The following is a 64,348-nucleotide window of genomic DNA, read 5'->3' as shown; positions in this document are numbered from 1 at the left end:
CTCGTTAAACCGATGACCCGGTGCTCCCAAACGATAGAGGACATCGGGCCCGACATGGTGACACCACGCAAGTGGCCCTGTGTTCCGGACCCGACCCACGCAGGTTTGCGGCCTACAAGCATGGTGGTAGTGGGAGAGACGGCCGCTCTCCCACTGCAGACAAACACGGCAAAGCAAAGCTGGAAACCCCGTTCCCCCCCCTATGGACCGGCGGGGGTTATCCCGGTCCCCACCGAAGCGACACACAAGGCTAAACGGATGGTATCTGCCCACACGGGCTTGGGCCATGGGCCTAGTGCCACTGCAGAAGCCTCTTGCCCTACAGAACCTATACCCGTACAAGCCACAAGCCTGGATCTAATCTTCCAACAATTCATAGAAAAGCTGAACAGACTCTTTGCAACACCCCGCGTGCAATACGGAGGTACAGCATGTGGACCGGGGAAACGGAGGCGGACCGGGCCTACTAAGGGCACTACAGACCCTTTAACGCTAAAGTTGAGCACTGACTGCCCACCCGGGCCGGGGGTCACCAGGAGGATAACTCCACAGCATCTGCCACATCGCCGGAAGCCTAACCGCCGCTGGCGGCGACGAAACACCAGGGCTCTCCGAAGCGCCCTCACAGGGAAGAACTGGGCCTCTTGTAGCACCCGAGTTCGTGGAGCAAAGATGCAGACCCCACACGGAACCTGGGGCCACGGGGAGACCCGGCCGCCCTCGCGCACCTCCCACACTCGACGACCACAGCCCCTCACCGGCAGCAGACAAGGACTAAGCTTCCTTCCAAGATCTGTCGGAAAGGACGACTCACAGAGGCAACGATCCGACCACGATGTTTGGCCCGTCCATCCAGCACTCAGAGCCGGCATAGGCTAAGCTCAATGGACTGCATGTACGTTACTCCTGCGGTCCTCACTGCGGAGGCAAGACCGGACCCCACCGTGCAAATTATCATTTGACAAATTGTGAGCAATGTAGTACCTAAGCAATATGTACTTGCCTTTTCTTGTATAACGCTAATAGACTCTCACTGTCCACACCGCTGAAAGGTTTTACGCTCCCGTCCACTAGAAAATGTTATTTACCCAGACTATCAGCTAGGACAGGTGATGTACGTAACATATGCCCTGACCGTTAGACACTAGGCATGATTTTAGCAATGTTTGAAGCACAACTTGTATTAGCTAAATTTTGTATGCCAATGTTATGTTCAGAATTTAGCCTGCTCCATTTGTTGCGTGAAATGTTACTTAACTAGACTACCTGCTAAGACAAGTGATGTACGTAGCCTATGTCCTAGCCGTTCGACACTAGGCCTGACTTTAGCACTGTTTGAAGCACTACCTGTATTAACTAAATTCGTATGCCAGTATTATGTTCGGCTTTTAGCCTGCTCCATTTGTTGCGTGACACTAGCGACCAAAACAGTTTGAGTACTCTCCCGCTATTAGTGTAGCCTGTTTATCTAGGCATCCCCTTTTACGATTAACTAAGCGGCGACACATTCTGTACACTTCTTGTAACACAGAACACACACTCACATCTTGACTAGTTGAAGTGACAAGTTACACCTGCATATTAACGAATAGATATAACTTGAGCTACTCACCAGACACAAAAAATACAAAAAAGAGGTATTATTGTCCAGGAAATGTAACTTTTCGAAATTGACGTTGTATTATCCTTATGCTATATATTACTCGTACATTCCCTCTTTTACTTTCTGTACCCCATCCTGCATACCTCAATAAAAGAAAGATTGACAAAAAAAAAAAAAACACAGAAAAGTAATTATACATCTCATTTTCCTGGCTAATCATGGCAGCATTTAACATATGGGTTTAGCTCCTCCCTCCAACCCTCAGGACAGGAAACACAAACAATTAAGCCTACCTTCCCCTAGTATATAAGGTACCCCAGTATCCTCCACACCTCAGTCTTTTCCTGTCCTCCTAGCCCTAGGACAGTTTATTTTTATTTTTTTTCAGTTTTGTCTGGATATATTTTTTTTTTTGCTCACCCCTGGGAGCCTGGGTGGTTAGTTCCACAGGCTGTGGGAATCCTCTGGCGTCCTGTGTGTGATTCAGACCTCGATCAGACGATCAGCATGATGGTAAGACGCTCGCGCATGCGCAATGCGTCCAACCGGACTCAGAGTGAATTTTGCCCATATCCAAAATGGCGCTTTCGCGATCTCGCGACCAAGTGCGCATGTGCGATCCTTTAAAGGGGCAGAGCGGGAAATTTGAAATGGCGGTATTTAGACTAAAAAACGCTCGTTTTCGTTCCCTTCAAAGATACAGTGCTCTAGTAGACTGTTATTAAAGCTCTGCAGGTAAGTGAATTACTTTTTTTTTTTACAAAGCTTCATAATATTGGGCTGGGAATACATTATCTTTTTTTTAATGTTCTTAGCCCTACAGTCAGTATGGATCCATCATCCCCTTCTGCAAAATCAACGAGATCTGCAATAGGTCATAGGTGAGCAATATTATTATTTTTTTTTTATATATATATAAATCTTTATTTTCATTTTTAAGAATTCATTCAAGTACAGATACAGCTTTCAACTATACATTTAAAACACAGTACAAAAATTTACATTGCAATAAAATAGTAAATGTAGATAACAGTAGGACCGTGCTTCGAATAAACATACCGGTATACCAGTTTCTGCTGTATCTACAGTCATACATACCATACAGTCAAACATACCATACATACAATTCATCTTATCCGAACATCTCACATTTTCACTACTGCCTAAGGGTAGCTATCTATAGGGGAGCGGGGGGGTTTGAGTTTTATGATTAATATATCTAACCCAAGGGACCCAGACTTCATTATATTTTTCTCTAGATATCTTGTTTAGAGCTATCCCAGCTTCCATGCTGCGTTGATAATCTATCTGTGTACATATATCATGCCAGTTTAACGCACCCATATTTCTCCAATTTCTAGCCATAACTATTTTTATTGCCATACAGATGTGAATCATAAGAATTTTTAGTTTTATATTGCTTTTTGGCAGATCTAGATGAAACAAAAACATTTGAGGCGTAATCACAGTCTGAATCTCAAACATAAAATCTACCAGTTCCGCTAAGATTAATTTCATAGGTTTCAACTCCTCACAGTCCCACCAGATGTGGGAGAATGAACCTAACTCCCTGCCACATCTCCAACAATCTGGTAGGAGTGTGGGTTGAAATCTATGGAGGCGAGTAGGCACCAAGTACCAATGGTATACTAGTTTGAAGTACACTTCCTGTATATTCACCCCATGTATATATCTTTTTACCGCTTGTAGATCCAACAACTAGTCCTCAACCGAGGATGAAAAATGAAGTTCTTGCTCCCATTTATTCATTGCTGGCGCTTTATCTATTTGCCTTTGACTTCTTAAAAATTGATTAAATCTGGATGCAATTTTTTTTTTATAATTGGATTCTATGAACTGGTCAATTGGAGAAGTTTCCGAAAGGACTTTTCCCATAGTAAAAGATTTTATTCTTAAATAGTTAAATATTTCCTTCGAAGGGAGGTTATATTTAGACTGTAATATTGGAAATGGCAGTATTTTATTATTGTTTAAAATAATAAATAAATACATTTTTTATTTTTATTTTTTAATTTTCTTCACGTTACTAAAAAGAGTGCATAGAGGGTACAGTCTTATGACTTCTGTATCTTACAGCCCTCGTGACTGGTCCTGTCCCAGATCCCCATCGAGGAGAAGGGAGAAACCGGCAGCCTGCCCTGGATGTGGAGCAAGGCCTATGGATAACTGAAGGCTCTGCAGAAGATGCTTAGCCATGGTCGCAGGAGAATCTGATCGCCAGAAGTCACCGCAAGCCTCTACCTCCTCAGCCAAAGATATGGCTTACTGGATTAAGCAAGCGATGGTGGAGGGAATTGCTGAATCTCACAAGAATAAGAGATCTAGAGGTGAGACCTTCGGCATGGATTCAGATCAGTCTGAAGATGAATACAGACAGCCTTCAGCTTACCTGGATTTAGAGCAAATCTCTTCCAGTGAAGAGGAGTATATGGAACAACCTTGCTCCTTGGACTCCAAAACTATGGAGCATTTGATTATGGCTGTTAGAAGAACATTGGACTTGCCGGAAGAGGCCAAAGAATGTTCAGCTTCTGACAGACACTTTGGAGATTTGCATAAGAAAAGACCTTCCTTCCCAGTTCACAGCTCTATTAAAGAACTGATAAAGAACGAGTGGAAAATTCCTAGTAAAAGGATTACTAGTCAAGGAAGGCTTTCGAAGTTATACCCGATCAAAGAGGAGGATTCCAGATTGTGGACTACAGTCCCTAAAGTTGATGCTCCTATCATTACGATCTACGCTTCCGATTGATAGCAATGCTTCCCTTAAGGAGCCCATGGATAAAAGGATTGACGCTGATTTATCTAAAGCATTCATGACAGCGGGTTTAGGTTGCCATCCGGCTGTATCCATTTCTGCTTTGTCTAGAGCCATGCGTTCCTGGTTGCTTGACTTGGAGGATGACATCGATAAAGGTGTTAGTAGACGTTAGATGGCTGAATCCTTAAGAGATATCAAACTCGCCAGTGACTGGCTTTTGGAATCCTCCACTGACCTCATTAGAATTCTTTCTAAGGTTATGGCTCATTCAGTCCCCACTAGAAGAGCGCTTTGGCTTAGGTCCTGGGGGGCAGACCTTTCCGCTAAGAATAATTTATGCTCACTTCCCTTTATGGCAGAAGTGCTTTTTGGAAAACCGCTGGATGAAGCTATTAAAAAAGCGGCCGAGGTTAAACAGGTCATGCTGCCACAAGATAGACGTCCTAAGAGACCTCATTTGGACCGCAGACCTTTTAGGGATCAAGGCTACTTTAGGGAAAGTAAGACCTACAGACCGGGCAGAGAATTCTCGAGGCATTCCAATTGGAAGAGCGGCCAGAATGTAAAATCCTCTAGGGGCAAGACACAGACTTCTTCCTTTCGCCCCAACAAGCAGTTCTGAAGGTGGCTTACTCCAGGCTCCTCGAGTGGGAGCACGTCTTTCATTCTTTCAGAGGGCCTGGGAAATCATTCCAGATGCTTGGGTGAGATCCATTATCAGCGGAGGTTATCATCTGGAATTCGAAGAATATCCGCCTCCACCAAGGATTATTCACACAAGGCTTCCTGCCAACATCCAAAAAAGAGAGATTCTGAATCTTTATGTCTACAATCTGCTTATGGAAAAAGCCATCGTGCCTGTACCCATAAGAGAAAGATTCCAGGGTTATTATTCTCCCCTGTTTTTGGTCAAGAAGCCGGAAGGAAAATGGAGACCTATTCTAGACCTCCACCAGCTCAACCTTTATCTGAGAGTCAGAAGATTTTGCATGGAATCCATTCGCTCCATCATTCCTGTTGTTCATCACCAAGATTGGATGATATCAATAGATCTCAGGGATGCCTATTTTCATGTCCCAATCACGATCGCCCATCAAAAGTTTCTAAGATTTTGTGTCCGGAAAGAACACTTTCAATTTCAGGCCCTTCCGTTTGGTATAAGTACGGCCCCAAGGACCTTCTCGAAGGTTCTGGTCACCATCATTGCCTTGCTCCGAAAAGAAGGTGTAGCGGTGTTTCACTACCTGGACGACATCCTGGTAGTGGCCCCGGACCGAGGATTAATATTTCAACACAGACGACTAGTCCTCGACACTCTCTCTCATTTCGGCTGGCTCATCAATTACGAGAAGAGTCACTTGCATCCTTCAAGAGAACTGATATTCCTGGGAGCAAATTTCAATACAGACACGGCGATTGTATCCCTCGCACACGACAGAAAGATCATACTGCAAGATCGGATAAGGGACTTCAGACTGAAGACTTCAGCCTCGGCAAGAGAGTTTATGAGGCTCCTGGGGACTCTTTCCTCCACAATAGAGCTTGTCAGGTGGGCTCAGTGGAACCTTCGCCCTCTTCAGCAATTTTTTCAGGAAAATTTCAGGACCAGCTCAAGAGATTGGGAGATACTGATTCGCATTCCTTTGGTTCTGAAACAGAAGCTCCTTTGGTGGATGTCGTGGGAAAATATCTCCCGAGGGTTCCTCTTGCGGGAAATAGATTGGGTGGTCATTACTACAGATGCCAGTCTGACAGGTTGGGGGGCGCATTTAGGCAATCGATTTTTTTCAAGCAAAATGGCCTCCAAAAACTCAATGCTTACCTTCCAACATCAGAGAACTAAGAGCTACTTTCCTGGCCCTTCTTCATTTTCAACATGTCATCAGGCATTGCTGGGTCAAGTTGAGAGTGGACAACAAAGCAGCTGCTGCCTACATAAACCATCAAGGCGGAACAAGGAGTGTAGCCCTGATGAGAGAAATCGTTCCCATTATGACCTGGACTCAGAATCATGTGGAGGGCCTGTGTGCCACCTATCTCCCAGGGAAGGAGAATGTATTAGCGGATTTCCTCAGCAGACACCTGATAGAAGCTTCAGAATGGCAACTTTCCAGGAGGATCTTCACCCAGTTGGTCCAGAAGTGGGGTCTTCCCCAAGTAGACCTCATGGCGACCATTCGGAATGCGCAGGTCCCATGCTTTGTGTCGAGGAGATACCATCCAAAGGCGGTTGCTCAAGATGCTCTATCCATCAATTGGGTGTTCAATCTGGCTTATGTCTTTCCTCCGATCCCCCTCATACACGCTGTTCTGAGAAAGATCTCCAAGGAACATTGCAAGGTGATAGCTGTCCTTCCCTTCTGGCCTCGTCGCCCTTGGTTTCCCCTGTTACAGAGGTTATCGTTGGACCTGCCTTGGGAACTTCCAGTCTCAGAAGACCTGCTGATTCAGGGGCCAGTGTTTCATCCGGAGCCTCACAAATTCAGGCTCCATGCATGGCTATTTAGAGGAAGTCTCTAGTTGAACATGGCCTTTCGGACCAGGTTATCTCAACCCTGTTACGTTCCAGGAATCCTTCTACTTCTTCTACGTACCATAAAGTATGGGAAGCCTTTGCACGATGGGGTAATTCCACGGTTCAAGATTTAGGTTCCCCTTCCGTGTCTCAGGTTTTGGGTTTCCTACAAGCAGGCCTGGAGAGAGGCCTTCAACTTAACACGCTTAAAGTGCACTGCTCGGCTCTTTCAGCTCTTTCTGGTGTTCGTTGGGCATTAAATCCTATGGTGATTCGATTCTTCAAAGCAGTCATTAGGATTAGACCTCCTATCAAGGGATTCTCGGCTCCTTGGAATCTGCCTCTGGTTCTGCAGGCCTTGACGGAACATCCCTTCGAACCTATTGATGAGGTCCCTATGCAGGTTCTTTCTCTAAAGACCCTGTTGTTGCTGGCCTTGGTATCTGCTAGGAGAATGTCAGATATTAGAGCACTGTCGTCTGAGGAACCGTTCACTACCTTCTTCGATGATAGAGTTGTGCTACGGCCTAGACCTGAGTTCCTTCCTAAGGTTGTTACATCCTTCCACCTGAATCAAGAGATTGTCCTGCCGGGATATTTTCAGGAGCCATCTTCTCCTGAAGAAGAAAGATGCCATACGCTAGACCTGAGGAGGTGTCTTTCCACTTATATTGGTCGCTCAGCTAATTGGAGAAAGTCTCCCCAATTGTTTGTGATACCTTGGGGTTCTCGTAAAGGTGAAGCAGCCTCTGTCGCCTGCCTTCGTTCCTCGACGGTTCAGGCTATTTCTAGAGCTTACAGAACGAAACAGGTTCCAGTTCCCAAGGACATCAAGGCACATTCCACAAGGTCCATTGCTACTTCATGGGCTGCAGAGTCAGGAGTTCCTGCAGAGAGCATCTGTAAAGCTGCCAATTGGTCATCTTTGAGGACTTTTGTACGTCACTACAGAGTGGATGTCTCTTCTCATTCCGATTCAGAGTTTGGCCTATCGGTCTTGAACTCTTTTAAGCCTTAAGTGGATATTAAACAATTTTTGTAGCATGACTTACCCTCCCTGAGTGGTTATTGCTTTGGGAATCCCATATGTTAAATGCTGCCATGATTAGCCAGGAATGGAGAAAATGTATTGATACTTACCGTAATTTTCTTTTCCTGGCTATTATTCATGGCAGCATTTGGTCTCCCACCCTCTCTTGGTTTATTTGTCTTGTTACTGGACTGAGGTGTGGAGGATACTGGGGTACCTTATATACTAGGGGAAGGTAGGCTTAATTGTTTGATTGTTTGTGTTTCCTGTCCTGAGGGTTAGAGGGAGGAGCTAAACCCATATGTTAAATGCTGCCATGAATAATAGCCAGGAAAAGAAAATTACGGTAAGTATCAATAAATTTTCTCCAATTTGCTTAGGGAGTTTTAATGATTTCAGTAATGAATGCAGATGAAAATCTTCTTCTTAAAATATATATAGAGACACAAAATGTATCTCATCATTATTCAGTACATTTCCAATTCTACATAGTAAATTGAGCACACAAATGTAATAGATTTATTCAGAATGGGCTCCCATGGTACCACCCTAGTCTTAGTTGAATATTCCGTTGGCTGTTAAATGTTAAATAGTTCCTTAATTGAACTGGAATATGATGATGCAATTTGTTGAAGCTCTGATTAAAAGAAAAAAAAAACATCTGTTGAAAAAAGGGGTTAAAGTGGCACTGTCACCTTCTGGTGACTTTGCAAAGTTTGTAGAAAGGTGAGTTCTACTTACCTGAGATGATCCCTCGTGGGCACTGCTTCTTGGAAAAGCCGCCTCCTTAATTAGCCCTGATATTCTATCCTTTTGTATGGGGTACCAAATCAGAACACAAGCAATGAGTGCTGAATGATACACCTGTTACAATGCCAAGGCGAAAACAGGAGAGCAGGCTATGCAAGACAATACACAGCTATCCTGCTTCCCTACCATTAGTAGATACCAGGAATATATGCATGTGATTGTGTGTTCATATATGCGGACTATGTGTGATTGTGGGTGAATGTCTATGTACATATCTGACTGTGAATCTTACTGTTTGCCAATATATGTATGTAACTGTGTGTACGTTTGTATCTGTGTGTGCTTTTCCTATCAGTTTAATCCCTGTTATGTCCCCTATCAGGGGACGTGTATATAAGGCATCGATTTTAGGAAGCGGGAGATGGAAAAAGATGCTTGGTCGGTCCTCCTACTTCAAATTTGGGGCACTGCGTGTGCAATCTAATGTGCCACCAGATAGGAGTGGTGTGTTAAGTAGTCCCCCTCATCAGGCCTTTTTTAGTCAAATGTATCGCCCACTGTCAGTCCCTTCGGGATCCAGACTAGACTAGACTTTTTTGACCTAGGCGACTTCTCTTCTCAGTGACAATACCTCCTGCTGCACTGAAGGTCCTTTCTGACAGGACACTTGAAGCGGGGCAGGCCAGAAGTTCTATCGCAAATTGGGATAGCTCAGGCCACAGGTCAAGCCTGCACACCCATTAGTCAAGGGGTTCATCGCTCCTCAGAGTGTCGATATCTGCAGTTAAGGCGAGGTAGTCTTCTACCTGTCAGTCGAGTCGTTCTCTGAGGGTGGACCCTGAAGGGCTGTGGCGATGCGTAGGACTTAAAAAGCTCTGCATGTCCTCCATCAATAACACGTCTGTAAAGCGTCCTGTCCTTGCCGGCGTGGATGTGGGAGGAGGAGGATTACTTTCACCCCTTCCCCTGTTAGATTCCCATTGTGCTGTGACATCACCCTTATACACTGTGTAAAGCATACTTTTTTGAACTGCTGCTTCCTTTCCGACTTGCCGTAATTCGGTAACATTTCAGGCACTTTCTGCTTATACCAGGGGTCTAGTAGCGTGGACACCCATTACAGGTCGTTCTCCTTCAGCCTTTTTATACGAGGGTCCCTCAACAGGCACGACAGCATGAAAGACCCCATTTGCACAAGGTTAGATGCCGAGCTACTTATGTCCTGTTCCTTGTCCTCAGTGATCTCTCTGAAGGTATGTTCTTCCCCCCAGCCACGTACAACACCACGGGTACCAGATAGGTGACAACGAGCACCCTGGGATGCCTTTTGTGGTTGGTCTTCCTCCTCCTCCTCAAAGCCACATTCCTCCTCTGACTCCTCTTCCTCACAATCCTCTTCCAGCGTTGCCGCAGGTCCAGCAAGCGATGCTGATAAGGCTGTTTCTGGTGGTGATGGTGACCACAACTCTTCCTCTTCACGCTCATCTACGGCCTGATCCAGCACTCTTCGCAGGGCACGCTCCAGGAAGAAAACAAATGGTATGATGTCGCTGATGGTGCCTTCGGTGCGACTGACTAGGTTTGTCACCTCCTCAAAAGGACGCATGAGCCTACAGGCATTGCGCATGAGCGTCCAGTAACGTGGCAAAAATATTCCCAGCTCCGCAGAGGCTGTCCTAGCACCCCGGTCATACAAATACTCGTTAACGGCTTTTTCTTGTTGGAGCAGGCGGTCGAACATTAGGAGTGTTGAATTCCAACGTGTCAGGCTGTCGCAAATCAAGCGCCTCACTGGCATGTTGTTTCGCCGCTGGATATCGGAAAAGTGCGCCATGGCCGTGTAGGAACGCCTGAAATGGCCACACACCTTCCTGGCCTGCTTAAGGACGTCCTGTAAGCCTGGGTACTTATGCACAAAGCGTTGTACAATCAGATTACACACATGTGCCATGCACGGTACATGTGTCAACTTGCCCAAATGCAATGCCGCCAACAAATTTCTTCCATTGTCATAAACCACTTTGCCAATCTCCAGTTGGTGCGGAGTCAGCCACTGATCCACCTGTGCGTTTAGGGCGGACAGGAGTGCTGGTCCGGTGTGACTCTCTGCTTTCAGGCAAGTCAATCCCAAGACGGCGTGACACTGCCGTATCCTGGATGTGTAACAGTACCTGGGGAGCTGGGGGGGTGCCGTTGATGTGGAGCAAGACGCAGCAGCAGAAGAGGACTCAGCCGAGGAGGTTATGGAAGAGGATGGAGTAGGAGGAGTAGAGGAGGTGGCAGCAGGCCTGCCTGCAAGTCGTGGCGGTGTCACCAACTCCTCTGCAGAGCCACGCATTCCATGCTTGGCAGCCGTCAGCAGGTTTACCCAATGCGCAGTGTAGGTGATATACCTGCCCTGACCATGCTTTGCAGACCAGGTATCAGTGGTCTGATGGACCCTTGCCCCAACACTGTGTGCCAGACATGCCATTACTTCCTTTTGCACAATCGAGTACAGGTTGGGGATTGCCTTTTGTGCAAAGAAATTTCAGCCGGGTACCTTCCACTGCGGTGTCCCAATAGCTACAAATTTTTTGAATGCCTCAGACTCCACCAGCTTGTATGGTAAAAGCTGGTGGGCTAAGAGTTCAGTCAAGCCAGCTGTCAGACGCCGGGGATGGGGGTGACTTTGTGACATTGGCTTCTTACGCTCAAACATGTCCTTGACAGACACCTGACTGTGGGCAGATGAGCAGGAACTGCTCAAGGAGAGAGACGGAGGGGCGGATGGTTGAGAGGACAGCAGTGGTTAACGTGGCTGAAGATGCTGGACCAGGAGGAGGATGGCGGCTTTGAATTTGTGTGCTGCTTGTACTTATGTGTTGATCCTATAGGCGTTTGTGATGTGCGATCATATGCCTTCGCAAAGCAGTTGTACCTAAGTGGGTGTTGGACTTCCCACGACTCAGTTTCTTTTGGCACAGGTTGCAAATGGCATCGCTGTTGTCAGAGGCAGACACACAAAAAAAATGCCACACTGCTGAGCTCTGCAATGATGGCATTCTGGTGGTGGCAACAGCATGCGTTGATTGGCGTGCTGTCTGGCTGACCCCGGGTGCCGATGCATGCTGTCTGACTGTGCCACGAGCTCCTTGCGACTACCTCCCCCTGCTTCCAACTCGTCTCCTCCTCCTCCTCTCTGTCTCCCAATATGAACTTTCCCCCTGTTCTTCTTCTCTTCTAGTGGGCACCCACGTGACATCCACGGATGCATCGTCATCATCAGCCGCTTCACTTGTATCTGACAACTCAGCAAAGGAAGCAGCAGTGGGTACAACATCATCATCATCACACCGTACGTGTGTAATGCTGCCTGACTGAGACATATCCCTGTTATCTACATGCTCTGGCAATAATGGTTGCGCATCACTCATTTCTTCCAACTGATGTGCAAATAACTCCTCTGACATACCAAGTGAAGCAGCTGTGGTGCTAGTGTAGGTGGTGGCGGCAGGTGGGCGAGTGGTAACTTGAGAGGTGCCCGAAGCTAAGCTGGAGGAGGATGGTGCGTTGAGGTTCCGAGCGGAAGCTGTAGAAGATTGGGTGTCCTGTGTTAGCCAGTCAACTATGTCCTCAGAACTTTTCAAGTTCAGGGTACGTGGCCTCTGAACACTGGGCATTATTCTAGGGCCAAAGGGAATCACAGAACCACGACCACGACGGCCCCTGCGGGGTGGCCTGCCTCTGCCTGTCATTTTTTTTTCGATTAGTGGTACGATGCGTGCAAGCTACTGTGACAACAGATATGAGTGGCACTGGTGTGACACTGTGCCCTGGCAGGCCCTGAAACGCACACTCGTGAAGGAAACTGACTGCTATTATATTACAGTCCAAAAAGTTTATTTTTTTATTAAATGCAAGCTATTGGGACACCAGTGAGTGAATGGTGGCCCTGGGCAAGTGGGCACAGTATACGCTGTGAGCCTGACACATACGCTGGCAGACAACTAACTTCTATTCAATCTATTACAGTCAAAAAAAATTTTTTTTTTTTTAAATGTACACTACTGTTACACCAGATATGAGTTGCACTAGTGTGACACTGTGCCCTGGCAGGCCCTGAAATGCACACTAGTGAAGGAAACTGACTGATATTATATTACAGTCCAAAAAGTGTTTTTTTTGTTAAATGCAAGCTATTGTGACACCAGATATGAGTGGTGGCACTGGGCAAGTGGGCACAGTATACGCTGCGAGCCTGACACACACGCTGGCAGACAACTAACTGCTATTCAATCTGTTACAGTCAAAATTGTAATTTTTTTTTAAATGTACACTACTGTTACACCAGATATGAGTTGCACTGGTGTGACACTGTGCCCTGGCAGGCCATGAAATGCACACTCGTGAAGGAAACTGACTGCTATTATATTACAGTCCAAAAAGTTTTTTTTTTTTTTTTTTTTAAATGCAAGCTATTGTGACACCAGTGAGTGAGTGGTGGCACTGGGCAGGCCCTGAAACGCACACTAGTGAAGGAAACTGACTGCTATTATATTACAGTCCAAAAAGTTTTTTTTTTTTTATTAAATGCAAGCTATTGTGACACCAGTGAGTGAATGGTGGCACTGGGCAAGTGGGCACAGTATACGCTGTGAGCCTGACACACACGCTGGCAGACAACTAACTGCTATTCAATCTATTACAGTCAAAAATTTTTTTATTTTTTTTTAAATGTACACTACTGTTACACCAGATATGAGTTGCACTGGTGTGACACTGTGCCCTGGCAGGCCCTGAAATGCACACTAGTGAAGGAAACTGGCTGCTATTATATTACAGTCCAAAAAGTTTTTTTTTTGTTAAATGCAAGCTATTGTGACACCAGATATGAGTGGTGGCACTGGGCAAGTGGGCACAGTATACGCTGCGAGCCTGACACACACGCTGGCAGACAACTAACTGCTATTCAATCTGTTACAGTCAAATTTTTATTTTTTTTTTAAATGTACACTACTGTTACACCAGATATGAGTTGCACTGGTGTGACACTGTGCCCTGGCAGGCCATGAAACGCACACTCGTGAAGGAAACTGACTGCTATTATATTACAGTCCAAAAAGTTTTGTTTTTTTTATTAAATGCAAGCTATTGTGACACCAGTGAGTGAGTGGTGGCACTGGGCAGGCCCTGAAACGCACACTAGTGAAGGAAACTGACTGCTATTATATTACAGTCCAAAAAGTTTATTTTTTTTTTTATTAAATGCAACTATTGTGACACCAGTGAGTGAATGGTGGCACTGGGCAAGTGGGCACAGTATACGCTGTGAGCCTGACACACACGCTGGCAGACAACTAACTGCTATTCAATCTATTACAGTCAAAATTTTATTTTTATAAAAAAATGTACACTACTGTGACACCAGATATGAGTTGCACTGGTGTGACACTGTGCCCTGGCAGACCCTGAAACGCACACTAGTGAAGGAAACAGACTGCCATTATATTTCAGTCCAAAAAGTTTTTTTTTGTTAAATGCAAGCTATTGTGACACCAGTGAGTGAGTAGTGGAACTGGGCAGGCCCTGAAACGCACACTAGTGAAGGAAACTGACTGCTATTATACTACATTAAAAAAAGTTTTTTTTTGTTTAAATGCAAGCTATTGTGACACCAGTGAGTGAGTGGTGGCACTGGGCAAGTGGGCACAGTATATGCTGTGAGCCTGACACACAGGCTGGCTGGCAGGCAGGCAACTGCAATTACATTACACAGAAAAAAAAAAAGCAGACTGATGTTCTAGCCCTAAAAAGGGCTTTTTGGGGTGCTGTCCTTACAGCAGAGATCAGATGAGTCCTTCAGGACTGTAGTGGACACTGAATACACTAGCCTAGCTATCTATTTCCCTATCAAATCAGCAGCAGCTACACTGTCCCTTCTCTCACTAAGAATGCAGCTTCACAATGAATGTAAAATGGATGCTGTCCAGGAGGTGGGAGGGTCTGCTGCTGAATGGCTGGAATGTGTCTGCTGACTGTGAGGTACAGGCCAGGGTCAAAGTTTACTCAATGATGACTAATAGGGAGCAGACCGAACAGCGCATGTGTTCGCCATCCGTGGCAAATGCGAACAAGCGATGTTCGCCAGGAACTATTCGCCAGCAAACAGTTCGGGACATCACTAGTGGCCGCCTAAACCACCTAATTAGAGGGCCGCCTCAGACACTAAATATATAACTGGGCACCACAGTAGCTTCAGAACCAGGGAAGACATGCAGAGAAAACACATTGATGCTGGATAATTATTTTATTTTTATTCTTATTTATTTTTTCTCATAACTCATTTCATGCATTGTCAATATAACACTTTATAGGAAAAAAAGTGGGACTTAATCCACTGTGGCATGTCTAAAAAACAAAAAACAATAATGCGATTTAAAACAGATTATTGCCTCTCCTATATCTGGTACATCAGTCTTTGTTTGTTTCGAGCTCTGGTGATTTTTCATCTTTTGTTGTAGAGAATCCTGTATGTTAAGGACTTCGTCGGCCAATCCTTCAGCAAAATACAGTTTTCTGTCTGCTCTAAAACTAATGTCACTGCAAAATATTCCGCAGGTGCTTTTTGGTATATTTAATTTAGTGCAAAAACTCAATACGCCATAGATACTTTTTACAGATACTTTCTAATTAAGATTAATATTGGGCTGCAGAATTCTGCATTACTTTGTATTAAGCATTTTATTTTTTCCTTTAAGCATGGATTTACAGATTTTATTTTTTATACTATTTTTTTTTTTTTTTTTTGTCATAGGTTTACAAATTTTACCTGAAATACAAGGAATAACACACAGGGTAATTCACTAAATTGTGAATTATCAGGAATTCCAAGTGAATCCAAAACAAATTTTAAAATGTAAGCCAAAATTGCTGAAATTAAAGCATTGCCGCTATTTTTCCATTTCAACATTTTTGGCTTTAAAAATTAAAAAAAAAAAATTCACTTCGAGTTCACTTAGAATTTCTAAAAAATCTTACTACAGCGAAAAACCCTAACTTAAAGAAATATATAATACACAAAACTTAGGTTATTGCACAAAAAGAAGAGAGTCCTTTAAAATAGCTCCAGAGATCTTCAATTTTGTCTTCGTTCATAAGCTTGTAATTTCTTGGTGACTTCATCTAGTAAATTGGAGTTAAGGTAAAAAGAGTCCGTTGTAACAGTTAAAGTTCATCTTCAACACACTCAATGATCAATGGGAATAAAGGAATATATTTTGATCAATATTAAATGAATAAACAACTGAAACATCAAAAGAACATAAAATCAAGTATAGCTGGAATGTTTTGTAGCTTTGCGGTGTCATGTTGGTGGATTATACCATTTTGTTTTTAGAATCTATAATGTATTTCTTCAAATCAGGTAAAAAATGATAAAGTGCAGAGATTCCTTTGATTTCATAGTGCCGATACTGAACTTTAAAATCAGCCTTGTTCCTTTCATTTGGGTTCTTTGTTTACAATAAGTTTTATCCTGACTTTTTGTTGGACCGCTAAAGCACAGTTAAATCTATAAACTTTTCTGTTTCTGATTAACTTCTGTGGCAGACGAGAGCTCCCATTAATTTATATTAGATAAAATCAAATTTCCCATTAATTTATATTAGATAAAATCACATTTCCCATTAATTTATATTAAATAAAATCATATTTCCCATTAATTTATATTAAATAAAATCAGCAAGATCCACTTAGCCTGTTTACCATCATGGAAATAATAACGAAAAAAATATGGGATATTTTATGTAGATATATAAATAAGATATAAATCCGTCGTATCTAATATAGATGTCCTTGTTACTTGTTATTAAACAGCAGAGATGGGGGGGGGGGGGGGGGGGGAGGGATATCAAATTCTAATTAGCTTGAAATATTTTCCAAATCATCTGGATCATCACTTGTAGTAATTGTAAAAAAAATTGTAGAAATAAAAAATAAAAAAATAGCAAAAATATATATTCACATTTTTTTTAACTTTAATTGCATAAAGGCTAGTAACAAACAAAAATTTAAAGAATAATAATAAGACTTGCATGACAGAAAAGATGGTGTTTCATGCTTAAATCACAAAATCCAATCTTTTGTTCATATACATTTTTGCCATGGACTTTTTATTATTTCACGTGATGCGCTGGTCTCGGGGCTATTTAAAAGTGATGATCAGGTAATTTTTGATAAAGGAATTCATACATGTACACTGCTTCATTTCAAATATTTTCGCATTGCAAATCATGCTGCTCTGATTGACGTTGCAAGTTGGCTCCAAGAACCCAATGACGGACGGTTTGGTGAATAAATATCTCTTAGTATTACTTTTAGAACTGCTTAAAAAGTCACTCAAAGTACCATAACCACTACAACTAAGACTTTTAGACAGTGAATTCCATCCAACAACAGACACGGTTGATATTGCTAATGCAGAAGTATTTGCTCCCACTATACCTGTGAAGAGGGGCCACGTGATCCAAATCCCGTTTGACCTTTATAGAAAGACAGTGCTGGGGATTCCTGCCACCATGACCACAACAGCCTGTCAAATGGTTTTCTTCTACTTTCCAAAGGCCAGTTAATAACCAAAACTCCTACGGAGTTTAACAGTGAGTTAAGACTTTCACCCAAGTTAAAGGATATGTTTTGTACTCAGTGAATTGATGTATGTGTTGACCTTTCTCTGGAATTCAACGAGTGCTTCACATTTACAGGGATCTTCTTTTTCAACAATCTTCCGAACCTCTTCTGTAATACACGAACAGGACACGCTTGTTAAAATTGTCATTGTCATTTGTAAGTGAAAGTCAGGAATGCTTGCGAGATGCGTAAAGTCATATGCACACTCACTGTTTTTTAATATAATGATCGTTTCAACAAGTTGTAAAAGGATAAAAAGGAAAAAATAAATATATTCTTATATTCTTTGTTAAATTAAGTATATGCAAAAAAAAAAAAGAGATTCTCCTCCCTACCATTAGTATAAGACAGGATACTTCAGCCATAAACATACACCTTGGGTCAGCCAGTATTGGGTTTTAAAGTAACGTGGTCTGAAAATGTCACTTTACTGTGCACTGAGCACTCTTTCCCCATCTCCTATCACCCTCCACACCCGAATTTCAAATTGGCGTGCTGCTGCTCCCTTACTTCTCTGTTTCTCTCCTCTTTCCTTTACTTTTCTCCTTTCCCTTCGTCTTTACCTCATCATTCTTGTCACCATACCATTTAACAGCAGGCTTATCCCACCAACACAGAGGCATGAGTAAAACTGCATTGCCACTATTGCAAGCCTTCACTGGGTTATATCTATACTCTTCTTTCAGAAATGTTATTTAACCCCTTAAGGACACATGACGTGTGTGACATTGGCGGATCCAGGGGGGGGGCAACGGGGCAATTGCCCCCCCCGAGATTCTCCCCTGCCGGCTAGTGCAGGGCTGGCATTGCCCAAGCGCCAGCCCTGCAATGTGCCTGCGGACCGGGGAGGGAGATCACTGATCTCCCTCCCCGGTCTGCAGGCACATTACTGACAGCCGACCGGAAGGGGAGGGAGAGAGGACCCGGGAGCTGTTACCAGCAGCTCCTCCGGGTCCTCCTCTCGCGAGATTTGGAGCGTTGCCGCGGTTACCACGGCAGCGCTCCAAATCTCGCGAGAGTGAACTCTAGCCCTGGAGCGCGGGCTAGAGTTCACTGGAACCACTGGACCACCAGGGATTCCCCACTGGGACCACCAGGGATCCAGAAATGTCCCCCCTCCTCCTCAATAAAGGTAAGAAGGGAGGGGGGACATAAATATATTTTATTAAATACATTTTTTGTTTTTTTTTTATTAAAAAGCCCTCCTCCCCTCCCCCCCATACACACTGCCCCCATACACACTGCCCCCATACCCACTGCCCCCATACCCATTGCCCCCATACCCATTGCCCCACATACACTGCCCCACATACACTGCCCCCATACCCACTGCCCCACATACACTGCCCCACATACACTGCCCCCATACACACTGCCCCCATACCCACTGCCCCACATACACTGCCCCCATACCCACTGCCCCACATACACTGCCCCCATACACACTGCCCCCATACACACTGCCCCCCATACACTGCCCCACATACACTGCCCCCATACACACTGCCCCCATACACACTGCCCCCATACACACTGCCCAACATACACTGCCCCCATACACACTGCCCAACATACACTGCCCCCATACACACACTGACCCCATACACACACTACACACACTGACCCCATACACACACTACACACACTGACCCCATACACACACTACACACACTGACCCCATAAACACACTGACCCCATACACACACTACACACACTGACCCCATACACACTGCCCAACATACACTGCCCACATACACACTGCCCCCATACACACTGCCCCATACACACTGCCCCCATACACACTGCCCCCATACACACTGCCCCCATACACACTGCCCAACATACACTGCCCCCATACACACACTACACACACTGACCCCATACACACACTGACCCCATACACACACTGACCCCATACACACACTGACCCCATACACACTGCCCAACATACACTGCCCCCATCCACACACTGACCCCATACACACTGCCCAACATACACTGCCCCCATCCACACACTGACCCCCTACACACACTACACACACTGACCCCATACACACACTGACCCCATACACACACTACACACACTGACCCCATACACACACTGACCCCATACACACACTGACCCCATACACACACTGACCCCATACACACTGCCCAACATACACTGCCCCCATCCACACACTGACCCCCTACACACACTACACACACTGACCCCATACACACACTACACACACTGACCCCATACACACACTGACCCCATACACACACTGACCCCATACACACACTGACCCCATACACACACTGACCCCATACACACACTGACCCCATACACACACTGACCCCATACACACTGACCCCATACATACACACACTGACCCCATACACACACACACTGACCCCATACACACAAACACTGCCCCCATACACACACTGCCCCCATACACACACTGTCCCCATACACACACTGTCCCCATACACACACTGTCCCCATACACACACTGTCCCCATATACACACTGTCCCCATATAAACACTGTCCCCATACACACACTGCCCCACAAACACTGTCCCATACACACACTTCCCCTTACACACACTGACCCCATACACACACTGACCCACAAACACTGCCCCATACACACACTTCCCCCTTACACACACTGACCCCATACACACACTGACCCACAAACACTGCCCCACATACAAACACTACACACACTGACCCCATACACACACTGACCCCATACACACACTGCCCCCCATACACACACTGCCCCACAAACACTGCCCCCCATACACACACTGCCCCACAAACACTGTCCCCATATACACACTGTCCCCATATACACACTGTCCCCATATAAACACTGTCCCCATACACACACTGCCCCACAAACACTGTCCCATACACACACTTCCCCCTTACACACACTGACCCCATACACACACTGACCCACAAACACTGCCCCATACACACACTTCCCCCTTACACACACTGACCCCATACACACACTGACCCACAAACACTGCCCCACATACAAACACTACACACACTGACCCCATACACACACTGACCCCATACACACACTGACCCCATACACACACTGACCCCCATACACACACTGCCCCACAAACACTGCCCCCCATACACACACTGCCCCACAAACACTGCCCCCATACACACACTGCCCCACAAACACTGTCCCCATACAACACTGTCCCACAAACACTGTCCCCATACAACACTGTCCCACAAACACTGTCCCCATACACATACTGCCCCGCACACACTGCACACCTATACACACACAGTGCCCTACACACACTGCTGCCCCCCCATACACACATTGCCCCAAACACACACACAGTGCCCCCCATACACACACTGCCCCACACATACATACAGTGCCCCCCCATACACACACTGCCCCAGACAGACATACAGTGCCCCCATACACACACTACCCCCTAACACACACTGCCACCCTTACGCACTCACACTCACTTCACCGCTCACACACACACTGCACCTTTCACACACATTTCACCCCTAACACACACCACTTCTCCTATGCCCTATATCCCAGCAGACCCCAGGTAAGTTGTCAAACTGTTCTTAAACGGTATGACTACTTACTCTGGGGTGGGGTCCTGGCACTACTGGCACCATAACTACTACACTGAGCTGTAGTGGTTACTGTGCTAGGATTATTTTTTTTAAATAATCTACAAGTGCCCCTCCCGAGATCAGGCTCTGGATCCGCCACTGGTGTGTGACACGTCATGATTCCCTTTTATTCCAGAAGTTTGGTCCTTAAGGGGTTAAATTGTATTTTTATAATTTTTTCTGTCAAAGCACATGAAGTATCCCTTCTCTGTCTGTCTGTGAGGGCATGGATTGGCAGCTATCAAGCCACCACAGAAGAGGACCGATGAGCAAAGTGTGAGCCAGTCACACTGTCAGACGTAAAAGAGTTGTATCATCTTGGGAAACAAAAAGGACACTATTGAAGCCCATGTAACAACGCAGTAGGAGGAGTGGGCCTTGACAGAGCCAGGGAGTGGGCAGGTGCTAGTGTTTGGGGGTTGGATTAGTTTAATGGTGCTTGGGGGCGGAGACAGGGAGTATAAAGAGCAGCCATTTTAGAATAGGGGCCATTTTAACCAGAGCCTCTCTTACCTGTAAATTGTGTCAGGTCGGCGAGGTTCTTTTTCTTTGTCGTTTCTGCAGGATTATGGCGTCGCTCGATGAGATACTGGATGGTGTTCGGGCAGCTGTGAAGGACAGAGGACTGGATTGGCTTCATCAGCAGTTGGGGACTGCCGGGCCTGCTCCTGCGGTACCGGTCCGTCGACCGGCGAGGAGGACGAGACCACCTTTCTCGTTTTCAGTGGGAACGATTTCGGGAAGCGGCGCCGGAAGCTATGGCGCAGGGGCAGGCTTGCCCTGGCGAGATGTGGCAGCTCGGGACCGCATGCTTGGGGAGTGTATAAAGAATTCTCTGGCGCCGAGCACTTGGTCGGGCTACGTCAAGGTTTGGAAAGAATGGGACAAGGCGGTACAGCAGGTAGGGGGTGACAGTTCGCAGGGGCAGAGGGTGGACGTGCTGTTGTGGGTACTGTGTCGCTTGTTTGCTAAACAGGCGTCACCGGCCGTGATAGATAGGTGCATGTCTGCCATGGCGTTTTTGTTCAAGTTCAACGGGTGGGAGGACATTACGAAGAATTTTCTAATACGCCAGGCTTTGAAGGGCTTTAAGAGGGGTAAGAAGCTCGCGGACCCGAGGCGGCCAGTGTCGTTTTCGGTCTTGCAAAACCTGTTAGGGGTGTTGATCGATCTGTGTAATTCCCCTTCCGAGGTAGCACTATTTTCTGGGGCGTTTGTCTGGGCGTTTTTTGGTGCTTTTCGCATTAGTGAGCTGGTGAGTGCCAACAAGTTGGGGAACGGCGGTTTGATGTTCGAGGACGTGGTCATAGGTAGTGATCGGGTGCAGATATGGCTACGCCGGTCTAAAACGGACGTTTACGGCAAAGGATGTGCGGTGGTGCTGTATGAGTTGCCAGGATCAGGGGCTTGCCCGGTGGCTTGCGGCACAAGGTACTGTGAGGTTCGGCCGGAAGGGAAGGGTTGTTTCTTTTTACACGCCGATGGCTCGGCGTTGTCACGATTTCAGTTTCTGCGGGTCTTTAGGATGGGATTGCAGAAGTTGGGCATGGAACCGAGTCAATTTGGGACGCACTCTTTTCGCATTGGGGCAGCGACGGAAGCTGCGCGTTTAGGTTTGGGGGACGAGAGGATCAAACAAATAGGGAGGTGGGAATCCGTGCGATTCCGCTCGTATGTAAGGCCGGATAAGTTGGTGTAATTGCTTGGGTGCACGAATTTGGGTTGGGGACGTTGCCTTTTTTCTGCCACTAATTTTGTCTCTTTTCAGGTTTGGAAGTTTGGTTGCTGGGCCACTCGTATGTGTACTGGGCGGAGAAGAGAGCCGCAGTTCGCAGAAGCGGATCACAGCTGGGCTTTCCATTGGAACGAGTGACTCTATATTGGTGTAGCGGTACTTACCTTATCCGGGGGCCGGACGCGGTCCTCTCTTCAAGCCGCGCGCGGTCCTGCGGCTGCACGAGCCGCGCGCGGCTCGTCTGACTGTTCAGACAGGAAGGCGGGGAGTGACCGCGAGAAGCGGTCACGTGTCCCGTCTGCAGCTAAGAGCGCGCCGCGAATCTCGGGCGCGCTCTTAAAGAGACAGTGGGAGCCTAAATTGCAAAAAGGCTCCCATTGGCTCCTGTCATGCCAATCACCCCATACACTTACCTGTTGGGGGAGTGGAAGTGACAGGAGCCAATCACATTAGTTTGAAGGCTACTTATACTTACCCTTTTCCCTTAGTTCCTTGCCCTATCGTGGTTTCTGCTACAGTTCCCTTTAGTGCTTGTTGTGTTCAGTTGTGTTTCTCCGTATTTGACCTTGGCTTTGTATTCTGACTTCGTTTTCGCTTTATCCTATTCTGTACTGTTTGCCGGCTTGCTGATTCCTGTGTACCAGTCCCCGGCTAGTTTTCGTTTACGCTGTCTCTTTGTGCCCTTGACCTCGGATCGTTCCTGACTCTGTCTTATCCTATTACGTCGAGTCCGGCCACTCTAAGGTCCGGTAGACGTATCTCTCCTCTGTACTGTCTTCTGTTAGGCTGGATCCTGCGTGTAGGGGTATATACTCGTTACAATTGGTTTGGTTTTAGGGGCGCTAGTTGGCAGAGTTTATGTAGTTTCTTGTTTCGAAAAATGGTTGGTGGGTCGGTCCCGGATGTAGTGTTGATTCACGGAGGGGGGAACGACTTAGGTGGGATTCCCCAAAGGGAGTTGGTGAGGAGGATGAAAAGGGATGTGGATCGGCTGAGGGAGCTGGTTCCAGGCGTGGTGGAGGTGTGGTCCGAGATGGTTCCGCGCTTTGCGTGGAGACACGCCAGGGATCCGGCTGCAATAGCTCGATCAAGGGGTAAAATTAATAAGATGATGGCAGTTTTTATCAGACGTTCTGGGGGCATAGTGGTGCGGCACAGGGAGTTGGAGGGCATGTTGCCTGGGTATTTTAGGAGGGACGGGGTACACCTGTCAGACGTGGGGAATGATTTGTTGAACCTTGGCTTCCACGAAGGTATTGAGCAGGCCCTGTTTAGGTGTGGTGGGGGTCGCACATGCGCTTAAGGAGGTCAAGCCATGTGCTGTGGCGGAACAGGGCATAGTAAAAATTGGAATTTGGCGTGGAGTTTGAACTGGACAGGCCGAGGTGTAGGCCTGATGGAATTAAGGACTGGTTGGTTCAAGCTCTTCGGTGGCGACGAACCTGGGGGTGTAGGGGTGTCTGAGGTACACCCCTACAGTTATCAATATGATGTGGGGCCTCTTTGGTAGGCCGTGTTTCAAGTTAATTGTTATTTGGTTATATATTGTTCAATTGGTAGGGTCATTGTCAGGGGTACTGTGTGGGGGGTATAGTAATTTAATGTATAGTTGGACAATGACCCTAAATTATGTTAATTATGCAAATTTATGATTTAATTAATAATTTAATTAATAAAAGCTGTGGACTTTGTACTCCAACAGAATTAACTGTTCCGTGTCTTATTTAGTATGAGGTTATAGTGCATGACGAATAATGTCTGTGCAAAAGGTTTATATAAAGTTTTAGCACATGCCGAATAACGTCTGTGCAAATGTCAAGAGAAAACTGCTTTGTGACTGTTCAGAGTAAGGATGAAAGCATGGAGAGCACACGTGAGCTTAGTTTAAAAGGTATGCATGCAGGGGCGGACTGACCGGTCGGGCACTTCGGACATGGTCCGAGGGCCCGGCTGGGAGGGGGGCCCGCCATCAGGGGGCCCGGCCGCCCCTTTAAATGCTGCAGCCGCCTGAGCGCTCTCTTAAGAGCCTCAGGCGGCTGCAGCTTCTCACCTCCCCTGTAGCGTGACCGAGCTGCACTCCGGTCCGCGGTGCCCGGCCGGAGTGATAGGAAGGTGCACAAACACTGGAGTTTCTGTTTCCTGTACCCGGCCGGACTGACAGGAAGGTGCACACTCAGTGTGCACCTTCCTATCACTCCGGCCGGGCACCGCGGACCGGAGTGCAGCTCGGTCACGCTACAGGTGGGGGGGGGGGGAGGTGGGAGGTGGGGGGGAGGTGGGAGGTGGGGGGGTGGGCAAAAAGAGAAAGGGAGGGGAGGGGTGGGCAAAAAGAGAAAGGGAGGGGAGGGGTGGGCAAAAAGAGAAAGGGAGGGGAGGGGTGGGCAAAAAGAGAAAGGGAGGGGGTCAAAAAGAGGAGGGGAGGGGGACAAAAAGAGAAAGGGAGGGGAGGGGGGCAAAAAGAGAATGGGAGGGGAGGGGGGCAAAAAGAGAAAGGGAGGGGAGGGGGGGGGGGCAAAAAGAGAAAGGGAGGGGAGGGGGGCAAAAATAGAAAGGGAGGGGAGGGGGGCAAAAAGAGAAAAGGAGGGGGGCAAAAAGAGAAAGGGAGGGGAGGGGGGCAAAAAGAGAAAAGGAGGGGGGCAAAAAGAGAAAGGGAGGGGAGGGGGGCAAAAAGAGGAGGGGAGGGGAGGGGGGGCAAAAAGAGAAAGGGAGGGGGTAAAAAGAAAGGGGGGGTAAAAAGAGAGAGGGGGTAAGGGGAGGGGGTAAGAAGAGAGAGGGGGGTAAGAAGAGAGAGGGAGGGGGTAAGAAGAGGGGGTAAGGAGGGGGAGGGGGGTAAGAAGAGAGGAGGGGGAGTAAGAAGGGGTAAGAAGAGGGGGAGGGGGGAGTAAGAAGGGGGTAAGAAGAGGGGGAGGGAAGAGTAAGAAGAGGGGGGAGGGAAGAGTAAGAAGGGGGAGGGAAGAGTAAGAAGAGAGGAGGGGGGTAAGAAGAGGGGGGAGGGGGGTAAGAAGAGGGGGAGGGGGGTAAGAAGAGGGGGGGCGGGAGTAAGAAGGGGGTAAGAAGAGGGGGAGGGGGGAGTAAGAAGAGGTGGGAGTAAGAAGAGGGGGAGGGGGGATAAGAAGAGGGGTTGGGGGGAGTAAGAGGAGGGCAATTGCCCCCTCCCCTGTCCGCAGGCACCGTGCGTGCAGCCGGCAGGGGAGGGAGGAAGAGAGGACCTGGGAGCTCAGCCTGCAGCTCCTCTGGGTCCTTCTTGCGCGAGCACAGATCATTGCCGCGGTTACCACGGCAACGTTACGGCTCTGGCGAAAGTAAACTCTAGCCCTGGAGCTACGGGCTAGAGTTCACTCTCAACACTGTGACCACCAGGGATTCCTGGTGGTTGCAGTGGTGAGAGTGAACTCTAGCCCCATAAACACACTACCCCCACACACCATACACATTCACACACTGCCCCCCATACACACACACTGCCCCCACACACACCATACACCATACACATTTACACACATTGCCTCACACACACACACATACACTGCCCACCCATACACACACAGCCCCCCATACTAACATTGCCACACACATACACAGCCCCCTCATACACACATTGCCCCACACACCCTACACATTCACACACTACACCCCCTCACACACACTACACCCCCTCACACACACTGAACCTTTCACACACACTGAACCTTTCACACACACTGCACCCCTTACACATTGCACCACTGCTCCTATACCCTACAACAGCCTCATATCCCAGCAGACCCCAGGTAAGTTGTCAAACTGTTCTTAAACGGTTTGACTACTTACTCTGGGAGGGGGGCCCGGCCCTCCTTGCACCATAACGACTACACAGAGCAGTAGTGGTTATTGTGCATGGATTATTTCTTTAAATAATCTCCAAGTGCCCCAGTAGCCAGCAAGCCAGCCAGCCCACAGGCCAGCAAGCCAGCCCACAGGCCGGCCAGCCAGCCCACAGGCCGGCCAGCCAGCCAGCCCACAGGCTGGCCAGTAGCCAGCCAGCCCACAGGCCACCAGTTAGGCTTACAGCCAGCAAGCCCACAGCCTGCCAACTGCAGCCATCAAGCCACAGCCTGCCAGCCAGCAAGCCACAGCCAGCAAGCCGACAGCCTACTAGCCGCAGCCAGCAAGCCCACAGCCTGCCGGCAGTAGCCAGCAAGCCCACAGCCTGCCAGCAAGCCCACAGCCTGCCAGCCGCAGCCAGTAAGCCCACAGCCTTCCAGCAAGCCCACAGACTGCCAGCCAACAACAGTAATTAAGGTAAGAGGAGCCAACTTGGCCTAGGTATCAGCGAGCTATGTTGTGTTGCTATATTGTGAATAGGAACCAGAGTGTTGGAGAGACCCCCCTCCAGGCCCCATTAGACTCCATTGTAGTCTCTAATGGGACCTGGAGGAAATTATTTCTAACACACTCTGTAAAGGACACTGAGATAGCCTCTGCTAGAATACTCCCCCCCCCTCCATGGCCCATTAGCCCTCAATTGTAATCTCTACTGGGGCCTGGAGGCGACTGTTTCCAGCAGGGACACTGAGATGGCCTCTGTTAGAAAGACCCCCTTCCAAGCCTATTAGACTCCATTGTAGTCTCTAATAGGGCCTGGAGGGGATTCTTTCTAACACACTCTCTAAAGGACACTGAGAGAGCCTCTGCTAGAAAGACCCCCCTCCATGGCCCATTAGCCCTCAATTGTAGTCTCTACTGGGGCCTTGAAGGGATTATTGCACTTTTGTTCCTTGTGTCTAAAGATTGTGTAGGGTGTGGCTGGAGGCGGTGCATGGAGGCGGGACATGGGTTGCGCTTGCTGCGGAGTATGGGTGGGGCCTGTAAGGGGGCCCTTGATTTATTTTGCCCGGGGGCCCTGAGGGTTCTCAGTCCGCCCCTGTATGCATGCAATGGCAACATGACATGAGCCATGGTAGTTACACGTCATCTCAACTGAAGTGCATTTGTGATTGATTGACATGTGTCAAAGGCAGCTGTAACCATTGTGTTCCATAGCTGTGAAACAACACCACTAATTTACCTTTACGTGAACACGTCTTCTTGTCTGGATTCAGTTTGTATCCATCGTGACACTTGCAATAATAGGATGCATCAGTTGCTACACATGAGTGCTCGCAATCATGTCTTCCTGGCACACAAAAGTCTATACCTGTTATGGAATTAAATAATAAAGGAAAAATGAATGTAAAAGATCTCTCTCTGTTGTAGATGATCTGCACAATTTTATATAATAACGTGTTCTTAATTTAACTTTCACATAGATCTACCATCTATCTCATGTTCTCACTGGGCTGCATGCAGGGGCGGACTGAGAGAGTCTTGGGCCCTCGGGCAAAATTAGGACCTGGGCCCCCTCCAGATATATATATATACTGTTGTAGATGTACCTTGTATTTGCATGTAAAGGGGGTTGAGGGGCAGTATTTGAAAGTATGTTTCTGTGTATACTTACTGTAAGTCGTGTTGGGATATTAGGATTCAAAATATATTTGATTGTATGTGCATGTGAAGTGAATGTATGTTTCTGTGTATACTTACTGTAAGTGGATATATGACTGCCTTTGAATCCTCATATCCTACCACGAAATACAGAGTATCTATGAAGGGACACTATAGGCACCAGACCACTTCCGCTCATTGAAGTGGTGTAGGTACAGTGTCCCAGGTCCCTCAACCCTGTAAAGGAGGGGGGCACTTTAGGAAGCTATAGTGCTAGGGAAAAAACACACACACTGCATACACTAACACAACACACACACTGTTGTGTTAGTGTATGCAGTAGATAAAAACAGTAGATAAAAACTGTGGGGTGTTGTAGTGGGTGCAGGGGACATGGGGCTGCCGTGGGGGCAGGGGAATTAAGGCTGAAGTGTGTGCAGGAGCATAGAAACTGTAGTGGTTATAGGGGCTGTAGTGGGGGCAGAGGCTGTATTGGGTATAGAGGCTATAGTGGGGGCAGCGAATAATAGGGGCTATAGTGGGGGTAATGGGAAATAGTGGCTATAGAGGGGGCAGGGGAGTGATAGAAGCTACAGTGGAGACAAGGGGTAATAGAAGCTACAGGGGGTTTGCTGGGGCTAGAGGGGCAGCATGGGGTAGGGGGACAGCAGGGGGTCTGCTGGAGCTAGAGGGTCGGCAGGGGTCTGCTGGGGCAGCAGAGGGTACAGGGGCTGTAAGGGATAGGGGCTGTGGTGGTTATAGGGGTTGTAGTAGGTCGAAAGGCTGCAGGGGTAAAGGCTGCTGGGGGTAGAGGAGTACCAGGGAATATGGGGGGCAGCAGGGAGTAGGGCGCCAGCAGGGAGTAAGTGGGTAGAGGGGCAGCAGGGGGTAGGGGGGTCAGCAGGAGGTAGGGGGGCCAGCAGGAGGTAGGGTGGGCAGCACCAGGTAAGGGGGGCAGCAGGGAATAGAGGGGTTGTAGGGGGTAGGGGCTGTGGTGAGTAAAGGGGTTGTAGTAGGTAGAAGGGCTGTAGGGGTAAGGGCTGCTGGGGGTATAGGAGCAACAGGGGGTTGAGGGGCAGCGGGGAGTATAGGAGCAGCAGGGGGTTGAGGGGAAGCAGGGAGTATAGGAGCAGCAGGGGGTTGAGGGGCAGCGGGGAGTAGAGGGGCAGCGGGGAGTAGAGGGGCAGCGGGGAGTAGGCTGGCAGCGGGGAGTAAGTGGGTAGAGGGGCAGAAGGAGGTAGGGGGGCCAGCAGGGGGTACGGGGTGCCAGCAGGGGTTAGGGGGGTGCCAGCAGGGGGTAGGCGGGCAGCAGGGAGTAGGGGGCAAAGGGGCAGCAGGGGGTACAGGGGTAGCAGGGAGTAGGGGGCCAGCATGAGGTAGAGGGGCAGCAGGGAGTAGGGGGGCCAGCATGAGCTGGAGGGGCAGCAGGAGGCAGCAGAGGGTAGAGGGGCTGCTTGGGTAGATGAGTAGCAGGGGGTAGAGGGGCAGCAGGGGACAGGAGGGCCAGCAGGGGACAGGAGGGCCAGCAGGAGCTAGAGGGGCAGCAGGGAGTATGGGGCAAAGGGGCAGTAGAGGGTATAGGGGCTGTAGGGGTAGGGGCTGTGGTAGGTATAGAAGGGCAGCAGGGAGTAGGGGGCAGCCAGCAGGGGATAAGGGGGCCAGCAGGGAGTAGGGGACAAAGAGGCAGCAGGGGGTACAGGGGTAGCAGGGAGTAGGGGGCCAGCATGAGGTAGAGGGGCAGCAGGGAGTAGGGGGGCCAGCATGAGCTGGAGGGGCAGCAGGAGGCAGCAGAGGGTAGAGGGGCTGCTTTGGTAGATGAGTAGCAGGGGGTAGAGGGCCAGCAGGGGACAGGAGGGCCAGCAGGGGACAGGAGGACCAGCAGGAGCTAGAGGGGCAGCAGGGAGTATGGGGCAAAGGGGCAGTAGGGGTAGGGGCTGTGGTAGGTATAGAAGGGCTGCTGGAGTAGAGGAGAAGCAGGGGGTAGAGGGGCAGCAGGAGGTAGAGGGGTGGGGGGCAGCAGAGGGTAGAAGGGCAGTATGGGGTGAGGAGCAGCAGGGGGACAGCAGAGGGTCTACTGGGGGTAGAGGGGCAGTATGGGGTGAGGAGCAGCAGAGGGTCTACTGGGGGTAGAGGGGCAGTATGGGGTGAGGAGCAGCAGGGGGGCAGCAGAGGGTCTACTGGGGGTAGAGGGGCAGTAGGGAGGCAGCAGGAGGTAGAGGGGTGGGGGCAGCAGGAGGTAGAGGGGTGGGGGGCAGTAGGGGGTAGAGGGGCAGCAGGGGGACAGCAGAGGGTCTACTGGGGGTAGAGGGGCAGTAGGGAGGCAGGGGTGGGGGCAGCAGGGGGTAGAGGGGCAGTATGGGGTGAGGAGCAGCAGGGGGACAGCAGAGGGTCTACTGGGGGTAGAGGGGCAGCAGGGAGTAGGGGGCAAAGGGGCAGCAAAGGGTAGAGGGGCTGTAGGGGTAGGGGCTGTGGTGGATGTAGGGGCAGTAGTGGTAGAAGGAAGAGGAGCTGCTGGATGAAGAGGAGCCTTACCTTTGGCCAGAGGGGTTAATCCTTCTCCCAGCAGCACTGGAGCATGCTGTTTCTCCCTGAAGTGCTGTCTCTAACACAGATCAGGCAGCTCCGCACGGCTCCCTGACCTTTTGACACATGATGTCATTTCCTCTATCAGGAGCCGCACGGAGCTGCCTGATCAGCACTACAGACAGCTCTCCTTCTCCGCTCACCAGTCAGGCACAGTGAGAGACAGCATAGTGGGTCTTTAGGAGGGCCCTTTAGCTGTCTCTTACTGTGCCTGCCCGAACAAGGGGGAAATCAGCTTTGTAACAGGGGCCCGCGGAGTGCCGTGCGGGGCCCCTGACTGACTGCACGCTGGCTGGCTGGGGAGATTGTTTAACTCCCCAGCCCAGCTATTACTTTACTGCATGGCAGGCAGGCGGGCCCCCTAAAGCCTCGGGCCCTCGGTCCATGACCGATTTGCCCGAGTGCTCAGTCCGCCCCTGGCTGCATGGTAAAGATGTTTTGGCTTCTCCAATGTACACAGAGCAGTATGGACAAGATGTAGGTCACATAAATGTATATTAAATAAATGCTAATTATTGTGAAAGCTGCAATGTTAGTGGACATTTCATTCCATTTCAATACACCATTTCAATACACCATTAATAGGCTTGACCGTGCTCTGGTGCCTGCATGGTTTGGTTAAAGGGACACTGTACTCACTATAATCATTTCATCTCTTTGAATTGGTTATGATGCCTGGAATCTCCTGGCACTGTCTCTCCATACAATGTTAAACCGTTTTAGAGCAGTTTAACACTAAATAAGGGATCAAGGCCACCTACAGTCCAGCCTCTTCTGGAGGTGTGGCCAAGGCAGAGATTACACACTTCCTTGAAGTCATACCCTTCACGCCGTTAGTTGGAGCTCTGATAGGCTAAAAACAGACAGCTGACACTCTCAGCCAATTATAGCTGCCCATTGCTGCTCATGCTAGTACTTCCTCATTCGCCGAAGCAGCACAGAGGGGAGGGGCTGCTGGGGACTCTAATTTAGCATTGAAACATAAAAATATAAAAAAAACTGTTTAATGCTGAATGAAATTATAGAACTTGGGAACTCTGGACACTGTAATCAGTTTAATGAAATGAAGCAGATACAGTGCCTACAGTGTCCCTTTAATGAGATACAAATCTCTCCTAACCAGCCTACATTGTGCTTTGGCAGAGGATCGGATTCGGCCCCCTTATCGCCTTGTAGTGACAGCCCCCATCCTCCTCCTGAGTGACAGCATTGGGAAGAAATAATGTCAGATCATTTCCTCGCAGAGCTGTAAGGAAGCCATGTAAGATGGTTTACAGCAGGCCTGTCCAACCTGCGGCCGGCCCAGATGTTGCCAAACTACAACTCCCATGATTCTTTCAATGAAACAGATAGCCAGGGAATCATGGGAGTTGTAGTTTGGCAACATCTGGGGGGCCGCAGGTTGGACAGCCCTGGTTTATAGCCTCAAGCTTGCAACCCACAGCACAGATACAAACAAAGCTAGATATAAATAATGTTGTGTGTGAGCATGAAAATTGTGTGTTTAATGGTGGATATGTACATTTGGCATTATGTTTGTCTGGCAATGAGGCGTGACCAGTTTAGTGGGGAAAACCCAACATTTATTTATAGTATACAAACACATTTTAGTGGACATCAGCTATGAGTGTTTTTGTTTATTATGTTATGATATACCATTGTAGTTACAGGTCGATAAAAACGTACCACACAGTGTCTCCTTAAACTTGGATGGCAGCTTTTCAATGACACCGTAAGTCTCCACATAAAAGACATGATCGTCTAAAGGTTCACTGGCCATAAGCTTAAGAGACTGCATATCTGCCCTGTCCACTCCAACAGCATATATCTCTATCCCCGCAGCCCGTGCTCTCACAGAAATGTCCTGGACTTTGTCTTGAGGTCGTCCATCCGTTACAATAAAGGCAACTTTTGGAATGTTGAGCGATGGGTGGCGTGCTCCTGATGCTTCAGTAAACGCCTCTTCAAGAGCAGTCTGTATAGCAAGTCCGGTCATGGTGCCTGTAGACAGAGGGCTGATCTTAGAAATAGCCATTTTCATTGCTGCTTTAGCAAAATATGTCTTGAGGAAGAATTCTATTTTCACAGTGCTGGCATAATTCACCACGGCCACGCGTGTGGCTTTCTCGCCCATGTCAATTGTGTCAATCATGTTAGACAGAAAAACCTTGACCTTCTCAAACTCCTGAGGACGGACACTGCGGGAACTGTCAATGATAAACACCAGGTCCATAGGTCGACTCTTGCAGGCTGTGTCTGTGAAGATAGCAGCGGGAATTAACTCACTATATACATATAGGAGTCATTTTTATGACAATTCAAACCCAATGATAACTATTATACAAACTTAAAGTAAAAACATGTGGTAAGTGGTACAAATTCAAAAGAAACAACCAAATACTCCACAAAAGTCCACAGAGGATTAGTGGCACCTGCGCGGCAATGGCTAACAGTTTATTATACAACCAAAATTCTTGGAGGTTCATGAGTTTTTGATTTCCTTCTTCCGAGTGACAGAGAGGTAAGCAATGCATCAGAAATTAGCATAACAAAAGGAGTTGCAAATGGAACTACTTCCGGTAGCAGATGTTGAAATGAGTATAAGTTCAACAAACCTAGGTGTTATTTTCATTAACCACTGTGTCAGACCCTCTTTTGTTGGCCCACCGCCTAATATTCTCATGCTTTACCAAGGCTCATCGCTTGGAGAAAAAGGAAACAGCATCCGTCAAAAGTGCTAAGACGGAATATCTGCACTGCCATCACTGCAGCCAGGAAACTGGCTGGCACATGGATAAATGGAGACCAGCTGGCTCACCACCATGTGTTCTTGAGTCTCACTGAGGCTCAGCTGGTAACGTGAAGGAAACAGCATCCATCAGAAATACTAAGACGGAATCTCTGGACTGCCGTTGCAGCAGCCAGGAAGCTGGCCAGGTTATGGAGACCAGGAGACCAGTTGGCCCACTGGGGTTCTAGACCCTCACCCTGACTCAGCTGGTGGAAAGACAAAGTAAGTTAACATCATGAATGCTAAGATAGAATATGGTCTGAATGATCTTGTACTGAATGGGGGAAAACCATCTTGTTATGTATGGGGCCAACTAGACTGTTAAATCGAGACATCATGCACTGTATAACAATGTGTGGAGTTTGCAGTTTTGGCTATGAATGAGCCAAAATTGCATCCAGATTTCAGCCAGATTTACTAGCTAGCCACCAATTTAAAATGGGCAGTCAGTTGCGGTATGTTGAGTCTGTAAAATATAAACTGGAGGGGGGTCACTAAGATGGCCTTTTTGAGGCTGAAGAAAAGATAATTAAACTTGGAAATTCTGAAGCTAATTCTAATTTTCTTATCTGCACTGCAGTTCAAGGAAGGGTTACGGACAACAACTCGTGGACACTCCTACCACTATAAGAGCTTATTTGATTCTAAATTGATATTGGTGGGGAGTGTTCCTTTAACCATGTAAACTGGATGGGCACCAATAATAGAAACATAGAAACAACTTATTAAGTCCCTCTGTCAGATAAAAAAGGATGTGCAAGGTCCTAGTTTCACGTTACACCGGTATTACTAATCCTGTTCTCACGGATAGACACAAATTTGACATGTGTTCTTATGACTGTTTAGTTATTTATCTGAATAAGGGAGGAGTAATCAGTAACGAGACCATCGGACATCCACGAATGAAAGGATGAGTAAAAATATCCTTAAATAAACTACTCCTTGGACCAAATTAGGAAAGTGAAAGCTCTCCTGTATTTATTACACTAAAGTAAGACCTCCTGGAGCACCTGTTATCCAGACAATTCCTAATGCGTCCAAGTACTCATACTATTAAATGGTCTTTATTTTACCAAACAGTTAAACAGGGCATAGAATTCCCACCCCAATAATTTAACCTTATTCATGCCGTATCATGTTTAAAATATAGGGCCTGGGGCTGAGCACATTATAAGAAATTAAAATATTTACGCCGTAGCTCCTACTGAAGTTGATGTGTATTTTACATAAGGCAAACTAACTGAGGACAATGTCCACTAACCTCCGAAGTTACCAGTGTAATCAAAGCCACATTTTTACAAACTGATCAGCTTTTTTGACAAAATGACAAGCCACACAACAACAGGGAAACAGTCATTGGAAAAAAAAACATGTATGCATAAAAACATCAAATGTAGAAATGTGACTGCTCCCCTTTGAGAAGATTTAGAGACATTGTGATTCTAAAAATTAAGTTCAGTTTATAGAAAATAGCGAATATATGACAGCGAATATATGACAGTAAATATATAAATGTTCACAAACATACCTGCTTTTACTTTTTATTTAATGCTCCAGTTTGTCTGCATTTTTCTGACAGACAGGGAGCTTCCATTAGTTTATTGCCATGATATCAGTTTTAGTTAGATTCTGTAAAATACCCGGCGGCCAATCAGAATGCAGCTTGGGTGGCAAATGGTGCCATTTTGTTATTTTTCTCTATTCTCTTTCATCCTGTTTCTCAGAAGCTCTCATGTATGTTTAGTTATATGAAATTAATTACCCAACCAACCAAAAATAAACACAGACAATTAGTTGCAGTTTATCTGCCACAGTCTTTATTTTTATTTTTTATACGCTAACAAAAACGGATTGTAATACTTTACTTGAAATAAACATAAAGTATCTTAAAATTCACAAAATACCCAGGGCCAGATTTACGTGTCAGGTGCTTGCCGGCACAGAACTCTCAGGTTGCATCCCCCCCTCCCCCAAAAAACATTGTATTCAGAATGAGGTAGTATCTTAAAGGATCACTATAGGGTCAGGAACACAAACATGTATTTTTGAATACAAAGCAAATAAATAAGTGGGGCAAAGTTTAAAAAATGTGGCAATCACAATGGAAACCATGCATTGTTCCTACTGATACAATTGTTTTCCAGGGAGATCACATCACATTTTGAATTTTTCTCCATTTTTTCAAAATAGCTCCACTTTCAAAAGTGGTCAAAAGTTGACTTCCATGGAATTCCTGAACCACCAAACTGATCTGGGTGTTTTGGGGATATGTTGGCTATCTGAGGATGTGACTCTTTGTAAAATGTGTGTTTGTTTGTTTGTTTGTTTGTTTGTTTGTAAAATGTGTGTTTTGTGTGCCTGGAGATAATTGAATTTGTACAGTTCCTGACTCAATTATCTCTCAGGCACAGGGGAGGGATTACCCTGTTGTTTTGTGTGGGAGACCCCTTGTAGGGGATATTGTATAAAAGCAGGCCATCTGGCCAGATTAAAGCATTCCAGCGTGTACTTCCAGAACTATGTGTGGGAGGGCAAAGGACTAATCACTGTTCCAGTGTGGAGGATTCTGCTGGGAAAGTCCTTGTAAGGACTAGAGCTCCCAGGACTGAGTGTCGTCCAGTCCCTGGGAGTAGATAGAGCTAGTCCCCTATTCGATTCCATGACGGAGAGTTTCCAGGACACCAGTCAAGCCACTGCGACTGGGGGCAGAAGTGCTGAGATTTTTCCCTTGTTCCAGCTAGTAAGCGGTCCTTGGTGAAGGTACCCAGCCGGGGTACAGAGAGCTCCGTTACAGTGTGCATGTAGGTGTGGGTGTCAGGTTGTGCATCTGTATGTGTGTATATATGACAGTGTGCTTCTGTGCCAGTGTGTGTCTGTGTGTGCGCACACATCTGTGTGTCAGGATATGCGTCTGTATCATTGTGTGTGTTTTTATGTCAGTGTGTGTATCTGTATCATTACGTGTGTGCGTCAGGGTGCATGTTTGTATATGTTGGTGTATGCGTGTGTTAAGGTTTGTGTATGTGTTGGTGTGTATCTATGTGTGTATGTGTCGGTGTCTATATGAATTTGTGTGTATATATATCTGTATAAGTATGTATGTGTGTATGTGCATACATCCAAGCAGTCATACACCAGCACAACATACAAACACACTCCGGCAATCTAACACAAATATTACATACAAACACACCTTTGCATTTAAACTCCAAAAAGGATATACAAACACCCGCATTTAAAAGTGATTGAACATAATATTCAAACACATATCTGCAATCAAACGCAAACATTACAAACACATCCCTATATTAAAACACAATAACTATATACAAGCACCCCTTTAAACACTAAGACTGTACATTACACTACAGCTCCAGTAAATGCCGCAGCGCTGTACAGATATACAACCTAGAAATTTTGACTTGGGGTGCCTTGAAAATATAAGGTGAAGCGCTGTATATTTTAAACAATGTGAGGTATAAAAATTAGGACAATACCTTAGTTTCATACATACAAGTCCATATGTGACATATAGTACCTTGAAATAAAACACAGATAAAGACAAAATAGTGTATCCTGTGATATATAAAAAATAGGTATAGAATGAAATAAATTTCCCACTCACACTTTTAAGAGCTAATGGATATAGCTCAATAAAATCGCTTGTAGGATCCGTAAAGGCGATCCTAATCTTCCTCTTCCTTGGTCTCTAAAATCAGGTTCCTCAACTGGATATGTAAAAATGGAAAAGATAAGAATTTGATGTTGAAGCAGCTTCCTCAACTGGATATGTAAAAATGGAAAAGTATTTTCCATTTTTACATATAAAGTTGAGGAAGCTGATATAGCGAAACGCGTCCTGGGAATTTGGAGATCACTTGTCTTCATGGAATTGGACTTTTTTAATGCCTAGTAAAGTGTTTTTATAATGTTATATATTTGTATGTAATAAAGTATTTATATATATTTTTAAACACTACTGGCATTGTTCCTGCTACTTTTATTTGCACAAAGAAGGATTGTGGTCCTTAACCACATACGCTCCTGATCAGAGCCGATTTGGATGGCTCTGGGTTTGTAAGTACCCTTTCACTTTTACCCTTTTAGAGATTTTATATCTAAGGTACTGCACCATATACCTCTCCTGATTTTAGAGACCAAGGAAGAGGAAGAACTCCCACCAAAAGAAGGGATTAGGATCGCCTTTACGGATCCTACAAGCGATTTTATTGAGCTATATCCATTAGCTCCTAAAAGTGTGAGTGGGAAATTTATTTCATTCTATACCTATTTTTTATATATCACAGGATACACTATTTTGTCTTTATCTGTGTTTTATTTCAAGGTACTATATGTCACATATGGACTTGTATGTATGAAACTAAGGTATTGTCCTAATTTTTATACCTCACATTGTTTAAAATATACAGCGCTTCACCTTACATTTCACTGTTTCACTATTGTTTAAAGATAAGAATTTGATGTTGAAGCAGCTTGTTCACCTATATCACATCCACTAAATTAGCGCTAGTACACCCCCCCTTTTTCTGCCTTGAAAATATATTGAACTTACATAATTACATAGTTACATAGCTGAAAAGAGACTTGCGTCCATCAAGTTCAGCCTTCCTCACATATGTTTTTGCTGTTGATCGAAAAGAAGGCAAAAAAAACATTCTGAAGCGCTTCCAATTTTGCAACAAACTAGGAAAAAAAATCCTTCTTGATCCCAAAATAGCAGTCAGATGTCTCCTTGGATCAAATGGCTATCACTCCACTAATTAAATATTATGGGCACCTTGAACCTAAAAAGTTTGGGAAGCACTGGACTACCCTGCACCACCATCCAACTATCTGGAATGTGGAAGGTCACAAACCCCTGGACTAAGAGACTGTAAGGATCCCTAATAATGGAAATGTTCAAATAGGGGATTGTTCACTAAACAGTGAGTGAGTGTGAATGTATAACCACATTTTATCAATTTGAAGTTTTGAATATGATTTGGAAATGTTATTTTTGGAGTATTTTGGATTAAAATTAGCAAAACATGTTTTCAATTCATGAAATTCCTTTAAAAAACCACTACAAGAAAACCCACAGGGCTATACACGTCACTGTGAATTGTCCAGAAATCATCATGGGATTGCAAACTCAAGACGAAAATAGCTGAGCTGAAAACATAAAGACATTTTTTTTTTTTTGATTTGGCTTAAAATTCTAAAGTTGGTGAATTCCACAAATTTCAGGTTTAGTGAATAACTCTGTCATCACCATGATGCAGGAATAATAATTTCAGTCATCATCTTTCTTTCCGCTTATAGATAAAACAGTTGGAAACCAGAAACTGTTTGGTCTGTAATCATTACTACATAATTCTAAAACATGTTTTGCGGCTGTACATTCTGAAGGTGTGTTAAAGGACCACTATAGTGCCAGGAAAACAAACTCGTTTTCCTGCCACTATAGTGTGCTGAGGGTGCCCCCACCCTCAGGGTCCCCCTCCCACTGGGCTCTAGGGGGAGATAGGGGTTAAACGTACTTCTTTCTCCAGCGCCGGGCGGGGGACTCTCCTCCTCCTCCTCGGCTGAATGCGCATGCGCATTCACAATGCTTTCCTATGGACGCTGGCGTCTTCTCACTGTGATTTTCACAGTGAGAAGCACGGAAGCGCCTCTAGCGGCTGTCAACAAGACAGCCACTAGAGGCTGGATTAACCCTAATATAAACATAGCAGTTTCTCTGAAACTGCTATGTTTATAGAAGAAAGGGTTAAACCTAGCTGGACCAGGCACCCAGACCACTTCATTAAGCTGAAGTGGACTGGGTGCCTATAGTGGTCCTTTAACCCCTTAAGGACACATGACATGAGTGACATGTCGTGATTCCCTTTTATTCCAGAAGTTTGGTCCTTAAGGGGTTAAGGTATTGCTCTATGCACAGAACTATTCTCCCGAGGATATAAGTATCTTAACATCGGAGCTAGCACTATTTAAGATATTCCCGGAGTCTGTTACGAAAATCGATAAAATAATAATAGGCCACATCCTAATCGCAGCTACTTCATGTCTACCTCGATACTGGAAGTCTAAAACTTTACCTACACGTAAAGAAGTTTTGATCATGGTTTTAGATAGTAAAGCAAACGAAATGTCTTATAGAAAAAATACACATTTATTTGCAAATCTTCAACATATTTGGGATAAATGGAAAGACGATATGAAAAAAAAACATATTTGGGATAAATGGGAAGAAGATTTTAATAAACTTACTGTTTATAGAATATATATTTTGTTAAGCTCGACGACGAATAACTAATGTTTTGTACAATATTTCACATGTTTACTACTATGGATGGATCCTCCTTTCCCATTTCCAACTTTCCCTTAATCCAAAAGTCAAGTGACCTTTTTCATCAGAGCAATGTAGTCCTTGGGATCTTCACTGACACATATAATGTCTCATTGATTCTAGACCGTGGGACTGTATAGAGCTACAGATAGTAAGGATACAGAATTCTATTGACACCTTGAGTTCAAAATGTATTTAAACCTTCAAAATAGTGTCAGTTTTTATTCCCGATAAATATATTTAGTGAAGATTCAGAGAAACACAGAGACCATTGTAGAAGGGAATAACACGCTAGATACATTACAAATAAATAACTCTTATCTAATGAATACAAAGAAGAATATAATTGTCAGTTTGATTTCCAAGAATTAAAACTGATTAGGTTTTAAAAAAAAAAAAAAAAAAGTAGCCAAACTACTAAAAATCTCCAAGATTCTATGAATTCACTTTGAATTCCAGATTATTCACATTGTATTGAATAAACCTGTTGTGTTTATGTAATAAAATTGTAGTAAATTAAGATTAAAATGGCAAAACATATGTGAAAAAAAAAAAGTTGATCTGGAAAAATTCGACAACTCAGCGTTACTCAAAGCTCAGCTATATTAGTCTATATTTTGCCATCTGGATTTCAGTTTGCTACAATTCTGAGTTTAGCGAATACACCCCCGAATGTTAAAAGGGAAACAAGTGGTCCTATTTACTAAACAGTGAGATGCGTTATGCTGGAAAGCAGCTGGCAACATTTAGCGCAAATACACCTCCAATTTCTCTGAATTACAGATTGCATGAAACACTTGTATAGAAAAAAGACCTATAGTATAATATTGGGAGGCAGTTTTAACTCGATTCTAATAAGTCAGAGAAATGAACACAGGAGAACCTGCAATTTTGTAACACTGTAAGTAATAAAATAAATAAGGACCAGTCATCATGGATCATCAGAAATAATAAAATAAATAAGAACCAATCATCATGTACCATTATAAATAATAATATAAATAAGGACCAGCCAACGTGAAAACCAATAGAATGTCTCTCAACATTTAGCACTTTGCACCCAAAACACCTGGTTTGCCTTAATGAATTTCCTCCCCCCCCCTCATGTGGCATTGGATCATCAACAACAGAGGGCTGCCGCATGTTGCACACAAAGGGTTAAATTGACGGACACTTTGTCCGTAGTTTATCCTACCTGTTGGCGGTTGGACCTGGATGGTTCTAGGCTCTGGCTTGTGACGAGGACTGGCTATGTAGGGTGGGCTGGCTAGCACGCTAGGTCTTGAGACCGGCAACACAGCACTGCCATGAACCATTGGAGGAAAAATGTATCTTCTTTGAGGTTGGAATCCATATATCCTGTAATGAGTCCCGTGGACGGCTGCCAGTAATAGGCTAGACAGGTACAGGACCACTTTGCTCAGAAGCTGCTTCATGCTGGAGTGTTGTGTGTTAGCTGGTGAAATTACATACAGGAGGACAGGCACTGTAGCTTTCAAAGTATCTACAAAGACATATAGTGTATGGAAAGTACAGAGCCGCCTTCTAAGTGTCCTGTAACCCAGCACTGAGTTCCAGAAATCCCACCCACCTGCTCACACTCTGCACACTGACACAGACACATCCCAGGGATTCCATTATACGCGCACTATGTTATCAGGGGTCCCAGATTCATAAAAAATAAATAAAATAAAAAGATATGTCTGCGTCATCGCCCCTTATTCATGTATACAAACACACACTCACTCACCCTCAAACATTAAGTCAAACACACTAATTGATGTTCTTACAGTTAGTTATACACACTCACAGTCATACAGCCATAATCAGAAGCTCACCTTCATGTACAGATACCTGAATGCACATACCATCACAACAGTCCTCGAATATCGCTGTTTACCTTTATTTGCCCCAAATGCTATTTTCTATACTCTTGTACATTTTGTACGAGGGATGTTGTAGGATTATTTTGTGGGTTGAAGTGATATAAAGAGGAAGACTGAGAGACAAAATGACACCGAAGTGTTGAATTTGTGTTTTTTTTTTCAACAAATCTATATTATATATATAGATATAAGCATATTCCTTCCAATAGCACTTTCTGACCATACCTGAGTTATATACATGCCATCAGGGACCAGGATTTAGGAAATGCCCAATTCTATCTCAGCGGGGTGTTAACTAAAAGAATATTTCCAACGCCATAACAACTAACGCTTATTTAAGTGATGGGGCAGCAGTGTCTGGGCACCTTTTTAGTTTCTGGGGTAAAACCAGTTGGAACGGTAAAACCGCGCAGTTGGGGATTCGGTACCTGACCCTTCAGCTTCCCAGCTTCCATTTAACTCTGCTGTGCTGTGCAAGGAAAGGTTTGCCAGATGGTCACCGAGAGGTTGAAAGCATCAGCTGATGCTCTAACCCAATCAACGGGTGTCCATTGAGAAAAATAGTAATGTTGTAATGCAGAGTTGTATATACAGATCTGGAGGCAAATCATGTGAAAACAGTTTTTGTTAAAAATAAAATCTCCCTTGCAAGTATTACAGTAATTTCACAGGACACTCCAGATTGTGACTCACACAATCAGGATGAAGAAGAAGGGTTTACTTTTCAATCAGATGTTTACTTCAGAATATTTATCTCCTGCTTGGGAAATTGAACTTTAATCACACTCAGGAGGCTCCTGCAGGTCCAGAAAGCTATTAACAGGACAGGAGATAAGAAATTCTAAACTAAACACAATTAGCAATAAAAGAAATGTAAATATTAGATTTACAGGAAGTGTTTTGGAAGGCTGTGTAAGTCACATGCAGGGAGGTGTGCCTAGAGCTGTATAAACAAAGTGATTTAACTCCTAAATTGGAGAGAATTGAGCAGTGAGACTGCAGGGGCATGATCTATAAACCAAAACTGCTTCATTAAGCTGAATTTGCTTTGGTGACCACAGTGTCGCTTTAAGTTTATATAATCTCTGTTCATTCCAGGTTTCAATAAAAAATTACTTTGTAGCAAAGGGTTTTATTGACACTAAGAAAATAAAATCACTGCAGTTCACAGTTTACATGTTACCATTATATTTATAATAATCATTTTACCTACAAGACTTGAAATTATGCATACACACATTATACTTTGTGGATATGGACTATGCGCCATCTAGTGGTTTATATAGTAATATAGTGGAAATAGTAATTATATTCCAGGAGTTCCTCTTTGCAACCACTTTTGGCTCCAGAATGACATCATCTCAATTATGTCCTTTATAGGGTCTGGAGGTCCTGGGTGCCGCGTTACTGTATGGGGTTAAACTATAACCACTGCCGCTGCCACCTCATCTTCTGGCCACAGCCAGAATGCAAAAACATTTCCATTTGAGTGCGGGTAATATAGCATCAGATAACCCTCCCAGCTTATCACTGGCCACCCATTGACAGGCATGCTTTAGAAAGGTACGGAATGATTTAACCTAATAAGGTAAGACAGCACCGAGGATTTCCAGAATCCTAACTACGTCACTGAGATGCAGTTATTATGGGGCTGGTCTGGTCCTTTAATTTTGAGTTTTAGAATTCAATCAATAGTACAGGCAGGGGGACTATTTAAACACAGAACTCTGCTGTAGCCTAATGACAAACATGTTGTGAATAAAAATGTCAGAAGGGGAAGAGGCATGAAGCCCATGGAACAACGCAGTAGGAGGAGTGGGCCTTGACAGAGCCAGGAAGTGGGCAGGTGCTAGTGTTTGGGGGTTGGATTAGTTTAATGGAGCTTGGGGGCGGAGACAGGGAGTATAAAGAGCAGCCATTTTAGAATAGGGGCCATTTTAACCAGAGCCTTTCTTACCTGTAAATTGTCAGGTCGGCGAGGTTCTTTTTCTTTGTCGTTTCTGCAGGATTATGGCGTCGCTAGATGAGATCCTGGATGGTGTTCGGGCAGCTGTGAAGGACAGAGGACTGGATTGGCTTCATCAGCAGTTGGGGACTGCCGGGCCTGCTCCTGCGGTACCGGCCCGTCGACCGGCGAGGAGGACGAGACCACCTCAGCGTTTGAGCCCGGGCGCTGGGCCCGCAGCGCGGCGGAGGAGGAGCCCTTCGGCGGGATGTGGTGTGACCGACGGTCCGGGTGAGGCCCGGTCAACAGAGCCAGGCAGGCGCACGGCTCGCTCCGGTGGGCGCGGCAGCGGCCTGGCGAGGACGGCCGCACAGCGCATGGTAGCGGAAGGATCCAAGCCACGCGGTTCAGCGGCTGGCAGGAGGAACGGTCCGGGCGGATCTCAGAAGACGGCCGGGACGGAGGCCAGGCCGGCTGGGAGTCATGTGAGCGGCGGCACGAAGCGGACATGTCCCGGTGAGTCAGCCACTAGTGTGAATGCTGGAGGGCTAGGGAGTGATGGTGATGGCGGATGTATGACGGCCCCTCAGGCCGTGGGGGGAGGCCAGGACAGCGGAGTGATGGCAGGGACGTCTCAGGCTGAGGCAGGTCGGGGAGACAGATGCAGGGACAAGGGGATCTCACAAGAGGCGAGTGGGTCTGGGCACACGGCAGGCTGCCAGGATAGCGATGATGAATCTGGCTTGGGGCAGACGGCCGAGGAGAGGCCAGGCTCGGCACTGACAGTTGAGGGACAGGGTGCTCATGCTGTTAAGCTGGTTCGGGATGTCAGCGGTAGGCGAGAGGGCCCATCTGGCCGCTCCCAGGGTCAGCTTCATGACAGGGAGGCCGCAGGGAGTGAGTGGAGAGCAGAACGACGCTTCTATGGCGTCAGGCGCAGCGTTTCGAGGAGCAGAACAAGGAGTTCAGGGAGCAGGGAAAGATCACCTGCGCGGAGCGGGTACAGCGTAGCAGGCTCCTGTTGCAGGAGGCGTGATTCCAGGGATAGCAGGAGGAGGAGTCAGCGGAGAAGATCAGGTTCGCCGGGAGAGAGGCTCAGTGATCGGTGGAGGGGACCACCTCGTGAGGGCAGTCGCCCTGCGAGACGCAGCGTTGCTGAGGAGGATTGGGAGGAACGTAGGGAGGAAAGGCGGGTGAGGAAGGTTCAGGACAGACTACCCAGATTTCCTTCTCCCTACAGGTCTCGGAGCAATACCCCTACGGTCTCGAGGCGAGTCCAGGCGGATGGGAGTCGGCGACAACGGGATTCTCCGGTGCCTGAAAAGGTGGACGGAAGGACGGCGCCTCTGCAGCCAGCTGCGGCCAGAGGTTCGAGTGGTGAGTTCCCACACACACGACACCCAGGACAGTTGTTAAATGATTTAAGAACATTTTTAGATTCTTGGTCTGGGACAGAGGGGTCGCCTGCGCAATTCGGGAAAGTGTGGGCGCGAGAGAGTAGTCGGGGCACGGCTGCAGGGCTCGGGGGGACACAGCTGTCCGCTGCACGGCGGAGGTGAGTCAGGAGCGGGGGCTGAGTTGTCTGGGTTGGAAGGAGGGGGCGAAGAGCGTGAGGTAGGTGACGTCCCGGATGCGGCGCGGCAGAATGTGCACGTGTCCTTCGCGGGCCCCCTCGGATGTCATTTAAAAGTGGAAGTGAAAGAGAAGATATGGAAAGGTGAGTTTGTGGAGATATTTTCCCTCCTTCCCCTAGAGGAGTTCTTAGACTTGAAGGAGGAGGATAAGAAGGATGCCAAAAAGGAGGAGGAGGAGAAAAGGCGGAGGTATCGCAAGATACCTAAGACCTTTGGGAATTGGTTGAGGGCCTTCTGCATTCTAGCTAGTGTAATCGGGGAGAAGGCTCCGGGGCGTTGCTCAGAACTATTTTGTTATTTGGATGGGATAGGTGATGCGTACCGAACCTACGGAGGTTTGGCTTGGTGGAGGTACGACGAACAATTTCGTCAGCGGCTGGCAGCGAATGCGAGCATGCGGTGGGACCAAATGGACCTGCCGTTATGGATGCGCCTTATGATGGCCCAGAAGACGGCGCCCTTTCCTGGGGCAGCCGGCACGGCCTCAGGGGCCGGGTCGGCTGGGCAAAAGAAAGGTTTCTGTTGGATGTTCAACGAGGGACATTGCAAATGGGGAAATAATTGCAGGTTCCGGCACGAATGCTCAGGCTGCGGGGGGACCCACGGGGTCAACCGTTGTTTCAAAAAGGGTAAGTCTGGCGGGGGAAGTGGGCCCGCAGGGGCGGCAGCTACCGCAGCTTCCGTTGGGAGTGTCTCCGGTGAAAATAGACGTGATGTTGCCTTGGCTAAGGCGATACGTTAACAGGGAAGATGCTATTTTCTTGTGGCGGGGTTTTCGGGAGGGGTTCTTTATTCCCTACGTAGTTAGGGGACCTGGTACGTTATGTGGGAATCTTAAGTCAGTGCGGGAACACCCAGAGGTAGTGAAGGACAAGCTAGGTAAGGAAGTGCAACTGGGGAGGATGGCGGGACCGTTCTCGGCACCGCCATTGCCCGATTTGCGAATATCCCCGCTGGGCGTGGTTCCCAAGAAGGAGGCAGGCAAATTCAGGTTGATTCACCATTTATCATACCCGAAAGGGGCTTCGGTGAATGATGACATCGACACGGCTCTTAGCTCCGTCTCTTATACGTCATTTGACAAGGCAGTCGAGTTGGTTCGGAGGCTGGGGCATGGTGCGCTGATGGCCAAGGTAGATGTGGAAGCAGCATTTCGTCTGCTCCCGATACACCCGGACTGCCATCATCTGCTCGGTTGCTGTTTTGAAGGGGAATATTTTGTTGATCTGTGCCTGCCTATGGGGTGTTCGATCTCGTGCGCCTATTTCGAGAGGTTTAGTACCTTCTTGGAGTGGGTTGTGCGGACGGAATCGGCAGGGGGTGCGGTGGTGCATTACCTCGACGATTTTCTTTGCGTGGGCCCGCGGGACTCGGACCGCTGTAGACAGATATTGGACGTGTTTCAGTGGGTGGCGCACAAAGTAGGGGTTCCCCTGGCGGAGGACAAGACGGTAGGGCCTACGACGTGCCTTAGTTTTTTGGGCTTAGAAATTGACTCCAGTAAATGGGAATGCAGGTTGCAGGGGGACAAATTATCACGGCTACGGGAGCTGGTGGCCACGGTAGGGAGGGCCAAGAAGGTGACACTGCGTGGGCTCCAATCGCTGGTAGGGAGCCTTAATTTCGCGTGCCGGGTCATACCCATGGGGAGGGTTTTCTGTAGGCGCCTTGCGCAAGCTACGAGTAAGGTACGTCTGCCGTCACATTACATTAGGGTTTCGGCGGATATGTAGGCGGATTTAATGGTATGGGACCGGTTCTTGCAGGATTTTAATGGGAAGGTGATTTTTCGAGAGCCGGCGGCATCAGGGGAGGTTGTTGGTCTATACACCGACGCTTCTGGTAGCATAGGTTTTGGGGCTTACCTGGGGGGTCACTGGTGCGCTGAGCCATGGCCTGAGGCCTGGAGGCAGAGTTCGCTGATTAAAAACCTAGCGTTTCTGGAGCTATTCCCGGTGGTGGTAGCGGTGAGTTTGTGGGGGCGGGTGTTGTCCAATAAGCATATTATATTTCACTCGGATAACATGGCGGTAGTACAGGCGATCAATAGTTTGTCGGCGTCGTCTCCCCCTGTTTTGTGTTTGCTGCGGCGTTTTGTCCTTCTTTGTATGTCTTTTAATTTGGTGTTTAGGGCTAGGCACATCCCTGGTATGTTGAATGTGGTAGCTGATGCGCTTTCTCGTTTTCAGTGGGAACGATTTCGGGAAGCGGCGCCAGAAGCTATGGCACAGGGGCAGGCTTGCCCTGGCGAGATGTGGCAGCTCGGGACCGCATGCTTGGGGAGTGTATAAAGAATTCTCTTGCGCCGAGCACTTGGTCAGGCTACGTCAAGGTTTGGAAAGAATGGGACGAGGCGGTACAGCAGGTAGGGGGTGACAGTTCGCAGGGGCAGAGGGTGGACGTGCTGTTGTGGGTACTGTGTCGCTTGTTTGCTAAACAGGCGTCACCGGCCGTGATAGATAGGTGCATGTCTGCCATGGCGTTTTTGTTCAAGTTTAATGGGTGGGAGGACATTACGAAGAATTTTCTAATACGCCAGGCTTTGAAGGGCTTTAAGAAGGGTAAGAAGCTCGCGGACCCGAGGCGACCGGTGTCGTTTTCGGTCTTGCAAAACCTGTTAGGGGTGTTGATCGATCTGTGTAATTCCCCTTTCGAAGTAGCACTATTTTCTGGGGCGTTTGTCTGGGCGTTTTTTGGTGCTTTTCGCATTAGTGAGCTGGTGAGTGCCAACAAGTTGGGGAACGGCGGTTTGATGTTCGAGGATGTGGTCATAGGTAATGATCAGGTGCAGATATGGCTGCGCCGGTCTAAAACGGACGTTTACGGCAAGGGACGTGCGGAGGTACTGTATGAGTTGCCAGGATCAGAGGCTTGCCCGGTGGCTTGTGGCACAAAGTACTGTGAGGTTCGGCCGGAAGGTAAGGGTTGTTTCTTTTTACACGCCGATGGTTCAGCGTTGTCGCGATTTCAGTTTCTGCGGGTCTTTCGAAGGGGTTTGCAGAAAATGGGCCTGGAGCCGAGTCAATTTGGGACGCACTCCTTTCGCATTGGGGCAGCGACGGAGGCTGCGCGTTTAGGTTTGGGGGACGAGAAGATCAAACAAATAGGGAGGTGGGAGTCCGTGCGATTCCGCTCGTATGTAAGGCCAGATAAGTTGGTGTAATTGCTAGGGTGCAAGTATATGGGATGGGGACGTTGCCCCTTTTTTCTGCCACTAATTTTGTCTCTTTTCAGGTTTGGAAGTTTGGTTGCTGGGCCACTCGTATGTGTACTGGGCGGAGAAGAGAGCCGCAGTTCGCAGAAGCGGATCACAGCTGGGCTTTCCTTTGGAACGAGTGACTCTATGTTGGTTTGGTTTCAGGGGCGCTAGTTGGCAGAGTTTGTGTAATTTCTTGTTTCAGAAAGTGGTTGGTGGGTCGGTCCCGGATGTGGTATTGATTCATGGAGGGGGGAACGACTTAGGTGGGATTCCACAAAGGGAATTGGTGAGAAGGATGAAAAGGGATGTGGATCGGCTGAGGGAGCTGGTTCCTGGTGTGGTGGTGGTGTGGTCTGAGATGGTTCGGCGCTTTGCGTGGCGGCACGCCAGGGATCCGGCTGCAATAGCTCGATCGAGGGGTAAGGTTAATAAGATTATGTCAGTTTTTATTAGGCGTTCTGGGGGCGTAGTGGTGCGTCACAGAGAGTTGGAGGGCATGTTACCTGGGTATTTCAGGAGGGACGGTGTACACCTGTCAGACGTGGGGAACGATTTGTTGAACCTTGGGTTCCACGATGGTATTGAGCAGGCCCTGTTTAGGTGTGGTGGGGGTCGCACATGCGCTTAAGGAGGTCAAGCCATGTGCTGTGGCGGAACAGGGCATAGTAGAAATTGGAATTTGGCGTAGAGTTTGGACTGGACAGGCCGAGGTGTAGGCCTGATGGAATTAAGGACTGGTTGGTTCTAGCTCTTCGGTGGCGACGAACCTGTGGGTGTAGGGGTGTCTGAGGTACACCCCTACAGTTAACAATATGATGTGGGGCCTCTTTGGTAGGCCGTGTTTCAAGTGAATTGTTATTTGTTATATATTGTTCTATTGGTAGGGTCATTGTCAGGGGTACTGTGTGGGGGGTATAGTAATTTAATGTATAGTTGGACAATGACCCTAAATTATGTTAATTATGTTAATTTATGATAATTTAATTAATAATTTAATTAATAAAAGCTGTGGACTTTATACTCCAACAGAATTAACTGTGTCCGTGTCTTATTTAGTTTAAGGTTATAGTGCATGACGAATATCGTCTGTACAAAGGTTTATATAAAAGTTTTAGCACATGCCGAATAACGTCTGTGCAAATGTCATGAAGCCCATGGAACAACGCAGTAGGAGGAGTGGGCCTTGACAGAGCCAGGAAGTGGGCAGGTGCTAGTGTTTGGGGGTTGGATTAGTTTAATGGAGCTTGGGGGCGGAGACAGGGAGTATAAAGAGCAGCCATTTTAGAATAGGGGCCATTTTAACCAGAGCCTTTCTTACCTGTAAATTGTCCCACCCACCCTCCCTAGGTTTAGCTGTTCCGTTTCAGTCACAGCGGCGGAACAGGGCATAGTAGAAATTGGAATTTGGCGTAGAGTTTGGACTGGACAGGCCGAGGTGTAGGCCTGATGGAATTAAGGACTGGTTGGTTCTAGCTCTTCGGTGGCGACGAACCTGGGGGTGTAGGGGTGTCTGAGGTACACCCCTACAGTTAACAATATGATGTGGGGCCTCTTTGGTAGGCCGTGTTTCAAGTGAATTGTTATTTGTTATATATTGTTCTATTGGTAGGGTCATTGTCAGGGGTACTGTGTGGGGGGTATAGTAATTTAATGTATAGTTGGACAATGACCCTAAATTATGTTAATTATGTTAATTTATGATAATTTAATTAATAATTTAATTAATAAAAGCTGTGGACTTTATACTCCAACAGAATTAACTGTGTCCGTGTCTTATTTAGTTTAAGGTTATAGTGCATGACGAATATCGTCTGTACAAAGGTTTATATAAAAGTTTTAGCACATGCCGAATAACGTCTGTGCAAATGTCAAGAACCTGAAAGTGGCCGCAATTGAGAGGTTCTGAATTAGTAGCACTTACTGTTATATTCTGTAAGTTTTAGGGGAAGAGGTTTTTTTTGTTGGCTTTTTTTAAGAACTACATTTCTGACTGTACAATGAAAAATGTATTCAGAGTAGACACTGATTTGTGGTGAACAGATAATTGGCTATGTTTGCCTATATTGTGAAATGCATTATTTAAATTTCCTGCAAATCAGTGTTTAATAAAAAAAATAAAAAAAGTTATCTCCATCCTAATTCAGACTAATGAAAGCAAAACTATAAGTTTAGCTTGGAGAATTTTTCTAATGTGGTTATTTGGGCTAAAATGTTTAATTCATCAGATAACCCTGTTTGCTAATTATTTACGGAACAAAATTTAAGGAAACACTATTTAGATTCAACGATAAACCAAGACGCATGGACATCTGAAAAAGGGAAGTTTGAGAATTTTTTCAAGTTGGTTTTGTTGTAAAACTAGCAGTTCCTTCTTCATTTCATGTTTTTGCAATTTCTGTTTAAAAATGAATTATATTTAGTAAAATGACCCCCAGTAACCTGAATCACTATATCATTTTCCTTTTGGTACAGTGCACAGAGATAGAATTTGCGTTTAATGTTTATTATAAAATGAAGGATGGGCAATTTGTTGTGTGCTGCACATCCATATTGCTGAGCCAACTTTGACCTTGATGTAATAGTTTTGGATAACCTTTTAAAATTATTTAATTAAAAAAAAAAAAGGATTTTTTTTTCAATGTTTTAATATGTTTATTTTGAATTTTTTTTTAGATCTCAAAAATCTTTTTTATTAAGTGAAAGATACTTTTAAAAAGTCAGGACATATAAAAGCAGTGTGTAGAAATATCATTAAAAGGTATATACACTACCACAACCACAACCACAACCACATATAAGTCCATTAAAATATGCGAACCAGTGCAGTGATAGATGCTCCTGTTCCTCTAACAATATTCCCAAAGAACAGTCAGTGCATTAGAATGTTAAGGAACTGTAGTGACGTCGAACAATATAACGCTCAAGCTAATGTTTTAACAACTTTTTTAAACATAGAAATTATGGCACAAGAAAAAGAGCGCAACTAAGAATAAAAATAATTCTATATAAACAATAAATACAACGCTTCTACAAATCTTCTCTACAGAATTATATGATTATATGAAGTCATTTATTATCACATAGTTGTTTAGCATATTGTGAAGTATACCATTTATTTATTTATTTTTTTATATTCTTTTTTTTTTTTAGTGCTTAGATTTAACATACACGCTTGTAACGCCTAGCGGGTACAAGCCAATGGAATAAAACATGTTGTACAGCATCATGGCAATCAATTTAACAGCACTTTTTTTTTGCGATAGATTAAGGAACAGATTAAGGAACAATACGTTGAGACTAGATGGTAGGTTAACAGTTAACAGTTGGTGCACTCTGCAATGGCATTTGGAGAGTTAATGTTGCTGAGGTCTGATAGATTAGCCCAGATTCAGTTTGAAGCTAAAGATAACACATGAAGTTCCTTTTTAAGCATTAATCTGGTACATGAAATATGACAGTGTTATTTATGAGAGGAGTGATAGCATGGAAGATAAGGACAGAAGGCTCGCTTAGGCATTATTACTTGTGCTAGGACCTATTGCCCTGACCTCTAGATGCCACCAGCACTGCATAGGTAGTTAAGTGCAAGGAGGATATAGTGCCAACAATCCAGGCAGGGGTTAATGCATGACAGTCACATATAATAGAATGCTTGAAATAAATGCAAGACAGTAACTGAAATGCTGAATAACTGAAAAGTTCACCCTATCCCCAGCCTCGCCCTCCAACCTCCTTGGCTAGTGAAAGTCCCGGTGCTCCATAGTTTGCCACTCCGTCTGCTCCGGGCTTGAGTGGGAATACGGTTCACGCTTGTCCGGCTGTGTGTCTCCGATACTGGTGTGCCGGTGCGGTTTAGTGTTTACTGGGTCTTGAGGTTTCTCCCTTCGGAGATACGTGATGTGCATCAGGGAGCTCTCCCTTGCGGCTCTCTGCCCGGTGTTGCGGTGATGAGCGTTGGTCGTCTTGTGTCTCCGGTAAGTGCCAGAGGGCCGGTCGGGTCTCCGCCGCAGGTGCAAGCAGCACAGTTTGGAGATTGTTTGCCCCGCGAGGTCAGGCGTGGAACGGTAAGTATCAGGAGATGAACCTTGCAGTGGGCTGTCGCCCTGCTCCTCTTTCACACGATTCTTGTGCCTGTCAGCAAGTTTGAGCCAAAAGTTGGCAAATATTTTGTCCAGGCGCCTCATCGATGTCTCCAGACTGCCATCACATGGCGTGTCCTCCATTTTAGTGGTGACTGTACAGGAGGCCTCAGAGTGCAACGGCTGTTGCTGTGTTGCAGCTGTCCCTTTAGTTTGACGAGTCGAAGAGTGAGTACCGGGATGTCCCTCACCGGCAGAGGGGTAACGGGAGCCCCTTCACCTCTCCTTGCCCTGGCAGGATGCTCAGCAGGGAGATCGGCCGTTTCTCTCTAGCTGCCCCCACAGGTAGGCCTCAGAGCTGCGACGGGGTAAAACCACCACTCGAGCGGCTAAATGCCTCCAAATGTGTCGCTGATTGTCTCCAACCAGTTGTCTCGATTACAAGAAAAAGAAAGGTTTAAACAATATACCAGCGAGTGGAGCGCTATAATGAATATAGATATAAATAATGAGGGGGTATACTCACACCTCCAACATAGTGATACAATGTGTCCAAATGTACATACAAAGTAAAACAAAAAAAAAAGAGAATATAGTGCAGATGGTTTACAAAAATAAAAAATGAATAATAGTAGCAATTGGTTGAAACCACTCATGTGGGTTGGAGCCTATAAGCTATTGGCTCCGTAAGTGACTCCTTTTTGCTCTTGAGGCAGCAACACACCCCTTTATCCCAAACGATGTTCTCCCGAAGATATGGAACAAGCAGAGAGAAAAAACCTCATAGGTGGTATTGTACAGATAGTGTATACAATATAGTGAGATAGCAATGATTATGCTCACCTTAGACAGAGCCTTGAATTCCTGGCTCTGAGGTTTGTTGGCAATATGCTAATTTATTGGGATAGCATTCCCCACATAGTGTTCCTGGAGGCTAGAAAGGACTATATGGACTAATATAAAAAATAAAGATTTATTGTAGAGATAAAAAATAATAATAAAAACAATATTTAGACTCCTCAAAAGCATATAAGCAAAATGATAGAAAGTCCACGTATAAAAGTCCAAACTCCAGCTAAACGCGTTTCACTCTTGTATGAGCTTCCTCAGTAGCTGTGAAGTAGCCTCAGGAATCTTCCACTTTATAAGTGTTCTAAAGTTAATTCGGATCCTCCCTTTGGGGTCACAGGATGCGTAATTATCCAATCATAAGGTCTGAGTCTCTTTCAAATTTCTTATACTGATCACCTGTGGTAAAAAAGCTTTCATTGGCTGAATTGCCTGTCAATCAATTAAAAAACTTGATTAGAACAAATTCTATTGGTGGTTGGATGGGGCTGTCATGCATAGCACCCATTCAGGGCAGTGGTTGGCGGAAGTGACATCACTTCCGCCCTCCAACATCTTCCCGAAAGATGAATGTATTTTGCACTTTATTGTGGATTAAGGTATTCCACTTTTTGTGTTGAGCTGCTTTTATTCAGGCACTTTAGTATATCACTCACTATCTCAGTAAGGGATAGTTATTGTTTTCTCTAGTTGTCTCGATTGCTTAAGGGTTGAGTTGGTTTATTTTGCTCGGTTCTATAATTTTGCCGGGAGCTCACACTAAATGCGTCCGTCTAGTATGGCGGTCAAGCCCCGCCCCCCTCAATGTTTTAATATTTGAAACAATAATTTAAAAAGTTTATACAAAGGTATTATATAATTTGAAAAGCTTATCAAAAAATATTAAATTGAGGACCTAAATAGGGGGAATACAAGTGTTTAGGTCCCCCTTGTTTAAAGGGAAAACAGATGCAGAAGATGACATATTACAAGTCCATTGCTGTTGAGATGTCAAGTTGGTATTTTAGATAATCCAATTATTATTTTTTTCATCTGTAGTGTAATGTTTCTTACTTCCACATTTTTTAAAAATATTTGTATCAAAGTTCTAAAACGCTTTACAACCAGCATGTAAAATGTTATACAATTTTCAGATGTGCTTAAACATTAAAGCGGTCCCCCGTTACTTACCTTACTTCAATCCATTCTACTCCTAAAATACAGAAGGCACAGTAAGGACTACTTTGTCTCATGCATTCTTCCTCTACTTGATAAAAGGCAGTGCTGCATTTGTTACTTCCTCTGCGGTCATTAGTGACAGCTAGGGGAATAATAATTGTCTGGCTCATAGCGAGGCAATATCTATGGAGGCTCACGCGGTCTTGCAGGATCCTCCCTGAACCTAATTTCTATACTCATGTGAGAGCACAGCACTAATGTGGGCACTTGTCAGAGGAAGCAGACCAGCAGGAAGACCATGGCGGCGGCTGCTCCCGCAGCGAGAGACATGTTTATGAAGTAAAACTCCCCTTCCACTGAAGTATTAGACGAGATGTGTGAAGGAATTTTTTTTTTTTTTTTTTAACACCTTTCATTGACTTTGGACAATACTTTAATTTCACACTGGTTTTATTGTGGATGTAAGATGTAAAGAGAGTTATGGTACATTATATAGTATTAATGTTCGACAAATTGAAAACAACCACAATTAAACATAGAACATGTTGCCCCTCCCGGCCCCCACCTGATCTTGTTCTTGTGAGGTGGATATAAGCAAGTAATTATACAATAGGTGGTGTGCCCTCCAGCACTCTGTGAAGATACCATGGTTTTCAAACAACCTCTTTAGTGTGTCCCTTGTCCATGTCTCTAGTGAGTAAAAAGGGACACTCCAGGCACCAATAAGACTTTAATAAATTTACTAGACTTTGGTTTCATTACAATGCTGTATTTTTACAATTAAAATTAAATGTTTTGCAGAATTCTGCACCTGCCTACTTGGCCACACTGCTCATGCCAGAAAGACTTCCTTATCAATAGTATGCACACAGTCTCAGCCATAACAGCACTGAGTAATTCACAACCTGGCTGCAGATAGTCAGAGAAACCACGAACATGTGGTGATATCCTTACTATATGCCTACCTGTGTGTCCACTCCTTTTAATGCAGGTTGCTTTGTAGTTCAGATCATTCAGTATTGTCGGTGGCTGAGCGGTGTACATACCTTTGATAAGGAAGTCATTTCCTGGAGTGAGAGTGTGTGGTTAGGAGGAAGGCTTATGGTGCAGCATTCTGCAAGACATTTATTTATTTTATAATTCTTTATTTTTTTGAGTGCATAGATATACAGAGATACTTGCTCAGTCACAAGAGCCTTTGCAAGCACAGAGTGTCACATATGGAACATTTACATGGCTTTGATAAAGTTGCACATTTTTGAATAGTAAGCTCAATACAGGCTAGATATGTTTGTCCTGGTAGTTAAACTGCACTTGGATTGCTAAGTTAGATAGATAAACTGGACATGAGGAATATGTTAAGTAAAAGAGTAAACACGAGTAATAGAACATGAGTAGTTCCATTGGGTGAGGAATTGCTTAAGGATGTGGGTTGCAAAAGAAACCTAGACAAGACGACATGATGCCTATAAGAGCTCATACAGCTATGGTAGCTGAACACGCAGGAGAGTCCCGTATGATGAACTGTGTGAGTGTCTTGGGTTGTAACTGATATGCTTCCCTACCTTGGGTGTAGGTTGACAGAGTCCTTGGCACGAAGGGTTAGAAAGGTAGTGATGTAGAATTATTTAAAAATCTTTATTGCACCTGTATTGAATTATTGTACTAACTCCATTTTAATCTCACATAACCTCACATTATGACAGACCCTCCATTTTGTCTACATTACATGACAGAATTTCCTAACAGCATTTAGTATAATGAATAGAGACTGTATTTTCTAAAAAGACATAGCTGACTCCGGAATTATTGAATCTCCTGTAACATGCAACAAAGTATAACCAAGGCCAGAGCCAAGGCCATGAGAACACTGTACTAATGAAATGTTCTATTCATAAAAGAACCTTGCACCTGACCACAAGACTGACATCACTAACTACGTAAAATGACGCCCAAGCCCCCCTTTCCACCGAGTAAACCTCATGCTGGGAAAGATGGCGCTTGAGCCATCTGTCCACACCCGTGTCCAGAACAATACCACCTCCCGGTGGGAGGACACCTAGCTAGTCACTCAAATCCCTGAGCCAATTAATAATATTGATGGGTGGACACTGATATAGCCACTTAACATTTAATCCAATTAATGATGTTTATTTGTTATTATCTGATATTCAATGATGATGTCATTTTGCCTTTAAAAGGGTCTGCATACCCGTTTTCTAACCAGATGCCATTACATTTTATGAAGTGCTTTTAACCTGAACTCCATGTGTCAGTGTGAACTTACTTCTGCGTATACGCAATTTAATCATCTCAGATTTGGACAGGAACAGATAGACATTTAAACATATTTGTTTATTTCTAAATTAATCTACATCAATTTGGCGCAGAACGTGGGGCACCGGGCTATGGCCTCTGGCCGGTAAGCCGTCCTAAGGAAGATGCTGTTGGACGGGGGAATCCTGGGGGAAGGAAAGGGAGACTGATCACCTCCGATTACACGGTAGAGACTTCTGCAGAGCCAACGGTATGTTCCGGCCCCTTTGATTGACCCGTCCACGTGTCTGTGACTGCTTCCCGGGAGGACATCAAAGACAGGTAATATCTTGCCCGGTGTCTTGTTACTCACTTGTTTACCTGCATTTAGTCTATCTGTTGCCTGGGTGTGTTTGAATTGGCCTGTTTTAGTTTAAGTGCCCGGGTTGAGTGTTTATTTGTTTCCCCTTTTTGGGATAAAAGGGGGGTGGACCTGTGGTAGTTTGCCTGGGGGTCCTGTGTTTGTCTGTTTACCCCTTTTGGGATAAAGGGGGGTGGACCCGGGGGTGTTTGCCTGGGATCCTCTGTTGCCTGTTTACTCCTTTTAGGAGCCACGTGGCTGTGGCTGTAAGGAAAAAGGGGGGTGGACCTGTGGAAGTTTTCCTGGGGGTCTTCTTTGCCTGTTTACCTCTTTTAGGAGCCTCATGGCTGTGGCTGTAAGGAAAAAGAGGAGGGGGGAATCTGTGGAGGGGTGTAGACTCATTGCTTCCTGGGGATTCCCCATGGTGTCACTTTGATAGCCTAGCTAGCCCCATTGTGCACATAACTCTGCTTGCAGAGAGGTGGTAACCTCCAGCTTCGAGCGCTGAGGCTGGTGGAATTCCAATTTTTATTTGTGGCGGGCGGATTCAAACAGGCATTGCTTGTCTCCAGCACCACGTGGTAGTGAGACTTATGAGTGGGTTCATAGGGGCGCTACGGGAGTGAGGATAGAGGTGGCCACACTTAGTGGACTGCTGTAACGAGGGAGGCTATACAGGATTCGGGTCGGAGAGGATTGCTGTTTCCTGTGGCCGCTGGTAGTGAGACTTGAGGAAGTCATTCTCCGAGCGGGGACACTACGAGGTTGAGGGAGGTGACTTTGGTCACACGAGTAAAGGAAAGGGATACTGTTGATTTTATTTGAACTGTGATGCATGCACTGTATTTCAATTGAATTGTTGTGTTTTTTGTTTAATGAGGAGTCATTCAAACTCCTGTGTCTGTCTCTAAAATTTCACCTTACTTTGTACTTTCCCTATCCTATCTGTATTATTACTCTATCCACTCCTATTTCTCTTGATAGAGAAGTGATTGGTCACATACTTCTCACCCCGCTCCAATCCGTGACTACCACCTCGGGTAGGCGGATTTCGTGACTGGTCTACGTTTTGGGAAGACGCACTTAAGGGGGACCCACCCCTCTCGAGTGGCAGTCCACCATTGTAGACACTCTGTTTAAAACCTTTTTCCTCTATATCTGGGACGCCTTTTATAGGGGGAGGGGGACAGGGATTAGAAAAGCCCAATAAGGGCTGGCTAGCGCGTGTGATCTAGTTAAAGGTGTTGAAAAGATTGCTAAAGTGTGTAAAATTGCTGTGCCTTCATGTGGTAGATTGCAGCCAGAAAGCTGGCGTGGATTGCTGACAGGGAAGAAAGCAAGCTTACAGATAATACAGATTTATTGCGGACTGCTGAAGCATGGTACAAAGTAGCGAAGGCTATTCAGCAGGAAGGTTGGGTTGAGGAAGAAATAGATCACAAAGGGTTAAGAATGTATGTATATCATAATAATTGTTTTTGTATTTTGTGTTAGCCATTACCCTGGTAGAGGGTGGGGGTTTTGTATTGAGTTTCACTGAGAGTATTACTAAATGTTGTGTTTTTGTGTCTCTTTGCTTTTGCAATAACTGTAACGTGGCTATCCTTCTGTCTTGTTACTGTACAGCATTGACATGGTTAAAGAGATTCTGCTGGCAGTCTCACTCCCACTTCCCCCGCCTCTCTCTCCTTGCCTTCTGTGAGACGGAGGTTCGGGGGGGAAGGGAGTTATTCAGAACTACTGATAAGACTTAGCAATGGAATTTTTGCTAGAAAATATTCTTATTGTGTATTTTGCTACTTACATAGGAGTGATGTGTCGTATAGGAGGTTTCTAGGGTTTGTGTGTTGTTGTTGTTGTTGCCATTTGTGTGACGCCAGCAGGTTCCGTGGCGTTGTATATGTATTTGGACGTGTTGGGTGATTAATAGCTGGTGAATGATGGGGGAGGTTAGTTGCATCCCGTGAGTTTATTTTTACACCATGTTATTCCAAAGCTTCACGGACTGTTAAATGTATAATGTTTTCATTTGTCTTATTTAATCCGTCAAGTCTGTCCATAGTTTAGTATTTCATTTTGCCTAACAGAATGTTGCTTCTCTGATTTATTTTATTAGGCTATAACTTAGTGTAGCTAAGCTGAATTGCCCTAAAAAAAAAAAAAAAAGAAAATGGCCCCTAGAACAAAAGAAGGTTGTCCTTAAGTGCCCTCACTCTGCCCTTAGTGAGGTCATATCCGCCCATATATCGTGTCAATTTGAGATCTACTTCTACCATGCTCATCCTATCCTAAGACATGCTGTCTTCCTTAATTCCCACATATTATGAACAAAAAAGTTACAATTACTAAAATAATCCTGCTATTAGTTTCCCTATATCAGGAAAGTGTCTGTGACAAGTGATGGTTAATATGTAGAATGAATATATATGTCTATCGATTCACGTGTAAGTAACAAGTGTGTTTGAGCTTTGTGTACAAAGATTGATAACATGCTGAAAGAAGGGTTATCTTAAAGAACATTTACTAAAAGAAAGTTCTAATAAACCAAGATTTCTTGAACAAATGGTGATACAATTAAGGATTGAAAAAAAATAAAAAAAAATGTCTTGATCTAATTGAAAAGGAACCAGTTAACATTATAAGCATAACTATTAACAAATGAATATGGTGGGAGTTTGTTCCAATCTGTTTTTTTTTACTGGATAATGTTTGCCTCCAAGATTAAAAGACTGACTAACATAATTTTTGTTGTAAGCCCGGATATCTTATTATTGCATATGCATAGGAATTGAGACTTTGGGCATTATAGTGTATTAATTCTAGATCTGTTACTAGCAGCAAGTGCTTAGCCTTATGCCTATCCCACACATGCTTAAACACTTCTACTGAGTTAACCTCTACCACTCCAGTTGGAAGGCTATTCCATGCATCCACTACCCTCTCAGTAATGTAATATATCCTGATATTATTTTTAAACCTTTGGCCCTCTATTTTTGAGACTATGTCCTCTTGTTATGGTAGTTTTCCTTCTTTTAAATATAGTCTCCACTTTTACTGTGTTGTTTCCCTTTATGTATTTAAAATGCTTTTATCATATTTCCCCTGTCTCGTCTTTTCACCAAGCTTTACCTGTTAAGATCCTTTAACCTTTCCTGGTGAATTTTATCCTGCAATCCATGAACCAGTTTAGTAGCCCTTCTTTGAACTCTCTTTAAGGTATCCATATCCTTCTGAAGATATGGCCTCCAGTACTGTATCCAGTACTCTAAGTGAGGTCTCACCAGTGTTCTGTACAATGGCATGAGCATTTCCCTCTTCCTACTGCTAATACCTCTCCCTATGCAACCAAGCATTCTGCTAGCATTTTCTGCTGCTCTATTACATTGTACATTGTCATTAACCCCTTAAGGACAGAGCTTCAGAAGCTTGTCTTTCACTTAATGACAACGGCATTTTTTGCATTTTTTGCTATTTGCGTTCAACTGCAATTTGCATTTTACTAATTTATTGCACCGACACATATTATATACCGTTTTTAAAGGACAGAAAGGGCTTTAATTTGATGTAACACATATATATATAAATGCTTATTTATTATAAAAAAAATACAGAAATATTCAAAAAAAATGAATTTTTGTGTGGTTTTTTTTACAGTTTTTGCAATAATAATGTGTACATAATTAGTGCAGGTTAAGGAAAGTAATTAAAAATAAATTCATTTAGTTGTTCTGAATTACAGAATATATAATGTGTCTGGGATTTTAAGTTTTTTTTTGGTAGTTACAGGTCACAAAGCACAAGGAGTAAAATAAACTTTTTATGTGGAGCGATTTTAGAATTTGGTATGTTTGTCTTGTAAGCCTAATAGCCATAAAAGAAAACAAAATTGCCACACAAAAGTATATATTTATATAAAGTAGACACCACAGGCTATTTACCTAAGGTTGTTTTGACACTTTCTACGTAGCCATTTTACCGCCAACCTCTGCTAAATATTGGAGTAAAATTGTGTTTTTTGGGGGTTTTCGCACACAAACTTATAACAAAGAACTTCTCATGTGTATTTTGTAAAGTTGGTGTGTGCTATTCCTGTACAAAGTTTTATTATGTGTTCAGTTACTTCTGCTGAGTACAACGGTACCCCCATTGTATGTCTTTGGCACTATTTCATGAAGCTACAGTGCCATACAGGAGACCTGTCCTTTTCAGTATTCACAGTAGAATTTTGAGAGACGGATTTAAGGAGCCTATGCTTCCATTTGGGGTATTATAACAGTTTGACTGTTCAAAACACCCCACAAAGGCCTACCATTTGTAAAAGAAGACACTCCAGGGTATCTCATAAGGTGCATATTGTGCCTTAACATGCCCCCATTTTTTTACCATTACATGCCAAAGTATGTGGTAAAAAATAATTTTGTGCATTTTTTACATACGGATTGCATTTTTGCTGGGCATTTTGTATATTTCATGTGTGCCACTAAGTTCAAACCCCCCAAATTATGCTCAGCTAAGTCTTCTGAGTAAAAGGACACCCCCATTGTATGTCTATGGCACTATTTTGTGAAGCTACAGTGCCATATAGGAGACCAAGCCATATCAGTTTTGACCGAACTTTGAATTTTGGCGCCGGGCCTATGTGCAATTTCCAAGCATCTTTGCAGGTTTTAAATTCAAACTACCCCACAAAGGCCTACCATTTCTTAAAGTAGACACCCCAGGGTATTTCAAAAGGCATATTTTGAACCTTAGCGTGGGATCATTTTTCCGCTAGCGTGTACCAGGTGTAATGGTTATAAGCGTTTTTTTCTGCCTTTTTGACACACAAAGTGAGTTTGCACAGTATATTTTGCAAACCATATGTGTACTACCACTGTATAATACTTCATATTTTGCTCAGCTATGTCTGCTGAGTACAAAAATACCCCCGTATGTACCTTTGCCAGGTATATGTGGACATCGGAGGGGCACATTTGGGACACAGCCATTCCATTTTTTTTCAAACTTTAAATTTTTACGCTGTGCCCATGTCCCATTTTAGAGTATTTTACCAGGCTATATAAACCAAATACCCCATAAAGCCATACCATTTCTTAAAGAAGACATCCCAGGGTATTTCAAAAGGCATATTTTGAACCTTAGCGTGGGATCATTTTTCCGCTAGCTTGTACCAGGTGTAGTGGTAATGAGCGTTATTAAATGTATTTTTTTACTTTTTAAAACTTTTTTTACTTTTTAAAACTATTTTTTAAACTTTTGTTTTGATTATTCATTTTTTTAAAGTTTCCTAAACTTTCGTAAAACTTTTTTTTACAGATTTAACATTTTTCTAAGCTTTTTTTTTTACGTTAACCCCTAACTAGCAGTAAGCAGCAGTAACAGTAAATTCCCCATTTTCCCATAACTCCCACCCACCCCAGCTAGCAAAATATTTAATTATACAATATTTAAATTAGTTAATTAAATAAATTTAACCCCTGAGGGTTAAAAAATAAATAAAAGTTAATCGTCAGGGGTTAAAAAAAAAAATTAGAACAGTATAATACTGTGATCTGTATTTTGATCACTGTAGGCAGTGATCGACTGGCAGGGAAGGGGTTAATTTTTATTTGGACTGGGTAAAGGGTTTATTTTTTTAAATTTTTTACTTAAATGTTATTAAAACTTTTTTTTAACTTAATTTTTTAACTTTTTAAAGCTTATTTTTAAACTTTTTTTAACGTTAACTCCTAGTTAGCGTAATACTAAATCCCCCAATTCCCCACTAACATCCACCCTCCCCAACTAGCTAAATTTATAATTTTAAAATATTTAAATTAATTAATAAAATAAATTGAACCCCTGAGGGTTAAAAAAAAATCAGATCTTAGTAAAATGTAATCCCTGCCAATTGATCACTGTAGTCAGTGATCAATTGGCAGGGAAGGGGCTAATTTTTTATTAAAATGGGTAAAGGGGGAGTAAAGGGGGGTGGGATTTTAATTTTACTATTTTTTTTTCCACCAGGGGGCAGGATCACTGAAGATCCGTCTCCCTGCACTTCACACAGAACCAGGAAGTGCAGGGAGGCGGAGGTGAGTATAGAGAGCACATGTGCCCGCTCAGACATGCTGTCAGAGCGGGCACATGTACTGGGGCAGCCGGATCCGGTGCTCCCGGTCTGCCTCTAATGCAGAGGCAGACCGGAGCACCATTAACCCCACGATCGCCGCGATTGCGGCGATCTGGGGTTAATTTTAACGGGTGACGGACGAGGTCCGTCACTCGTCATTAACGCATTCCCCTGAGTGACGGACCTCGTCCGTCACTCGTCGTTAAGGGGTTAACAGCCAGAAACTGGAGAACAAGAAATGTGAATTAATGTATAGCTATTTATAAGCTTAACAAAATCTCCATTATCTTTTTCATTTATTTTGCAGAAGACAATGTTATTTGTCTATTTTGTATGTTTTAAAAATACATTATCAGTGAAGAGTAGAATAAATTTTATCCCATTTGCGAGACATAAAATTGTGATAATGTATATTTGTGATATAAGTAGGAATTACATTTTGAGATGTTAGATATAAATTAATAAAATAAAGAACGAGAGTCAGGGATAGCGTCTGTCTCCACGGGCACAAGTCTGGTGTGGGAGATGTGGTGGGCTAGCCACTGCGGGACACCCACGGAGTGAAACGTTCGAGGCCTGTGCAGACAAGATGAGCATGTTAGCCTTTTATTATTTTTCTCTAGGGAAAGCATAGGGCCAGTTAATAGTTGTTGTACATGGGCTATTCGCAGCCTCCATTGCATTTCTACCTAGTCTTGATTTCTGATGTATCCTCCATTGCTACGTCACCTGTCTGCTCCCTTACCTGCCCACCCCCGCTTACTCCTTCCACCGATCCCTCCCCTTCATCTACAGTCTTCCACTTTCTCCTCCTACTCCTCCCTCTACTCCACCTTCTCCTCTCTCCTCCTACTTCTCCTCTACTCCTCCTCCACTCCACCTTCTCCTCTTTCCTCCTACTTCTCCTCTACTCCTTCCTCCTGCTCTTA

General features: G+C 45.3%; 1 protein-coding gene across 1 annotated transcript; it reads right to left on the bottom strand.

The window, feature by feature from the left end:
• Nucleotides 1–17,327: 17,327 nt before the first annotated feature.
• MATN3 (matrilin 3) lies at nucleotides 17,328–41,477 on the bottom strand. Its single transcript, XM_063440865.1, has 4 exons — nucleotides 41,136–41,477; nucleotides 32,487–33,056; nucleotides 27,799–27,927; nucleotides 17,328–17,458 (listed from the first exon to the last, which is right to left on the bottom strand). The coding sequence occupies exons 1-4, from the start codon at nucleotides 41,374–41,376 to the stop codon at nucleotides 17,343–17,345; spliced, it is 1,056 nt and encodes a 351-aa protein (XP_063296935.1). The 5' UTR covers nucleotides 41,377–41,477; the 3' UTR covers nucleotides 17,328–17,342.
• Between the last annotated feature and the right edge of the window lie 22,871 nt (nucleotides 41,478–64,348).

Source organism: Pelobates fuscus, chromosome 2, assembly GCF_036172605.1.
Source record: "Pelobates fuscus isolate aPelFus1 chromosome 2, aPelFus1.pri, whole genome shotgun sequence".
In the NCBI taxonomy this organism is placed as follows: Eukaryota; Metazoa; Chordata; class Amphibia; order Anura; family Pelobatidae; genus Pelobates; species Pelobates fuscus.
Note: the sequence above shows the minus strand (reverse complement) of the source record. Positions and strands in the feature narration are given on the sequence as shown.

What these genes read in the sequence shown, in the direction of transcription:
- MATN3 (XM_063440865.1), bottom strand. Translation starts at nt 41,376, where the DNA reads ATGAAGCAGCTTCTGAGCAAAGTGGTCCTGTACCTGTCTAGCCTATTA. An exon ending in GTTTAAGGAGACACTGTGTG is followed by an intron (nt 27,928 to 32,486) that starts GTACGTTTTTAT and finishes ATTCCATAACAG; the next exon opens with GTATAGACTTTTGTGTGCCA. An exon ending in GAAGACGTGTTCACGTAAAG is followed by an intron (nt 17,459 to 27,798) that starts GTAAATTAGTGG and finishes CGTGTATTACAG; the next exon opens with AAGAGGTTCGGAAGATTGTT.